Here is a 67,578-nt window from a genome sequence, read left to right as displayed (position 1 = left end):
ACTCAAATCTGTCATGCTGTGTTGACCCAGGGGCCTGGGCACTGCCCAAGGCATACAGCCCAGGCCAGCAGGGGTGGCAGGAGTCCTCTGAGGCTGCCCGGAGCTTCCTGGCACAAGGAATTTGAGTGTAGAGGGGCCAAGTGCTGGGTGTCGGGGTCTATCCTGCGGGGATGGGATGGACAGAACTTCTCCAAAGAGGGTCTCTGTGTGTCCCCAGTGCAACACTTGGTCTGGACCAGGGGTGGGAGAGGTAAGGAGGGAAGGGGGCCAGCCCCACGGCTGCAGCAAGAGTGACTCTGGCCAGACAACACAAGAACTGGGATTCTAAGTTAAGGGCTGGGATTCCAAGGACAGCAGGAGCAGCCTTCTGGTGACTTGTCTGGATCCGGTTGTTCTAGACCCAGTTTGTTCTGCCCTCTGATTGGCATGGGCATGAGGGAGGGCCTTGGAGAACCTGTGTAGAAGGCAGGGGCTTTATTGCCAGCAGACTGAGCATGGGTCCCTGGTGATGCCTCTGATGAGCTGTGTGACCTCAAGCAAGGCACTGGCCCTCTCTGAGCCTCTCGTGGAAGAGAAGGACAGCATGGGATTGCCCGCATAGGGTGGCCTTGAGAAGAGTGTGCCTGGCCCATGTGGCTGCTCCAGGATTGCCTGTCCCCTCTCCTGTCCCTCCCCCAACTCCCCCGAGCTGAGTTACCTTTTATGAGTGGAGGACAGTGTGGCTGGTGGTACAGATGCAATGGTGGTATAGTTCCCAGCCTGGCTGCATGCTCATGCCACTCCGGGAGCACCCACGCCCTCACCGCAGCCCCGAGTGCAGGGCATGGCTCCCATGGGTGGGTGGTCCCTGGGGAGGGCCTGACCCAGTGTGTTCCTGCCAGTCTGACCTGCAGGAAGCTCTGGCCTGGCCCAGCCTCCTTCAGAGCCTCTGGGTACAGGGTGCCCGCCTGCAGACTGTGTGGGCATGGCTGCTGCCATGTGGCCCCAAGGCCTCAAGGTCGAGGTAGCCCCAACATGGCCAGGGTCTGCCACCAGCGAGGGAGGAGGCTGGTCCTAGGAGGGGAGTGGGCTGTCAGCAGCAGGACCCACTGGGAGCCCACCCTCCGTGCCCCATCCTCTGGGCAGAGGGCTTGGCCAGCTCAAGTTGGGGGGCACACAGCCTGGCCCTTCTCTGCTGGGGTCCCTCTCCGGGGAGAGAACAGCCTCAAAAGTGCAGCCGAGGATGGAGCAGATGGTTGGAGTTTTGGGTCCAGCTTCCATCTGCCCAGCTAATGAGCGGATGGCGGTAGTTTGGGGCTCCTGGAAAGTCAGAGGCCCGGCCCCCACCGGAAAGTGCTCCTCTCCTGGGGTGGGATTGAGGGTGGGCGGTTGAGGGGCTCGGGGTCCCTCCTGTGCTGAGCCCAGGCCGGCTCCACGCTCACTGAGGGCTGTGGTGGGAGGGGCGTTGAGGAGGGGTATGAGTAATCGGAAACGTCTGTTTCTACCCGGGACTTCACTTTCCGCTCCGCTACGTGGGCTCCCACCGGCTGGACGGCCTTCCTGTGTGGGGCAGGCCAGTGGGCGTGGGCCTCCAGGTGGGACAGCGGGCTCCCTCCCCAGGACAGGCTGCTTCCCCACTCCTGGGAAGTGTGGGGAGAGGAAGTGGGCCAGGGTTTCCACCCCCGCTGGGCAGCCTGCGTGGAGGAGCCCAAGGTGGGGCCTTGTGCACCGGCCGGTCAGCCAAGGGGGGATGAGCAGCTCTGAGTCCACTTGCTCCCATTGCACCAGGGCCCCTGGACCCCCTCTAGTTCTGTGTCCCAAGGGCGGGGAACACAGACATGGTGGCCCAGGAAGTCTCCGAGCCATGAGGAAGTCACCCCTCAACCAGGTCCCGGGGAGTTTCCTCAGCCTGCTCAGATCCAGGGACCCACAGACAGGCTTTGAAGTGACTCAGGGTGGTCTCTATTTCACATTGAACAGGACCCAGCCTGGCCCAGGCCTCGGCCTGCCTCAGCCAAGCTCTGTTTCCTTCCGAAACTCCTCCTGGAGGTCAGGGCCCTGTGGTGGACCTGCCAGTGGGACAGGTTCAGTGTCCCCCTTGGTCAGCGAGTGGTATGAGTATGGGGTCCACCGGGCCCCCAGAGCAGGAGGCAGGAGTGGGCTGTTGAGCCAGCCCCCGGTGGGGAGGGTGGGCAGCTTCAGGAAGTCAGACTCTGGGGGCTTGCCCAATCCTGGGACATCTTCTCGGTGCCCAGTCCCCAGGGTTCTGGAGGAAGCTGCCTGAGGTGGCCAGTGCCCTGGCTGGGAGGCTTGGCTGGGCGGGTGGACGGGCCTGGGTGTCCTCTGTTTCTCTGCTTCTCCGTGGCTCTGTGCCCACTCTGCCAGGCGGCCATCCAACCCACAGCTGCTGCACGGCCTCCCCATGGGGCCTGGGTGGGTATGGGGTGGGGGCAGGACGGGCTTATCAGTACACAAGGACCCCTCCTTTGGAGCTGCCCCGCCCCCCCCCCCCCAACAGCACGGCAGGAGTTTCCTCTCCTCCCTCCAGGTAGGCCAGGTTCCATCTGGTGACTTTTCAGGAAAATGTCCCCCCCCCTCCAGTGCCGCTGTGAGCTGCTCCCTCCCCCTCCAGCTGCTCCCGGTGGCTCCCCGGGACCCATCCTGACGTGTGCTGGCCCACATGGCCTCACAGCCTTGCCCAGTGATGCCACGAGGGGACTTGGGAGCCCTCAGTACATGGCACTGGGATGCCTTTGGGGGCTGGAGGTCATGAACACTGCTAGTGGAGTCCTCTTCCGAAATCTGTGGAATGGGATGAGTGCCGCTATAGCCGGGCAAGGGACCCGGGGCTGGCACTGTCCCTGGCTGGTGCGAGGCGACTCCGGTTCTGCTGTGTGGGCAGAGGAAGGCTGAATGTTGGAAACGGTGGTGCTCAGATGGCTCCAGGACAGTGTGGGGGCACACTGTGTGGTAAGGGGCTTCTTCAGGGTGCAGGTGCAGGGCGCTGGACACCCCCTGCCCCAGAAAGTGTCCTGTCCACCGTGCCCACTGCCACAGGAGGCTGTGGGACAGCTGTGGACAGCTTCGACCCCCGTGTGTGCTTCGGCTCTGCTTTCTGTTGGTCGGTGGACAGAAAGTTTCCGTAGGCCCTCCTGGGTCTGATCCTGGCGGGAACTTGGGCCACCGGCTGCAGAGGGAGCAGGGTGGTGGGGAGGCTGCTGCTGTCCCCGGCCAGAGCAGGAGCACCAAGGCCCTCTGGGCAGGTGGAAGGGACAAGCTCAGCCCGACTGGCCTGCTGGATGGGGCAGGGCTGGCTGTCAGTCTGTCCCCATCCTCTAGGACACTCTCGATCCCCAGCTTCCTGAGATCCAGTGTGCAGGCTAGCAGAGGGCTGGTAGTCAGAAGCAGCCCAAGATGGCAGAGCAGAGCCTGGCCGCTCACCCCTGCCCCCACTGACCCTCCTCACTGCCCAGCTAGGTGAGACACCAGGGCCAGGCCCCCGCCCACCAAAGGCTCCTCTTTCTGCTGGAGGACCGAGCTGCCTGCCTGTGGGAGGGGCCCTGCGGGAGGAAAAGGGCACAGCCTGGTGACAGTGTCTCCCTCCCCGGTAGCTGCCCCCACCACCAGCCCTCAGCCCTACCCCAGGACTGTCGGGCGCCAGGCCCAGGCCTTGCTGACCTGGCGAAGTGACCCCTCAACTCCACTGCCTGGTGTGGACCCCTCGGGCCAGCCTGGGCTCTGTGCCCCAAGGCCTTGGGCACAGCTTCCCCGAGGTCTCGCCTGGGAGGGTGGACTTGAAGGCGCCAGCTCACACTGCCTGGTAAAATAAAAATAGTTGGGGAGGAGGCTCCCAGACGTGCGGGGGGACGCGCTGCTTCTAGACGTTTAAATAATCTCCGCCATATGTGAGTGGGCCCGTCCCTCCCTCCTGGAGGCGCCGGCCAGGGGCTGAGGCCCCGTGGGCGCTGGAGCCCGGCACACTGGCCCTGTCCTCCTTCCCCTTCTTCAGCCGAGCACTGTCTGAGCACCCACTGCATGCTGAGCTGGGCCCTCCATGCAGTATGGGGAGAGGGTGGAGGGCTGAGGACCCAGTGGGGGCCTGCAGTGGGGGCAGGGCCAGAGCAGCCTTGGGCCCATGTGTCCCACTGTCGCTGACCACTCTGAGCAGAGTGGATGCAGGAATGGCCTGCTCAAAGGTTCTTCAGGAAAGTGCAGAAGCCTCAGAGGAGGGAGGGGCTGGAGGCAGGCGAGCAGGAGGGGAGATGCAGGTTTGCCCCTGAAAGGCGAGTGGACAAGGCAGATGCCCCGCGTGGAGAGCCCGGGCGCCGCAAGAGTCCGTGTGCAGGCACGCGTGTGTGTGTGTGTGTGTGTGTGTGTGTGTGTGTGTGTAGAGCCCGGGCGCCGCAAGAGTCCGTGTGCAGGCACGCATGTGTGTGTGTGTGTGTGTGTGTGTGTGTGTGTGTGTGTGTGCATGTGTGTGTGTGTGTGTGCTCGCGCCAGGAAGATTGTGGGTGTAATTTGTGGGTTTTGTTGGAAGATTAAATTGATTTTCCAGTCTTCCCAAGGGGGAGGTGGAGGTGCTGGCTGCCGTGTTAGGACAAGATCGATCTTGGCCATAAAAACAAAATTAAGCCAGAGCCGCCCAGCTTCTGACCGGACCGTGAGGGCACTCCCTCCTCGAAGCAGCGGCCACTCGTGTCCCATGGCCGCCGTCCTCCTCAGGGCTTGGGGAAGGAAGGAGGGGAGGTCTGGGGGCCACCTTCTGAGAGTCGGCGGAACAGCGGCGGGGGGCAAGGTGAGGCGCCTGAGGCCTCCACTTCCTGGCAGGTGCCATGGCCAGGCGTCCCGGCCAGCAGTCCTGCCGTGGGGCAGCAACTGAGGCGGGGTGGGCCCCTGGGGCCTCTCTTCCGGGGGTTGCTGTGGGATCGAGGGCACTGTGCTCTCTCCCTGCTTCAGGAGGTGCCCGCCACCCTGTCTGCTGTGTCCTCTGACCAGGGTCCCCCAGGGCTGCGGTTGGAGGAATTGGCGCTGCCTCAGGAGGCTGAGCCTTAGAAGGTTGGATGGCTGGGCCAGACGCTGGCTCCGTGTCACCTCCTGGAGCTGGCTTGGTGGCCTGGGCCCTGTGCCCACCCACACTCGAGTGCTAAGTCCCAGCCAGTGCAGGGGCAGAGCAGGACAGGTCTGGGCTTCCTTGTCCAGGAGGTGGGGATTGCAGAGGCGAATACACGGTCCCATCAGTAGCTGCAAGGTGGATGAGGAGCCTTGAAAGAGTCCCCAGGGTCACAGGACAGAGGACTGCAAACCCTGGAGGGGGTTTCTCAGGTCCTGGGCCCCAAGTGTGACTCTGAAGGAGTGAAGGGTGGGATTGGCTCAGGTGACTGTGTGGATGTGGGTTCCCAGATGGTGTTGCCAGCCTGGTGCCCTCGGGGGGGGGGGGGGCGGTGGTGAGAAGCAGGGGACCCAGGTCTGCTTTGGGGAACTGAGCCACTTGGCCTTGGGGCCTGTCGTGGGTTCAAGCCCAGCTTGGCAGTTACCTGGGGCGTAGCTTTTGCGCCTAGTGTCCTCAGGCGCACCATGGGGGTGATGCAGCGCTCCTGGGTGGAGGGTCCCCTCAGTGTCCTGCAGCCTTGCACAGTGGCTGCAGTCCTGTGCCCCCTGTCTCATGGAGCATCAGGGGTGGTGTGGGTCCCCTGGGCAGTAGAGGAGCCTTGGCTGCAGAGCCCAAAGTGAAGCTGGATTAGCCCGACCTCATCTGCCTGGTCAGTGCAGGATTACAGCCTGGGGTAGCCATGACGACGCAGGGAGTCTGGGACTCAGGAGTTGTGCCCTTTCCCAGAAGCCCTGCCCAAGAAGATGGGGACCCAAGGCCCCCAGGAGGTAGTAGAAGACCCTTGATCAGCTGAGAGCCCAAGGGCATGACCTGAGCGGGGAGCCTTGGACGGGGTGGAAGGGGAGGACACCCCCAGACTGGAGCCAGTGAGGTTCCCCATTGAGCCAATGAGGACCCCAGGGGGTGTTCCAGGCTGTCTGGTTTCCGGTGCCCTCTGTCCCGGTCTCTGTGGCCCAGGTCTGGCCCTGACCACCTGTGCTGGGGAGGGAAGGCTGACGCACAGCCCAGGAGCCATGGGGTTTATGGCAATGAGGACTCAGGGGTGCCGGCCCAGCACTGTCACTGTCCCTGCGGGCCTGGGTGGGGGCACAGGGTGGCTGGGGCTTATGGACCAGGGGCAAGAGGAACATGAGGTCCTCCCTGAGGTCAGCTGCCATGACTCAGTGGGGTTCTGCCCTCTGGCCTGTGCCCCATTGTCTGCCAGGCTGGCCTGCCCCGGAAGCCCCAGACACCCGGCGGTCCCTGGCCCACGAAAGGAGGGTGTGCTCTCTGCTTCACCTCTCCTGCTGCCCCAGAGCTGCCCACAGAGCAGTTGGCTCCTTCTGGGCTTGGCTGCACCTAGCCGCCCTTGTCTGGGCCTTAGCTGGCTGGCCTTGACTGGGCCTTGTGTTCGGTCAGCGGGCAGAGGCTGGTCCTTCCTGGGCCCAGCCCTCCTCCTTCAGGACCGATCAGTCGTGAGCCAGGCAGCCAACCCTGGCCTCTGGGGCAGGGCCTCCTGCATGGGAAGGGTGGGGGACCCTGCCTCTGAGGGCCTGAGAGTGTGCTCCAGTGATGGTCCTGTGAGGCTCGTCACCCCAGGCCTCACAGCTGTGTTCTCTGGGTCCCCAGGGAGACCACCCATCTGTCCTGCCTGTCCTTACTCAGCCGGTTGTAGGGGCTGGTGACTTGGGGCCTCGGACGACACTGCCAGTCCCTGCCGGTCCCCAGCTGGGAGTTCCCTTGGCCTAAATCCTCTGGCCAGCTGGGCCGGATCCAGACTTGGATTAGCGCAGGGGATTGGACAGAGGGTAGGCGGGGCGGGCAGCGGTGCTGCGGCTCTTCCACCTCCAGACCCTGCGTTACAGCTTCTCCCAGGACCCCTCCATGGCCCTGGAAGGGGGGCAGACTGGCACAGGGGCCATCAGAGACAGCGGGTGACAATCAGGCCAATGCCAGAGGCGCCTGGGAGCAGCCCTGTGGGGGAGCTAGAGGCCAGCAAAGAGGGAAAGAAGAAGCCGTGGAGAGAAGGGGGCCCCGTGGAGCCCCGGGGCTGCCCGCCACTACCTGACCCACTGCCTAGGTAGGGTGGGGGGCACTGGTCCTCCCTGGCCTCTGTGAGCCCACCCCGGCCATCATCGGGGCATGTCCGTCCCCTGGCCGCTTACCCCCAGCCGGACCAAGGGAACCGTGGCCTGCCTGGCGGAGGCCCTCCTCTGGGTCGGCGGGAGCGTGGCTGTGTCCCCGCAGTGGCAGCTTGGTCCACTAGGTAAGGGGGCTGGCCTGTCCGCTTGGTCATCTGGGGCGGGGACTGGTTTACTCCTCCCTGCCAGAGCCCTGCCCAGCCCCAGGGTCACTGGAATCAGGACAGTGGGGCTGCTCCTTGGGGTGTGAAAAGCCTGGGAGCTCCCACCACCCCCCATGCAAACCTATAACCTCCCAACCCCTCGGTTTCCCCCTGAGGGTCTTGGGACTCTGAGAGCATCCCTCGGTCTGCCTCTCTGACCCCCCCACCTCAGGGTCTGGAGGCTGAACCCCAGGCGGGCAGTGGGGAAGGAAGGGGTGGGGGAGTCAGGGGCAAGGAGGGGCCAGGGGCATGGTGCTGGTGGATGTGCTGGCCGAACACTCTCTGAGGGGGTTCCTGGTACTTTGGGGTCAGTGGCACCTTCAGCCCCAGTGGGGCAAAGCCAGCATGTTGGGGTCAGACGTGTCGGCCTGGGAGGCTGGCAGAGTGGGTGCTCTTGACTGTGGTGAGACTCGGGGGAGGATGGGATGGTAGTGTCTGTCCCGGAGGGGCTGGCCTGGCCCAGTTGTTCTAGGCCCCTGGACTGTCCCTGTCCTCACCCCCAGCCTCCTCCCTCCACCTGCTACTATGTCCCCACGGCCATGCCATCCCCTCACCTCCTGGTGTCTCAGCGGAGCCCACCACCCTGTGCTCCCCTCCCTGCTGTGTGCCCCCGCCCACCCCCCGCAGCCCACCATGCCTGCAGCGCAAGAACAGAGGTTGGCTTCCTCTGAGAAGCTCCCACTGCTTTGCCCCTTGGGGCTGGCACTGCTACAGGCCTCCACACCACCTAAGGGCCCCTCATCAGGGGATCCTGTGGGTTAATGACTTGGTGCTTCCCCAGAGGGCATCTCCTGGTCCTGGGCCTTCCGTAAGCAGCTGTGAAGGGCCCAAGGGGGGCCCGGGACTGTCCTGTCCCTGGGACTTCAGGAGCCCGCTACCTCTCCAGCCCTGGGGGTCACTGTCCTGGCCAGTATCCCCTCCCCTGGGACATGGGAGATGTGCAGGCTGCAGACAGGAGGCTGAGTGGATGGAGGAGGGAGGGGTGGGGGGGCAGTTAGGCCCTGTGAGGAAGGTGAGGGCTCAGCACCTTCTGGGACTTGTGCCCTTGGGTGCACCCTGGGCCTCATGGATCCTGGTTGGGCAGAGCTGGTCTAAACTCTGTGTGAACTCTGGTCACTGAGAAGGTCCCAGATTGGATCTGTGGCCTGGGCCAGCACCTGGGGTCACAGGCAGCCCTGGAGGGGTCTGAGTTTGGTGCCCTGATGGGTGGGGGGTAGTCTCCGCACCCTGTGAGAACTTGGGGGTGCACCTGAGGCTGCAGTGAGCAGGAGGCTGCCACAGCACTCACTGGTGCTCCGTCTCTCTGTCTGTGTTGGTCTGTCTGTGTGGCGGCTTGGCGGGCCTCCAGTGGAGCGATGTATGAGCGCCATGCAGGCGGGGACGCAGATGGTGAAGCTCCGGGGCAGCTCCAAGGGCCTGGTCCGCTTCTACTTCCTGGACGAGCATCGCTCCTGCATCCGCTGGCGGCCCTCACGCAAGAATGAGAAGGCCAAGAGTGAGTAGGGTGGTCCGGGGTGGGACGGGGGGGGGCGGGCAGGAGACCCTCCTCATGTAAGAATGAGAAGGCCAAGAGTGAGTGGGGCAGTCCTGGGGCAGGAGTGGGAGCAGGAGACCCTCCCAGAGCAGCCAACGGGCAGTGGGAGGGGCAGCAAGACCCTGAGCCCTGAAAGTCCCCAGGCCTGAAACACGGGCTCAGCTGGCCTTGGAGAGCTGCGGTGGCCTCTGGATGCAGTTGGGGAGGGAGGGCCCCGGCCTTGCTGTCCACCCAGCAGATCCTCTGGGACCCTGTGGAGACTGGGTGGCACCCATGCCCAGCCCTGCGCCGGATGCTGGGAGGGGCTAAGGGGCAAAAGGACCTTTAGTCTGGCCCCCTGGGCACCCTGAGGACAGGACCCGGTGCCCACTGCTGGCCCAGGCAGCCTGTGCCCTTGGGTGCACCCTGGGCCTGTGAGCAGCTGGCAGGGGCATGGAGGCTGCAGGGCTGTCTGGATGGGTCAGGGGGGTAATGAGCTGTGAGGATTTGCGCAGGGACCATGCTGGGGGTCCTGGGAGTCAGGGAGGGACACGTGAGCCCTTTCAGGTGACAGAGGGGACTTTGCTGCCCCTCCTCTGGCTCTGGCAGCTGGAGAGATGCAGACGTGCCAGGGCAGGGCCTGAGCCCAGTGGTTGCTACGGGAGCTGCTGCCACCACGGGGCCCAGGAGAGACACACCGTGGAGCCCCCTGGGAGGGCATCTTGGAGGAAGGGGCTGGGACTGCTCTGTGGGCCCTGGGGAGGTAGAGTCACCGTGAGCCATGCAGGTAGGAGCCCCTACGCTCCATTGGGAGGTGCTGTTCCTGCGCTGGGCTTGCTGTGGGAACTTAGCCCACGTGATTCTGGTCTTTGCGTGTGAGGTGGTGACACCACCTAATGGTGGGATAACTTCACATCGTGCTGAGTGATGAGGACACCGGATGGCAAATAGAGGGGAGAGGTGGACGGGGTCATGCTGGCCCCTCTGGGGTGGGGGTGGTAGGTCGAGGCCAGCAGGCTTAGGATGGGGGACACCAGCTGACTCTGGCCTTGGAGAGGTCCCTGGGAGAGAGGAACGGGGTGAGAGGCAGCTGTTTCCTGACTGTCAGCATCCCCTAATCTGGGGGCCCCAAACCCCTGCCTCCTCGCCAAGGACATGTGAGCCACAGGGAGCTGGATGGAGAAGCAGGCAGGACAGGCCCCCTTCAGGCAGGGGGTGCAGGGGAAGCGGGAGCCCCTGAGGAGGGGGCAGTAGGGGCAGCGGACAGAGGAGTGAGGCCACCCTTCACAGTGTGAGTGGGGGAGGCCCACCATTACTGCACCAGACACAGTAATGCCCACAGTGGTGCCGGGCCTGCCTCCGGGAGCAGGCACCGGGCGCTGGGGGTAGAGGCAGCAGGGGCTAGGCGGAGGGTACGATGCTAGGGGTCCCTGGTTGTGCCGACTTCAGGGCACCTGCTCCCAGAGGGGCTGCTGGCTACCTGTGCCCTGGTATCTGTGAAAGGACCCTGCCCAATGCACAGGAACAGACCCTAAGGATGACCTCTGAGCTCATCTCTTCCTGAGGATTCAGTCTCTGAACACAGGCTCCACGGAGCTCCAGGCGCTGTAATGAAATTCTTCCTGCAGCCTGATCTGGCGCACGCAAAGCGGGACCCCACCACCCCCGGCCCCCACCTGCTGGCGCCAGAGTTTATCACAGAGGTCGCTGCAGGCTCTCGGCCGTGCTGGCCAGCAATTGCCTTCTCAGGATGAGAGGCAACTGGCCGGAGCTTGACAGATGGAATTGGCTTGTCTGGTTCTCCTCACTCTGGATGCAGAGGACAGACCCAGGGTGGCTGACCGGGGGAAGGCAACCCTTCTCTTGGGGAGAATGGACCTCTTTCATGGCCAGAGGGAAGGCAGGCAAGGCAGATCCCAGAGTCAGAGAGGAGGGGGAAGAGGTGAGCTCACCAGCTCCAGCATATCTGTGGTTTTTCCTTCTCCCCAAGGGTGGGAAAGATTTCCCTGATGCTGGGAAAGATTGAGGGCAGGAGGAGAAGGGAGCAGCAGAGGATGAGATGGTTGGGTGACATCACTGACTCAATGGACATGAGTTTGAGCAAACTCCAGGAGATAGTGAAGGACAAGGAAGCCTGGGGTGCTGCAGTCCATGGGGTTGCAAAGAGTTAGACACAACCGAGCAACAGAACAGCAACACCAAGGGCCCCTTGAAATGTCCCCTCCCCTAGCTTCAGACAAGAGGGAAACCCTGGGGAGGGCCATGACCATGCTGCACCCCCCCACCTCTGCAGTCTCCATCGACTCCATCCAGGAGGTAAGCGAGGGGCGGCAGTCGGAGATCTTCCAGCGCTACCCTGACAGCAGCTTCGACCCTAACTGCTGCTTCAGCATCTACCATGGCAGCCACCGGGAGTCGCTGGACCTGGTCTCACCCAGTGGCGACGAGGCACGCACCTGGGTCACGGGCCTGCGCTACCTCATGGCCGGCATCAGCGATGAGGACAGCCTGGCCCGCCGCCAGCGCACCCGGGACCAATATCCTTGCGTGCGGCGGGCGGGAGGGCCCCAGGACGCACCCTTGCTGTCCACCTCAGTGGGCTCCCCGCCCCAGCTGGCTCATGTGTTTGGGGGAAGGGGCGCTGGGGTGGGGTACTTCATGCCTTCCTGCCCGGGAATGGGAGGGGAGGGGAGGTATGGCTGGCCCTGCTGGACCCACGTTGGTCCCTAACTTGGCCCCAAAGTGGCTGAAGCAGACATTTGATGAAGCCGACAAGAATGGGGATGGCAGCCTGAGCATCGGCGAGGTTCTGCAGCTACTGCACAAGCTGAACGTGAACCTGCCCCGGCAGAGGGTAAAACAGATGTTCAAGGTAAGCCCAGACCCAGGTGTGTGTCAGGAGCAGCCCCACCCTGTCTGAGCTGCAGAGGGTCCTGGTGGGTGCCGTCTGAGCTGAAGCAAATAGCGAGGTAGCAGCTGGTCTGGACCTTTGTGGGGCGGTCAGTCAGTTACCCCAAGTTGCTGCCTCTGGCTGTGCTGGTTCCCTGAAGCAGCTCCCGGGGCCTCCCCTGGCTGATGGACTGGGCATGTGGCGGGTGCCTGGCCGGCAAAGGAAACCACTCACAGGGCCTGTACCCTCATCCCACCCCGCCCCACGACTCCCCAGCCCCAATGGCGGGCAGAAGCCCTGCCTTGCAGCAGCAGTGCTGGTCACCCACCGCCTCCCCTGTGGTCCGCTGCCACTGCTGTTAGCAGTTTTGAAAATGCGTCCTCAGCTAAGCGGCTGCCTTTATTGTCTGTAATGAGTTTCTCTCTTTCTGGAACCCCTGCTGGGATGGAGGAGGAAGCCAGGCCTTGTCAGCGGGTCCTGGTTCTGGGCGGGGTTGGCCCAGCAAAGCCTTCTCTCACTCAGGATTTGCTGTCTCACTGCTGGCTGCCGGGGAAAGGGTTCTGTGAGCTTGAATGAGGTGCCATGCCCCAACACACATGCAACACATGCATACACACATGCACACAGACACACAAACACAGAGAGACACACATGTGCACACACAGATACACACGAACATACATGCATGCACACACACAGCCAGCTGCTCCTCCAGGCACAAGCCCTGGTGGCTCCCTCCTGGGCTCCTGTGATGGACAGGAGGTCATGTTCAGCTGGAGTGAGGGGAGCTGGCCAGCTCAGAGTGTGTGGGTCTGTGTAAATAGCAGGGGTGGGACAGGGGCTTGGTGAGTTGGATGATCTCAGATGCTGGTTGAGGACTGGGGGTCTCACATGGTCCATCCTGAAGGCCCAATGGGGACAGAGCCTGCCTGGGCAGTTAGGAACCGGCAGGTGGCTAAGGTTTGCAGGGCCATACCCCCACCCCATTTTCTGCCTTCTCTGCCTCAGGACAGCTTGGGTGTCTGCAGTCCCTTCCAGAACATGAGGCTGTGCCAGGGGCCAGGCAACTGGGCTCAGATTGGCCTCAGAGGCAGGATGAGAGATGAGTGCCCCTAATGGAGTGGACACAGGCTCCTGGGACCTTAAGGTCAAGCCCTAGTTTGAAAATGTCCCTGCTGGGAGCTCCAGGAAGCCCACACCCCCGGCTCCTCTGGGCACAAGAGGGGCCCATGCAGAGCCCCCTGAGCAGCCCCAGGCCAGGTGGTGTCTGGGCACTGTCCAGACCACTTTGAGAAGGACCTGGAGAAGTGGACTGGCAAGAGAGAAGGATCGGTAAGGATCTGGAGAGAGTCCAATGGGGGCTGTCATCAGGAGTGCCGACCTTAGACCCTGGGCAGCTCTGCCCCCAGTGGTTGTTGTCCCCGGTGTCCCCTGAGCACCTGGGCCTCCTGGCCCATCTGTGTGGGGCCCTACATGGGCACTCGGGGGCTCAGAGAAAGAGGGCTGACCTCCAGCCAGGCAGAGCCACACTGATAATTAACATCAATTTTATTGTCAAGAAATCTCAGTGTTGTTTCTACTGCCTGGAACTTCCCTAATCAAAGGATAGATCTATGTGGTGGGTAAAGAGAGGCTTGAGCATGATTTCATTAAGTCTAAAATAATAGTGGAATGTGGGCGAGGCCGGTGTGGCCCCTGGGCCTCCTGCATGATGAGCACCCTGGGCAGCTCCAGGCCTGGCTCAGCAGCGCGGCTCCAGCCAGCGTGTGCTTTCAGCCATGGCGGTTTCCCTTTGTGGAGAAGAGAGTGGCCGTAGGACCACATTGGGAGGCATTCTTTGGGCCCAGGGGTCGGGGCAGTCCCTTTGGGCCCAGAGGGCCTCATCATCCCAAAGGGTTTTCAGTCATGCCGTGAGTGTGCTGCCCAGCTCAGAGCCCACAGAGAGGCCAGGTGACCCTGTGGGTGAACGCTCAGCAGATGGGCATCTCTGCCAGCTCCAGCCTTGGCCCCAGGAAGTGCTCCCAGCCCAGCTCTGTCCCCAAGAGGCCCTTTGACCAGGGTGTGTCCTGCCAGCTCTGAGACGCAGGGCCGCCCTCAAACCAGGCAGACACGGGGTCCTCACTGGCATCTGCTGGCCTCAGTACAGGTGACTCTGGGCTTGGTCCTGTTCCAACCTTGGCATAGGCACGCCACCTGGGTGCCTGGTTCTGGAGGGAGACAGGCTTACTGGGCGCCCACCTTGGTGCCAGGCCACAGGATCGGGAGAGGCAGGGCCAGACTTCCCGAGAGCCCCGCTCTCTCTGGGCCTGGGGACTTGAGGGTGTCTGTAGCCCCCTGGCTTGTGGGTGATTCTCCTGATTCAGAGGGGCCTCCTTTCAGCCATCCCAGATAATGTGGCCACAGGAGGAAAGACATGCAGACTGCGCGCAGGGCTGGCGAGCACTGCTGTCCATGGTGCTGAACCTGGTGTCGGTTTTTGCCAAGCAGTCACCTCCCCCCACATCCCCACCCCCACCCTGGCCGATGGGCCAAGGACCTGACCTCAGCACTCAGTGCCTGACTGCTCCATAGCATCTCTGGCATCCTCTGGGCAGCCTAGACTTTGTTACTGAGTACCCTTGTCCTCTGAGTCTGCCCCTGGCCTTGACTCTTGGTGTCCCCAGAATCTGACATCTCAGTGTATGCTTCCTGAGCTAGTGGATTCATGAAGGAGCCTGTGGTCTCATTAGCAGCCCAGTGGGCTTGCCTGGAGCGGGGGTTCCTGTGGGTATCATGTGAGCTGTTCTCTGAGAAAAGTGAGGACAGTGGCTGAGATCAGGGGCCTGTCATTGCTGCTATAGAGGCTGAAGTCAGGGATTCCTGCATGCCCAGCAGTTCTGTGCTTTTCTAATTGATGGGCGACCAACTATGATTACAGATCACAGCCCAGTATGGGCACTGGGTGGGTGTTGTTGGCTGCAGGTGGGGGGACATTGCTGGGTTCAGGTGCAGGTTGACTTTGGAAGGCTAGAGTAGGAGCCAGTGGGGTGAGATCTGTGTTAATGGATCACGTGGTGGCTTCTTGGTGGGAGAGGCAGAGTGAGGATGCTGCTGTAGGGCTTGGGGAGCGTGATGAGCCCTTCAGGAGCCTGTGACACAGGCAGTGGTGTTGGGAGGGGGAAAGGTGATTCTTGACTCAGGGTTGCCTGAGGAGTGGGGGCTTGAAGGCCTCTTCTCAGTCAAGGCCCAGGATGGGACATGAGGGGACGCAGAGACGCTGCATTACAGGAGGCGGACACGGATGACCACCAGGGGACACTTGGCTTTGAGGAGTTCTGTGCCTTCTACAAGATGATGTCCACACGCCGGGACCTCTACCTGCTCATGCTCACCTACAGCAACCACAAGGACCACCTGGACGCTGCTGACCTGCTGCGCTTCCTAGAGGTGGAGCAGAAGGTGAGGGCCCCCCAGCAGGAGTGAGGTTCCTGGTCGAGGTGGCCTCCCCTCAGCTTCCCCGGGCATCTGAGCCTGTCCACAGTGTGGGAGAAGGGTGGGCACCAGCCTGGTGTTTGAGGCCCATGTACTGGACCTGCCCAGGCTCTCATCAGCCACCCCGCTGCCAAGCAGGTAGGGAAGGAGGGCAGCTCATCTCTGACCGTGCCCCAGCCCAGAGCTTGACCACAGCCCAGACTTTAGCATGGAGCATCTCCTGGCCTAGGATCCATGACCCAGACTTCCCACCTGGGCTCACACCCCCAGGGTTCTGCGCCCATTGCCAACTCATTCAAACATTTGTCCAGCAGGCGTGTGGGTGCCTGTGGGGGCCAGCTGAGTATGCCTGCCCACTGTCCTAGACCCTGGGAAGCTCCATCACTCTGAGAGGCATTGCCTAACTAAAGCTCAGGGACCAGAAACTCAGGGGTCTGGGTGGAGGCCAGGTGCTGCCCGCTCTGGTGGAAGGAGGCTGGAAGTTCATGGCGGGGGGGGGGAGGGGAAGGTCAGCATCCTCTGAGGAGACAGCACTCACCAAGGGGGTGGAGGATGGGGTGCTCAGACACAGACTGCATAGACACTGACCCCAGGCTGGTGGAAGAAAGCCATGGGGACCAGGGTCCGAGCCTGTAACTTTCCGGGACCCTTGCAGAGCTACTTTTGGGGTAACCTTCAGGCCCCAGCTGCCTTGCCCTTCTGGGGTCAGACTTCCTGACCCCAGGACTGCTCAGGGCTCTCATCTCACCTGCCTCATGTTCAGTGTTGGCTCATGGTGATAGTCTGGGGGTTGACCGCTTCTGGGAAGGGCTGGGGGCTGGGTGTTGGGAACCAGGAGCAGCTGTGGACTCATCCTGGGTCTGGGTGATGGTCACCTTGGACTTCTTGCCAGTGTCCTGACCCGGGGAGCTGCCCCCCGCACTGTGCTCCTGGGTCCCCTCCCCCACCACTACCATCATGCAGTTTGCTGAGGCCTCCCTCCTGTCCTGCTGATGGGGACACTGGGGTTTGCCCAGGCAGGAGAGGTGGGTACCAGGCTGGCTGTGGGCAGTGTTGGCATGAGGCTGAGGGACAACTGTCCCAACAGCTGGCATACCTGGGGGTGGAGAAAGGGAATGGGGCCCAGTGTGGGAAGGGCAGCCCTGACCCCTTGCTCCCTGACCTTTGCCCTAAGCTTTCCACAACTCTCCCTACAGTCTGAGGCCCAAATCAGCTGGGTGGTTTGACCTCCTGGGTCTGCAGCTGCTCCAAGCTCTGACCCCATCTGTCCACTCCACTATCCATACCTGCCCTAGATTCCTGGGGCTGTCCAGGAAGCCCTGCTGGTGGGTCTGTCTCCAAGAGCTGGGGGTTCCTGGGGGCTGCACTGTGGGGCCCTAAGAATCGCTCAGCCTCTGACATGGGGCCACCTGGGCTTGGCTGTTGTGTGCAACTTTCTTGAGAGGGACTTGGGCAGATGGCAGGAGGGGTCAGGTGAGCCCCCTCCGCTCCTCCAAGATGGGACATGATCCTGGCCCTCCTGTGCCTTCTTATACCAGGCCTCACTCCTGCTCGCGCACCCTGGGGGTCCTGAGACCCCCAGAATGGTGTCAACTGGGGATGGCTCAGCTGATGAGGCCAAAGACCCTCCCCCTGTCAGGGATCCTCATCCAGCGCCAGCTCTTCCAAAGCCAGGGGACCCTTTATCTTCTGCTGGCCATCGAGTCCCAAGTCTTGTGACACTAGGGGTGGCCAGTGAGCCTCCTGGTGGGGTTAGCCCACTATAAGGAGCAGAGTCTTAGCCACACCATGTCGACCCCTGGGCGATGCAGCGGTCAGAGGTGGGGTGGGAGGGTTGGCTGTGGTGGAGGAGGACGAGGGGCTGCCTGAGGCCAGCTTGGTCTCAAGCCCCTGCTCTGGCCTAGATGACGGGCGTGACCCTTGAGAGCTGCCGCGACATCATTGAGCAGTTTGAACCCTGCCCAGAGAACAAGAGTAAAGGGGCAATGGGCATTGATGGTGAGTGGGTGCCACCCTGGCTGTGCTGCCAGGCCAGTGGGGTGCCAAGGGGGCCACATGCCTTGAGGGTGGGTGGTCTCGAGATGAGCCCAGTGCGGGACTGGCATGCGGGGTCTAAACCCCTTGTTGCCCCCCCCCCCACGCTCCTCCCCACAGGCTTCACCAACTACACGCGGAGCCCCGCTGGCGACATCTTCAACCCGGAGCACCACTGCGTGCACCAGGACATGACACGGCCGCTGAGCCACTACTTCATCACCTCGTCTCACAACACCTACCTCGTGGGCGACCAGCTCATGTCCCAGTCGAGGGCAGATATGTATGCCTGGGTCCTGCAGGCCGGCTGCCGCTGTGTGGAGGGTGAGTGCTGGGCTCCGGGACCCTGCACCCCCGCTCAGCCCTGGGGGCCGGGCCTTGGCTGTGGGCTGGCCTCTCCGAGGAGCCCTGTTTCTGGCAGGTGCTGGCACAGGTCTCTCTTGCTGTTAACTGCGGAGCAAGAAGACTGCTTCCAGTTGGAGCTCATGGGCTGTGGGTCCCTGGGCCTTAGTGGTCCAGTTCCTGGAACCCACTGAGGTCTGCCTGCCTGCAGTGGACTGCTGGGACGGGCCTGATGGGGAGCCCATCGTGCACCACGGCTACACGCTGACCTCCAAGATCCTCTTCAGAGACGTCATTGAGACCATCAACAAGTACGCCTTCATCAAGAATGAGTGAGTGATTGGGACTGGGGGGCTGGCCCTGGGTGGGGGTAGGTGGGGGAGGGAATCAAGGGGTTCTTCCTGCCCCTCCCCCACGTCCTTTCTGGGGAACAGGGGTTGTAGTGGCTGCGGGGCTGGTTTCGGGCTTTCCTGTTGAGGATGAGGGGCAGGGAAGGGGTGGAGGAAGGGAGAGGTGGTGCATGCAAGAGCAGCATGGGCTGGGAGGGGCGTGTGTGTCAGCAACCCCGCCCCCACACACTTGGTGGCAACACCAGGTGTCAGACGCCTGCAACAGTGGCTCTGGCACTGACTGTCCCTAAGAAGCTGCTCGGCGTCCAGACTCACTTTGCTGTCACTCAGCTGTGGCTATAGACACTATTGGACAAAATCCAGTTTAGTTTCTGAAAATAGAAGACCGCCTCCCCACACTGTTGGTTACCCCAAATCAGCGAGGCTTGCAGGCGAGGGAAGAGCTAATTGAATGAAGAGGAGAAGGAGGCTGACTTAAGAACTAGAAACAGAGGGGTTTCTCTGGGAGGACCTGGCCCAGGCTCTGTCTCGGAAGTTGGGTGGGCATGGGGGCCCTCTGCAGAACAGCCTGGCCTCTGGAACTGCAGGTGCAGGGGCATCCTGGGCAGTGGGGCCAGGACACACAGGTCTCCTGAATCTGCCAAAGAGCCAGGGGCCTGCTGGGGTCTCAGGACGGGGACTGCACCTCCCATGCCAGCATCATGTTTACAGGCACTTGGTTCTCGCCTGAGAACTGAGGAGAGAAGCACCTTTGTCCCAGGCCCTGCCTCCCTGCATCACAGGATTCACCCGCCTCTTGCTCTAGTTTGTGACTTCTAGGTTGGGGTCACTTACATTTTCTAAAAGGATTATGTTGCCTTTTGGCAAAAATCCAAATAACTGTGCACATGACTGAAAAGAATAAATCAAACAACTGAAGATCCTATTACAAAAGTGCCCACACTGCTCTCCTTACCTGCACCATGCAGGTCATAGCTGTGCCAGACTGCATCTCCCTCCTTATTGGGCCAACACTGGGCCCCAGGGCCACACACCGGACAGCGTCTCCAGGACCTCGGTGAATGGGAATCTTTCTCACAGTCTGTCCATTGCTCCACGTTCCACCTCAGTTCTTTTGACCCCATTTCATGATTTGCTTGAATGTTTCCTTTTGTTTTTCCTGGAGTTTCTAATTGCCTTTGATTTTTTTCTTGTGGGGAGAAGTACATGCCTTCTTTACCTACCCTCAAGGTCTCCTGGTTCCTATCCTCCACACTCAGTTGCTTTAAAAATTTTTTTTTATTTATTTCTTTTTGGCTGCACTGGGTGGATTCTCTTATTACAGTGCATAGGTTCCAGGACACTCAGACTTCAGTAGTTGTGGCCTGTGGGCTTAGTTGCCCCAAGGCTTGTGGAATCTTCCCAGACCAGAGATTGAACCCATATCCTCTGCATTGGCAGGTGGAGTTTTAACCGCTGGGCCACAGGGAAAAGTCCTCACCCTCCCAGAGTGGCTGGCAGCCACATCTCTCCTGGGCTCCTGTGAAGACCCCCCTTCCTCATACAGTGCTGCAGGTGACCTGTGGTCCTACATGGTAGGACCTGGCCTTCCCCCAGCCTCATCCTGCTCCTTCCATCTTGGGGCCACAGGTACCCAGTGATTCTGTCCATCGAGAACCACTGCAGTGTCATCCAGCAGAAGAAGATGGCCCAGTATCTGACTGACATTCTTGGGGACAAGCTGGACCTGTCATCAGTGAGCAGCGAGGATGCCACCATGCTGCCCTCTCCCCAGCTGCTCAAGGGCAAGATCCTGGTGAAGGTGAGACCCTGCCTGCCCTTCCTGGCGCCAGCATCCTACTGAGCCTCTGACCTCCCACCTCTGACCCAGGGTCAGGGCAGGGTAGGGCCCCGCTCCAGACTGGCTGGGGTTCCACACTATCTGTGATAGATTTGAGGGGTCAGGACAAGACCTGCCCCTGCCCTGGCCTCCATCTCCTCAGGGAGGTCCATCAACCTTGGGCCCTCGGCATGCACATCAGGGCATGTCCCTCCTGTGATGCTGCTGCAGGGCTGGCCCTGCCCCTGGCCCGAGAGCCACAAACAAGCTTGGGAAAGGTACCCACCCTTAGCTGCTGCTCCTGTGGGTACTGGCTTCCTAGCACTTCTCACAGGGCCCCTCTCATGGCCCCCCTGCTCCCCCAGGGCAAGAAGCTCCCAGCCAACATCAGCGAGGATGCTGAGGAGGGCGAGGTGTCTGATGAGGACAGCGCAGATGAGATCGATGAGGACTGCAAGCTCCTCAATGGGGATGTGAGTGAGGAGGGGGGACTTTCTTCCCAGATGGGGGAGCCACAGCCCTGAAGGGCCAGCTCATGGCCTGGCTGTGGGATGGAGGCAGCAGGGACAGAGGGGCATGGGGCAGCTTGAGGGTAAGTTGCACAGCTGCCAGGCTGCTGGGCATGCAGTCGGCCTGGGACACAGGAGGCCCCCCTGCCCAGCCACCCCCCCACGGGATACAAACCCCGAGTTCCCAGTGACTGTCACCTTTTTTCCCAGCATCATGAGACTGGGCAGTGCTGAGAGGCTGAGGAGTCAGCACCAGCCTCGAGCAGCAGAGGAGTGGGCCATGGGGAGGTGGCCATGGGGAGGTGGGGGGGCCTCTAATTAGCATCCTCCCTTTTCTGGGCGCTGCTGAGGTGTTATTTCTCCCTGAGGGGCCATCGGATGAGAAAGCAATTGTGTGGAGCTCTCGGCCCTGCTGGCTAATTGTTTTAGAAAGCCCTGAGGCAGTGGATTCTTCCCGCTCTGGGTGGGCCTGCACATTTCCCTGCCTGGCCCGAGGCGATGGTAAACCCTACATCTGCACTGGCCCCTTTGCACCCACTGTACCCTGGATGTGGGGGTGCCCAGATACCCTGCCACACTGGGGCTGCTCTCCACCCCCATTCATCTCCTCCAGACACAAGGCGGCTAGTGGTCAGTTTTCGATCTTGAGCCTCTGACCCCGAGCGCATAGTGGCAGCTGGGCGCCTGTGATTCTTCTGCAGGTCCCACAGCAGTGTGGTGCAGCTGAAGGAGGCGGGTGTTGGAATCAGATGGGCCTGAGCCTGCTGGCATCATCTGGGACCCCAGGACAAATTCCACGCCTGCTGTGCACCCCGGGGGGAGCAGGGTGGGGGTGAGGACCAGCACCGTGATGCAGGAGTGAGCCTGTGGTCAGTGCCAAGTGTGAGAGGAGCGGTGGGGTGGCACTGACCCTGCCGAGACCCCGGACACTGTCCACACTGCTGCCCGCAGGCTGGGGATGAAGGCCAATGAGCTGGCTGTCCGCCTCTCGCAGGCCTCCACCAACCGGAAACGTGTGGAAAACATTGCCAAGAGGAAACTGGATTCCCTAATGAAGGAGTCCAAGATTCGGGACTGCGAGGACCCCAGCGACTTCACCGTGTCCACGCTGCCCCCACCTGGCAAACTTGGGCACAAGGCAGAGGCCAAAAAGGTGAGAGCCCAGAGGCCGTGAGGGGGCTTGCCTGCAGCTGGGAGAGGGGCTGGCACGTGAGGTCTCTGCACACCTGCACACACACCTGCACACACACCTGCGCACTCACCTGCACACACACACCTACATACACCTGCACACACACCTGCACACTCACACCTACATACACCTGCACACACACCTACATACACCTGCACACTCACCTGCACACACACACCTACATAAACCTGCACACACACCTGCACACATACACCTGCACACTCACCTGCACACACACACCTACATACTCCTGCACACTCACCTGCACACACACCTGCACACTCACCTGCACACACACACCTACATACACCTGCACACTCACCTGCACACACACCTGCACACTCACCTGCACACACACACCTACATACACCTGCACACACACCTGCACACACACACCTACATACACTTGCACACTCACCTGCACACACACACCTACATACACCTGCACACTCACCTGCACACACACACCTACATACACCTGCACACACCCCTGCACACACACACCTACATACACCTGCACACACACCCGCACGCATACACCTGCACACTTACCTACACACACCTACATATACCTGCACACTCACTTGCACACACACACCTACATACACCTGCACACTCATACCTGCACACACACACACCTACATCTGCACACACACACACCCATGTGCACATACACTGCCCCTAGTGCATATATCCACCCCGGGTCCTCCAGGAGCTCACACCTGGCTCTTCGGAGTCTCTTCTTGAGACACCTGCAGCCGTCAGTGTCACAAGGCAGATGACCACGGTGGGGCCTCCCCATGTGTATGGCTGACAGTTTGTTCCCAGAGGTCTGTGGGCAACTCCTCTAGCCTCCACCCTCCCCACCTGTGGGCAGGAGCAGATGGTAGCTCCCGAGGCACCTGCAGCTCCTCCCAGAAGAGGACTTGGGCATGGCCTCAGGGGTCTGGTGGTGACTGGGAGCGGCTCAGAGCGTTGAGTCCTGGCAGCTGTCCAGCTGCCTCCTGCCCAGAGGCCCCCAGTCTCACAGGGAAGCGCAGCTGAGCTCTGGGAAGTACCTTCGCAGGAAGAACAGTGTGGGGGCTGTCAGGGCAGACATAAAGCCTGGGGGCCAGGCTGGGCTGGCCAGGACCAGCGGCTGTGGTGCCATCTGGCGGGACTGGCCGACATTGGAGGAGGGTCATATTAGCAGAGTGGTCTGGGGGGAAACCTGTGGGGGCTGTGATGGGCAAGGTGGCTGGCCCTAGGGCTAGGAGGGTGCCAGTTGGTCTTGCAGACCCCATTTTTTGAGACAAGATACATCCGGCTCTGTGTGCTGGTGGGAGGGGCTGACATGGCCCTGCTGCCCACACACCCCCACCGCCGAGGACAGAGAGGGTTGCTGTCTCCCTGCCAAGCTGGGGTGCCGGGGGAGGGGTTGGGTGACAGCGGATTCCGGCCCTGGCCACAGCACTTCTTCAGGATGCCGGGCCAGCACGCACCTCTCTGCTCTGTGCCCAGATTCAGGGGGACTGCTATGCTGGGTGACCATGGGGTTTCAGGTGAGGGTTAAAGAGCCAAGAAGTGTGTCAGCCTTGCTGGCTGCAAATACCGTGAACACAGATTCCCACACCTCTGCCAGCTCATGGGTTTCCTGAGCACCTCCGTTACCCAGGGTCTGTAGCTTGGGCTTTGCCAGCGCCCCTCCATGTAGCCTGCCAGCCGGTGGGAGACAGGACTCCCCGGGGGGTGGAGGAGGGGACCGGGGTCAGAAGAGCAGCAGAATTGGTGTGGGGGGGGACTCCCGGGAGCCTCCTGACACTGCAGGCAGTGTCTCCAGCCAGGTGCCCCTTCTCTAGCACGTGAGCAGAGAAGGCATCTGGGGGGATGGCCCTGTGGCTGTCCCCACCCCTCTTTGCTGGGCCTGAGGCCTCCTATTCCTCGCTGCAGCTCCAGGCTCCCTGCTTGGTGACCAGAACGCAGACCTGAAGGGCTCTGCTCATCCGCTAGTTGAGGCCAGCGGACTGAGGGAGGAGTATGTGCAGGGGCGCCCCCAGGGGTGTGTGTACAAGCTCACACACAGAGTGTGTACATCTGGCTGAAGCCCCTCCCTGACAGGGAACGTCAGCTTCAAAACCAGCTCCTGCTATGGTGTGGTAGGCACACCCTGAACAAACCTGGGAGGGTTGTGGGGGCATCTGTGGAAGGGGCTGGTGGGGGCGGTTGGTGGTGGCTGCAGCGAGTGGCCTCAGGGACCGGGCACTCCAGGGGTGTAACTGAGCTTCAGCATGGGCTTCCCTAGATGTCTCAGCAGGTAAAGAATCTGCCGGCAATGCAGGAGACTTGGGTTCGATCCCTGGGTTGGAAAGATCCCCTGGAGAAGGGAATGGCTACCCACTCCGATATTCTGGCCTGGAGAATTCCATGGACTGTATAGTCCATGTTGTCACAAAGAGTCAGACACCACAGAGTGACTTTCACTTTCATGGATGACAACTTTGGGCTTCAATGACAGATGACAGAGGTGGACAGGCCGCAGTGCTGCCAGGACTGGGCCCCCGCCTGGTGAAGGGGGCAAGGGCTGGGAAGGGAGCTGCCCACATGTGTGTTCTGTAAATGGTGGTGAGGAGGCTCGGTCCTGTGGCTTCAGGAGTCTCGCTGAGTGCAAGCAGTGGATGGCTATAGCCCTGGGGACTGTCTAAGGAGGTAACACCTCTGCCGCTGTGAGAAGCAGGTCAGGGCTCCTGAGTTTCGGATCCTCGAACGAGGATTACATAAGCAGGCACTCCACGGAATATTCCAGACGCACTGATGGTATTCATTATGCAATCACCATCCATGGGGAAGAATCAGAACTGGGCACTTGGTGAGTTTAGAGCGGGACATTGTGGGGAGCTGATTCGGCCAGGGCCTTGCTCTTGGCAACTGCCTCTTTATACCCCATGTGGGTGGCGACTGTGCCTCCTGAGGGCCTGGGACAGCGGCCAGCCCAAGGCCCAGCTAACCCCTTCCTCCAGGCCCCTCTCAGCTCCTCCTCTTCCAGGAAGGAGCCACTGGGAGAAGTGCCCATGCCCCTGGCCTGGTCGAAGGCTGGGCTCACTTGGGCCCCTGTTTGTCTCTGCCTCCAGTTCGAGGAGGACGTGGAGATTGGGGAGGAGGCCGGAACCAGCCGTCGGAACAGCCGGCTCCTCGTGGGCAGCTTCTCCAAGCGCAAGGTCTGCCGGGCTCCCAGGCAGGGAGCCTGCCCCTATATCCCCCAGCCAGAGGTGGGGTGGGGGCTTCTCCAGCCCTGAGGGTCGCTGGGATTCCTGGCTGCCTTCTCGGGCTACAGGTGCCAAGTGTGGAGTCTTGGTCAGGGCTGGATGAAGCAGGTGTCTCGATGGCCCTCCCTCGGTCGACAGTGGCCAATGCCCAGAGCTCAGGTCCTCCAGGGCCCAGGTTGAGCAGGGCACTGCAGAGGAGGGGCAGGCCCAGCTGCAGCGTGGGTACCAGGACCCCAGGTCAGCAGGTCCTTCTTTCCCCAAGCCTGAGACTCCACCCATCTTGACTCTGCCCTCCTTCTGCACAGAAAAAGAGCAGCAAGCTGAAGAAGGCGGCCAGTGTGGAGGAGGGGGATGAGGACCTGGACTCGCAAGGCAGCCAGAGCTGGGGGTCAGTACCCACCTCCATCCTCTGCCCTTGGAGGGATGGCTGCGTGGAAAGTGCTGAGGCTGTTGTTTCGGCAACAGCAGGCGTCAGCTGCCCAGGTTCAGAGGGGGCATGGAGGCCCGAGGCAGGGACCCCGGGGTGCAGGGCCGGCAGGTCCTTAGGATTGGTCAGGGTCGGTGCTCTCCCGTAGGTTCAGCACCTGCCCCCTCCCCCAGCGTCCCCTCTCAGTGTATCCATGTGTGACCCGAGCCCTGGAATACTCGGGCACAGTGGGTGCCTGATGGACGCTCCCCAGAGCTTCAAGGGGAGGAGTGCGACCCAGGTCCTAACCCCAACAACCCCCTCCCGCAGGACCGCCCGGCAGAAGAAGACTATGAAGCTGTCTCGGGCCCTCTCGGACCTGGTCAAGTACACCAAGTCTGTGGGCACCCACGACGTGGAGACGGAGGGTGAGGGGCCGCTACAAGTGGGGCCCTGGGAGGAGCGGGGGCCATTGGGATGGGAGCCTGGGGACAGGGCAAGGCCCTCAGGGGCCCTCGGGGGCTGGGCCATTGGGGCGGGGCCGCGGGGGTTGAGCCATTGGGGCAGGGCCCGGGGGCGTGGCCACGGATGTGGGCGGTGCCATAGAGGGGCGGGGTCATTGGGAACAGGGACCGGGAAGGGGTAGGGCCACTGGGGCGGAGTCCAGAGTGGGTTGCTCCCAGACCCGGTGCCCTGACGGTGCCCGTTCGGCCCGCAGTGGCGTCCAGTTGGCAGGTGTCCTCCTTCAGCGAGACCAAGGCTCAGCAGATCCTGCAGCAGAAGCCGGCGCAGTACTTGCGCTTCAACCAGCACCAACTCTCGCGCATCTACCCCTCCTCCTATCGCGTGGACTCCAGCAACTACAACCCGCAGCCCTTCTGGAACGCCGGCTGCCAGATGGGTGGGTGCCTGGGCCCTGGGGCAGCAAAGGCGGCTGGGGCGGCGAGGGGGATGTGGCAGGATTCCGCAGTCGCTCTGCTTAGCTCTCTCGCCCTTGACTCTGGAGAATCTTGGAGGTATCCAGTCACCCTCACCAGGATGGCACTGGTGGGGGCCCTGAGGGCGGGGGCCTTAGGACTCCAGGGTAAGGTGGTGAAAGACCCAGTCTGCCCAAGCTCTGCCCCTGCGCCGGGGCAGCTGTTTCGGCTCTAAGAAAATCCTGCCAGGTTGCACGGCCCTGGTTGTGCCCAGTGTGACCCAGGCAGACTTGGGCTAACCGGCAGTGCAGAGATGGGACGCGTGCACCCGGTGCTGACCCGGCCATCTCGCATCCTTTCTGGCAGTCGCCCTGAACTACCAGTCGGAGGGGCGGATGCTGCAGCTAAACCGGGCCAAGTTCAGCGCCAACGGCAGCTGCGGCTACGTGCTCAAGCCTCAGTGCATGTGTCAGGGTGAGAACATGGCCCCGGAACCCCCACCATGCCAGGATCTGGAGCCCCTCCCCAGCCCACCCCTACATGAAGGTCCCTGGGTGAGGCGCCCTTTAGCGAGGTCTGGGCACTTGCTCCTCCTTCTCAGACACCTCAGCTTCTCCCGTATGTGCTGAAAGCAACCTGTGGGTCTTTTCCTGCTGTCACCCTGGGCCCCATCCCTGGGCACCCAGTCCCCCATCCAGAGGCAGTGTGGCCTTGCACCCACGCTGAGCCCCTGTGGTTCACCCGTGGAGGAAACGAGCTGGGCCCACATCACGGGGTGGTCACAGAGGTGACCGGCCCCTTGACACCCCTGCACTGGAGCATTGCCTCCCCTCCCTGTCCTGCACCTGGGACTCCCGTCCGGTCAATGGGGGAGAGGTGGGAGTGGGTACCCTGGGGCTGCCCCAGTGAGCCAGTCAGGGGCTCACCCTGCCTGCTCATCCTCTTGCCTCGGCCCCCCATAGGCATCTTCAACCCTAACTCCGAGGACCCCCTGCCTGGGCAGCTCAAGAAGCAGCTGGTGCTGCGGATCATCAGTGGTCAGCAGCTGCCCAAGCCGCGGGACTCGATGCTGGGGGACCGAGGGGAGGTAGGCAGGAGGACCTGGGTAGGCGGGAGGGCCTGGCTGTTGGCCTGGCCCGCGGTGCTACCCTGCCCTGTGTACCAGATCATCGACCCCTTCGTGGAGGTGGAGGTCATCGGGCTCCCGGTAGACTGCAACAAGGAGCAGACCCGAGTGGTGGATGACAACGGTGAGCATGTGGGCGGGGTGGGGGTGCAGGAGGGGCGTGGGGACCCAGAGGCCAACCTGTGCCCCCAGGCCCCATCACAGCTCCTGTGCTGGTGATGCTGGTCTGACCAGGTAGGGAAGGGCAAGGGCTGCAGCCTGTAACTCACATAACTGCCCAGGCTTCCCTCTTGGTGGGGAGCCCAGTGACAGCCACCTGGCCTTCCAGTGTTGCTTCTCTGTGCCAGCGGCCAGCCTAGGAGAAGCTGCTGGGAGAGCGTGTGGGCCCAGATGGCCTCCGGGTTGGAGCTGTGATGGGGATAGGCCTGCCTGAGAGGTGGGGATGGGACAAAGGTGACAGACACCTCTGCCTGGTGGCCTCCAGGATTCAACCCCATGTGGGAGGAGACCCTGGTGTTCACGGTGCACATGCCTGAGATAGCGCTCGTACGCTTCCTCGTCTGGGACCACGACCCCATTGGGCGTGACTTCATCGGCCAAAGGACGCTGGCCTTCAGCAGCATGATGCCAGGTGCGCAGGGCTCCTGTGAGGGTGGGGGAGGGCAGAGCCTGGGGCCAGTGCCCCTACAGTGTGTCCCCTAAGGGCCAGCAGAGGGCTCTAGGATGGGGTGAGTTGGCTCCTGCCTCTCCTGGGCCTGGGGACACTGCGGGTGCTGAGGAGGAGGGTTCAAGGCCATAGCACTGTGTGGCTGGATGGGGGAGGGGAGCTCTAACCACAGAGCCCCTCAGCTCCCAGAGGAGGAAAAGATCCTTGCAGCTGAGGCGGTCCTGGGAGGCTTCCTGGAGGAAGCAGAGTCCCCAGGACCCGGCTCGTGGGTTGTAATCAGGGCCTCGGGACCTTTAAGTAGAGTGTGGTGCTGGGGTGAGCATGCCCCCTGCTGTTTCAGGCTATCGGCACGTGTACCTAGAGGGGATGGAAGAGGCCTCTATCTTTGTCCACGTGGCCGTCAGTGACATCAGTGGTAAGGTGAGTGCCACCTACAAGGTCACTTGTCATAAGGGGCACACCAGCCCCACCCCACCCCTTCCATCCCTGTCCTTGGTGGATATCTTGATGGGCCTGTGTCTCCATCCAGGAAGGGGTTGGTGGGGCCCCCGATGAACCTCCGCCAGCCCTGCCTCCATGTCTGCCAGGATGTGGGAGCCATGGTCCTTCTCAGGCACCCTTGGTTCCTCCCGTCTCCCCTGAGACCCCCTCTACTGCTTGGAGCCCCCGGTTTTCTGTCCATTGTTGAAGGCATCTGCCTGGCTTTGCCTCCTATCTCCCCCTCATCCCAGCACATTTACCCCAGGAGAGGGTCTGCTCCCACTTCCCCAGTGTGCAGAGCCCAGGGGTCCCCGGTTCTGTGTCTGGGGCCCAGCAGGGCTGTAGGAGGTGGTCTGTCAGGCACACACGGGGGCCCGCGCGTCTCCTGGCACTAACCGTCTCTCTCCTGCCTCGCTCCTCGGCCCCGGGTGCTGCCAGCGGGGACCCCGCAGGCCTCCCAGCTCCATCGTGCATCCGTGGTCGCCCTGTCTGTCCTGTGTCTCCGTCTCCTCGCTGCACGCCTGCTGTCGGTGTCTCACGGCCTCACTCTGTCTCTTTGGTCTTGCAGTGGGCTTCTGTGTGTCCAAAGTCTACTTTTAGAAGCACAGCTCTGTTAGGAGCTCGAAGGTACCCCAGCGCGGGGGCGGCGTGGCCTGCCCGCCCCCACCTGCATGCTCAGGCCACCCCGTTAGCATCTGTGATTCCTGGTAGCATTTTGCAGACTGTCAGCTCACGTGACGTGGGTCGGGATGTGGTTCTGGGTCCCCGGGGCCATCCTCAGGCACAGAGCAGCATTTACGAGGCAGGTCCAGGACTTCAGCCAGGCCTCCCTTGTGTCTGCCCCGAGGTCCGGCCCGTCTCTTCTTGCCCCTCCCTGTGTCTGGTCCTCTAGCTGCCGGCCCTCCTGGCGCCTGTGCTCTTCCCTTCCCCTCCTTCTGTGTGCCCCCCCCCCGCCCACAGCCTGCGTGCCCCTCTGATCTCTCTGTGCCTCCATGCCCCGTGCTAGGGGCGGGGAGGAGGGGAGAGGCCCCAGGGAGCAGGAGCTCTGAGCTTGAATTCTGGACCTTCCTCTAAATGACTTTCTCGCTGACTCTGACCAAATTGCTCTGGATTTGGGATCTTGAATCAGGCAGCTGATTCAAGTGCTGGCCACTAACGCCTCCACCCTGACGTGCTCCGTGTCGTGGGCACCGTGACTGTTTGCAGGGTCTCTGCATGCGAGGACCCAGTCGGCCTGTCCGGTGTTGACCGAGGCACTTGTCAGCCGGTCCTGGGGACCCTGGCTGCCCTCTGCAGGCAGGGAGGCTATGGGGAGAGGCCTTGCAGGGACTTCCTGGGCCCGGCTGCCCGGGAAGGCCCTGGACCAGCATTGGTTCAGTGGGCACCAAGCGAGCGTGGGCTCTGCTCCTGAGGCCCCATGACCAGAGAGCAGGGCAAGGCTGGAAGCATGGCCTGGCAGGAGCCCGGAAAGGCCTCCTGGAAGAAGCAGCACCTCCAGGCAGTGGGCCGGGCAGGGGCCTGGGCGAGAGCACGGGGCTGCACCTGGCTGTGCTTGCTGCCTCGGCCACAGTGCCTGGGGTGGGTGAATGGGACCGGGGCTGCTCCATTGGGTTCTCACCCTGCCGCGCTCTCTGCACCAGCCCTGTGCCAGCCTGCCCTCAGAGCTGGGGGCCGAGGGCTGGAGGGGTGCAACGTGCTAGTGGGCACGGGGCTGGGGCCCAGGTCTCTGCTTAGGAGACCCTCCAGCCCTTCCTGGGACACTTGCCCTGAGACCTGCAGCCCCTCCGCCAGCGCCCACTCACTCCACCTGGTGCAGGCTGGGTTGAGGCTGCAGATGCAGCCGCTGCTGACCCTGGTAGATACGTCCCGGAGACCCTCCTCCTTAGGCTCAGCCCCGAGTGGTGCCTCAAAGCGAGCTGGTCTCTCAGGCTGCACCCTCTGGAGCTCAGCTGGATGGGGCTGGGCGGTCTCCAGCCCCCAGTGTCTGGCTGTCCCCTATGTATTTCCTTTTCTTGCAGGTCAAGCAGCCTCTGGGCCTAAAAGGCCTGTTCCTCCGAGGCCCAAAGCCCGGCTCCCTGGACAGTCATGCTGCTGGGCGGCCCCTGCCCCGGCCCTCCGTTAGCCAGCGGCTCCTGCGGCGCACGGCCAGCGCCCCAACCAAGAGTCAGAAGCCAGGCCGCAAGGCCTTCCCAGAGCTGGTCCTGGGCCTGCAGGACATGGGCTCTGAGGGGGAGGCTGGCGATGTGGCACCCTCCAGCCCTGGCCCCACCCCGGAGGCCCCATCCCGGGAGGAGCCGGGCAGCTGCAGCCCCCGAGGTAAGGCGCCGGCGGAGAGGAGTACAGAGCAGGGGCGGCCCCCGCGGGTGCCCGCAGGCCCCGGGCCTGCCGGTATGGCTGCCACCTGCATGAAGTGTGTGGTGGGCTCCTGTGCTGGCGAGGATGCCGAGGGCCTGCGCAGGGGGCGGCTGCCCAGCCCGGGGCCTGAGGGCGGGCACTCGGCCATCAGCCAGCAGCCTTGTGCCTGGGAGGACTCACAGGGGGCCCCCCACGCTGTCCCTGGGAGAAGCAGAGGGGCCCCCAAGGGCCCCAGGGCCCAGCAGCCTGGGCTGGGCGGCAGCGGCTCCGTGTCCTCGGACTCCAGCAGCCCGGGCAGCCCTGAGGGGGCCACCTGCTGGCCCGAGGGTGCCCGCAGGCAGGCAGGGGCCCTGCAGAGGGAGATGAACGCCCTGTTCATTCAAAAGCTGGAGGAGATTAGAAGTAAATCCCCCGTGTTCTCCACCGGTAAGACCAGACGCTCCTTGGCAGCGTCCCCGTGCTGGCCCCGCCCCGCCCCGCATGGCCTGGCCGGCATCCCGCTGCGCTTCCGTGTCCAGAACCGTGGCCTTCGTGTGCTGTCTGTGCTCCATCAGCTGGTCCCATGGGCCCTGCTGCCCCCAGCTCCCTGTGTGCCCCGCGGGCCTGACACCTCTGAGGCTGGGAAGTGACCCCAGGGTGGGGACTGGGGAGTCTGAGCTGGGCCCTGCTTGCCGAGGCCTGGAGGCACAAGCGTGGCCTCTGAAGACCAGCTCCAGAGCTCAGCCCAGCCTCCGTCCTTGGCCTGACTGCCAGGATGTGAGGGCAGTTTCCAGGCCCTCTTCCCACCTCTCCCCAGCCCTGGCCTGCACCGCAGTCCTCTGGGAAGACTGGCCTGGGCTCCTGGAAGGGGCTCGGAGCCTTGATACCAGGGCTTCAGCTTGCAAAGTGTGAGGGGAGCAGATTGCAGGTGGCCCTCAGCCCTGGGGACGGGGACACGCGTGTGAGCAGCTCTGCTCTGGACCCTCCCCTTGCCCCTGCCCTTGGGGTGGTAGTGACAGACCTATTTGTGGCCCCTGCTCACTGGGAGCGGACCCTGGTCACAGGGAGCAGACCCAACCTGGGGAGGGTGCGCTAGAAGCTGAGCCTCCCTCCTGCACGTGCCCAGCCTCCCCTCCTGTGTCCATGGCCAGCCCCACACCCGCTGACCACCCTGTTCTCCTTTCTGTCCCCATGCTGCCTCCCTAGTTAGGAACTGAGAGCAGCCGAGTGCCAGGTAACAGGGCCCGGCCCCCGTGTGCCCTGCTGCCCTGGCCTTGGGAGGCCCCTGCCTATGGGCATAGAACCCAGTTCCTTCCCCAGCAGCAGTAGAACCAGAGGGTGGGCTGGAGGGAGCGGGGCGTGGGGGCAGCTGTATGCACGTGGAGGGGCCTGAATGCGGGCGTCCTGTGGGCACGAAGCCCCAGGCCACCCCCGACACAAGCCCCTCTCTCTCCCCCCCACAGAGCCCCGCCCCTTCTCCATGCAGAGGTCGGTCTCCTCGCTGTGCAGCCTGGAAACCATTGCCGAGGAGCCAGCCCTGGGTCCCGGCCCCCTACTGCCAGGGGCAACTCCCCCCAGCCATGCCCCTGGAGGGCCCCAGTGCCCTGCAGGGCCCAGCGCCCACTCGGCGAGCCCCCCAAGGGCGGCTCTGGGAGCTCCCAGGCCCCTCCAGCTCCGGACAGGGAGCCAAGCGAGCGCTGAGCCAGCCCTGGGAAGCAGGCAGTGGGCGTGCAGCACTGGGGGCCCTGCTGGGGCCTGCAACGGGGCCCCCAGCGGCCATATAGACGGCAAGGGCCACCCCCGGGCTCTGGGCCACATGCCCAGAAGGGTCAAGAGCGAGGGGCAGGTGCCCTCAGAGTCTCTGGGTGAACGGTGGCCCCTGGCTGGGCCCTGCCCCACCGTGTCGTTGGATGCCACTGGAGGGGACCGGCTATGGCTGCGGCTGGAGCCAGGCAGCCACCGCGGCAGCGTGTCCTCATCCTCCAGCTTGTCGTCCAGTGACACGGTCATCGAGCTCACTCTGCCGGGCCTGGGCCTGGGCCTGGGCCTGGGCTGCGACAGCCTCCCAGGGACCCTGGCGGGACGTCTGCCCTTGCGGCCCTGCTCGGCCCCAGTTGCCCGCCTGGACCCACCCGCTGTGACCAAGAGCAAATCCAACCCCAACCTGCGGGCTGCTGGCCAGCTGCCTGTGGGGCCCGACGGGCTGCAGCCCCCGCCCCTGGCCCCAGGGCCGCCCTGGCGCCGCTTCCCCCTGGCAGGCCTCCCAGACTGCACTGTGGCTGCCAAGTCTAAGAGCCTCGGGGACCTGACTGCGGACGACTTCACTCCCCGCGTGGAGAGCCTGGGCCGCAGCCTGGGCCTGGCTGGAGAAAGACCAGCCGGGCGGAGGGCGCGGCCGGATGCCCTGACGGAGCAGCTGCGCTGGCTCACAGGGTTCCAGCAGGCCGGGGACATCACGTCGCCTACCAGCCTGGGCCCCGCCGGGGAGGGTGTGGGGGGCGCCCCAGGCTTCCTGCGGCGCTCCTCCTCCCGCAGCCAGAGCCGCGTGCGCGCCATCGCCAGCCGGGCCCGCCAGGCTCAGGAGCGGCAGCAGAGGCTGCGGGGTCCGCGGGGGCCCCCGGAGGAGGAGCGAGGCACCCCTGAGGGCGCCTGCTCTGTGGGCCAAGAGGGTTGTGGGGATGTGCTGGCCCCTGCCAAGGGCACCACCCACCAGCCCTTAGGTGCTGCCGCCACCAGCCTTCTGCTCCGATTCTGACCAGCCCAGGTGCCCCCTGCCCCCCTCACTGCAGTCCAGGCCTTGGCAGGCCAGTGTTTGCTCAGGATGGGAGGCTGTCCGCCTGTCCCTGGTGTGGCTGTGCCCCTTAGCCCCCACCCCTCCTCCCGGCGAGGAAGGGACCCCCGTCCCAGGGCCGGGTAAAGCTTCCATGACCTTTTAAGATTTATGTACACATAGAGGGATATTTAAATTTTTTAGAGACAAAAGCTTCTACAATATGAAAATGGTGCCGTGTCCCTTCCCACTTTTCCCAGTCTCAGCCGTGTGGCGTATGCGGGCACGCGTCTGCCCTGTCCTGCTGTGCCAGGCCTGGTGTGCTTGTCAGGCACCCAGGGTGACCAGGGCATGGCCGTCTCCACAGACTGCTGGCTGGCTCTGCACAAACCCTGCTCTGTATGGGACGTTGTATGTGCTTGTAAACTCCCGAATACAACTCCAATAAACACGTCCGTGCTTGTCCATGTGGGCTCCTGGCCCACTCCCTCTCTGGCTGCATACCCAGTGTTCCTGTCCGCTTACCTCTGTCCATGGATGGTTTGGCTGGACTTTGCCCGGGGCCAGGGCCACAACCCCAACTACCCTGTAGCCTGCCCCCCGACCTGAGCCCTGCTTGTCTTGTTGGGGGCAAATGTTGACCCTGCCGGGGACCCCAGATTGAGGTCCCCAGAGAAGTTCTGTGCACACCCTTCCAGGACTGCCCCTCCCTGGAGAAGCTGGGGAGCTGGCGGGGTCATAAGGAAGTCTGTTCACTCTTCCTGCTGAGAATCTGGCTGGCACAGGAGCCAGCTGAGGTGTCAGGGGCCACTCCAAGCCCCTATGCAAGGGACAGTTCTCCTGGAGTACTGGGGTGGCCCTGTCCAGGCTCAGCTTGGGGAGGCCGCAGGCCTGCACCAGGACCAGCTCTGTGGTCTGGGCTGAGGCCCCGGAGGCCATGGGTGCTGGAACAGTGTCTGAAAGGCTGGGTGCTGGTGGGTGTGGATGGCCTGGGGTGGGTGTTCTCTTGCCATGTCCCTTGTAGGCCCCCGGGACCTGTGCTGGTCACTTGCCCACATTCAGCAAAGACCTGGGGGTGGGCAGCTGTACTGGCTCCACTTTCCTCCCAGGCACCACCAGGCCCCTGGGAACTGGCAAGGCTGCCTCCATCCTCTGGTTGGTCAGAGGGGCTCAGTCTGTGGAGCTGGAGCCCAGCCTCGGGAGGCAGGGGGCTCCAAGGCAGGGCATCTGGGCTCCCAGGGTCTCTGGAACAGTGGGGGTGTGGGCATGGAGGGACACAGCCTGGGCGATCTGTGGGGCTTCTTCAGCCCCAAATGGGTGCTGCCTCTGTGGCCAGTTAACTTCCAGAGGCTGCCCCAAAGGGGTCCCTTCCAGAGGCTCCCGAAGGCCCAGGGCCCTTCTGCTCCAGCTGAGAAAGGGAATGGGGGTTGCAGGAGGAACAATGGGCGGGGCAGGTGCTCAGAGCCCTGAAGCCCTCTGTGCGGCCCCTCAGGCTGCCCTGGTCTGTCCAGTGATGCTCAGGGGCCCAGCCAGACAGGTGGGAAGACCTGTGGGGGGTCATGACCCAGGCCGAGTGGGGCTCCAATCAGACCCCTGGAGCCCTGCTGAGTGTCTGGGCTGGGCACCCTCTGCACAGGGAGCCCCAGACCAACCAGGACAGTGCTGCCCTCCCACCAGGGAGAAGGGGAAGACAAGGGGCGGCCTGGGCAGAAGAGGGGCCAGGCCAGACTTCACAAAGGTAGCCACAGGAAGCTGAGCTGTGCCGGGGGTTGGGGTGAGTGTTGGGGTGGAGGTGGGGGAGCCCTGGAGGAAAGGGCCTCTCAGGGACCACACAGTGGGCAGGCCTGGCTGGGCCCTCTGCTCCCCCTGGCGGCCACTCACAAGAAAGCCGGCCCCTCTCTGCTGACCCAGTAGGAGCTCTGAGGTCCACCCAGGAGCAAGGCCAGCACCCAGGTCACCCGGGGTGGCTGCTGAGGTGCAAGACACGTTGCACACCTTGGGGTTCGGTTTAGGTCCCAGACCACCGAGCTGAGGCTCCTGGAATGGGGCTCCCCAGGCCCAGCAGCACAAGTGTGAGGGGGTCTTAGGGAAAGAAGACTGGACCCTGGTCCCTGCAGGGACAGCCTCGCTGGCCTTCCTCATCCCACCTGTCCTCATGTTGCTGGGTTCTCCAGCCACCCCGTGTGATGGGCAGCTGGTCCTCCCCAGTGCACAGGGCTGTTCCGAGGCCGGAGCTGTGGCAGCAGGGCCTCACGTAACTCTTCGCTCCCGAGACCCTGGCACATGCAGGCAGCTTCGCAGCTCCTCCACACCTGCAGTGACCCAACATCTGCAGCTCAGGTCCGGCGCAACCTGAGGGACGGGTCCAGAGGGAGAGGAGCACCCCCAGAGCCAGGCAGGGCTCTGAGCCCGGTCGCCCACGTGGTCGGAGGTGCTCTGAGCAGAACGGACTCATCACTAAGCCCAAGAGCCCTCGAGGGTTCTCGAAGCCAGGGCCTCCTCTCAGCGGGCTCTTGAGTTAGAAGAGCTTCTCAGAGACCAGTCTGTCCCTGAGGCCATGGAAGGTAGACATGGGGGGAGATCTCCAGACATGTTGGAGGCCACCTAGGGAGAGACCCCACTGCCGGGCTCCCCAGGAGGGTGGACGGGCCTCCGTCACAGGAGACAGCAAAGACAGAGGCACTCTGTTCTCACTCTGGCAACTCTATTTGCTGAGCCCCGACCTCGGCATCCTGTCGGAGGCAGATGTGTATATATATTTATATATATATATATGTATATATATATAAAAGCTTATTTAACAGTTAAATAGATTCCAATACGAATGTCTCATGGGACAAAAGTTGTGTCTCCCACCACGAACACGGCAGCATTAAAGGAACACTGAGCCCAAGGCCATGAGCGCTGGGCCCACCCTGGCGCACCCGGCTCCGAGTCACTGAAGCACAATATAAATATTTTGATTTGAACACGGTTCCCTGTTGCAGTCGAAATACATTCCTGACGTGTGACCAGCAGAGCGGCCCGGGGGCCGCGCCTCACTCAGCTGGGACCTCATACTTGAAGATGACACTGAAGAGCTGGCCGCCCAGCCGCTCAGCCAGCCAGGAGTTCTTGATGACGGCCAGCTTGAGGCTCTCACAGCACAGCGCCGCGTGGTAGTTGGTGTGGACGGCACGGCCCATGCCCTCGATGACCACCAGGTCGGCACCACGCTCCCGCACCAGCACGGCCAGCCCCTTGTCCAGGCGGCTTTGGGGAGGAAGGAGGCAGTGAGGGAGGTGCAGGCACGGGCCTCGAGCCCTGCACTGAGTCACACCCCGCCTCCTGCCAAAGGCAGTGACCCTGATCCCGCCAACTTTGTGAGCCCTGAGTCCAGCCATGGAGACTGACTGGCTGCTCCCCAGACAACCAGTCAGGCAGCCGCGCTCCCGAGACCTGGGGATCAAGGCCTCAGGAACCCGCGGCAGCTGCGCTCTCATTTCTACAAGGCGGCTTGTCCTGAAAACTGGGACTTCATGACACTTTTCTATTTGCATAGGGTTTTATTGTCCGCCCCCGACCCCCCATTCCCACTTGGGAGGGATGAAGTCGACACCAGAGAGGCGTCACAAGGAGAGATGGAGAGGCTGACACCTTTACATGGGTGGCACCACCTTCTAGGAGCCCTGGAGGGAGAGCTCTACAGCCATGAACTGATTATCTGAGGGCAACTACCCCCGGTGGGGAGCTGGCCCCGCCACTTACAGGGGGACAAAGGGCCCCTGTTCCCTCCACCCACCCTCCCAGGTCCCCTGCCACAGGGCTATAGCCAGCCTGGCTGACCTCTGCTACGCCCAGGGAGCCCAGGGGTCCTGGGAGTGGAGGGCCACCTACCTAAGGTCCAGGCACGGGGAGCTGGAGCCTGTCTGTACCAGCAGGAGCCTCTCTTCTCTGAGTGCCGAGCTGCCGAGCACAGGAGTCGGCACTGTGAGGTGACGCCCCAGGAAGTGTCCCACCGCGTCCTTGCCCCTGCCCCCTCGGGGTGCCAGGCCCAGCTTCCCCCCCAGCTTACTGGATGACGGGGTCCATGGCTGCAATGCGCTCGGCCACGATGAGGGACTCGTTGTAGGTCACGTCGTTCAAGGCAGGTCCCGAGTTGCACGCCAGGATGACCTGTGGCAGGACGCCCAGCTCTTTAGTAACCATGACAGTGCTGGGACAGCCTGGGCTCACCTGCCCGCCCCGCACCCCCCGCCCCGGGGGCGCTGCTGGCCAAGAGCACGGCTTCTGGCGACCTCTCACGGCCTGGACAGCTCTCAGGTCAGGCTGACCAAGGTCAGGCTGACATAAGCCCTGGAACCCGACACGTGGGGTCTCTTCCTCTCCTCCCGCCCTGCCGCCGCCTCCCTGGCACCTACCTGCGCACGGAGGAGCCCAGGGCAACGCCAACCCCACCGGGCGCAGGTGCGCGGGGCAAGGGTCCTGCCACGTGGCCCCCACACTCACCTCCGTCCCTCTAGAGAGAAGCTCCCTGACAAAGGGGAAGACTCCCAAAATGACGTCTACTCCACTGTTATCTGCGAAAATTAAGGCACATTTGTGAGGGGGCCCCTGTAAGACAAAACCAGGACGTTCAGTTGGGAACAGGCGCGTCCAAGCGTTCCAGACACCTCCACAGTCCACTCCCCACGGCTGGGCAAGGGCTGCCAGATCTGCCAGTGCAGGGGGCATGGGGCAGCCCCAGCCTCTTCCAGAACGGCTGGCCTGAAGGACCTCTGAGCTGAGGCCAGCGACCTCATGTCTGTCCTGCGGGAGTCAGGCTTGTAGCAGGGAAGTCACCTTGTACTCCCAGCTTGGGGGTGGGGGAAGACTCTAGGGAGCCCTGGTTTACCCCTGGTCCCCACCCTGGGCAGCTCTATGCCTATCCCCTGCACCGCCTCCCGTCCTGTGAACCCCGCTCAGCCCCCTGCCCCCGGGCCCTGAGGGCACAGGACAGAGGTGTGGCAGCTCCTTGTACCTTCAGTCTCTGGAGCCATTTGCCGTAGGAGTCCACGAGCCAGGGCCGCTCTGTGGGAACAGAGACGAGGTCACCCGCTGCCCATTGCTCACCTGCCCCTGGCTTGGTTGGGACGCGTGGCCCCCACTACTCTCCCCCGAGTCCCCGCACCAGAGGTGAGCCCTGGGTGCCCCTACCTTGCAGCTTCTTTTTCGCCTCCTCAAACCCAAACTGCGGGTCAGACTCAAGGACGCTGCACAGGGAGAAAGACAGAGTCACCCGAAGTCCAGACCTTAGCTTGGCCCTGACCTCAGCCCTGACCTCAGCCCCTGACCTCACCCCCCGATCTCAGCGCCCTGACCTCAGCCCTGACCTCAGCCTCTGACCTCACCCCCCGATCTCAGCGCCCTGACCTCAGCCCCCGATCTCAGCTCCCTGACCTTAGCCTCTGACCTCAGCTCTGCTCCCTGATCTTAGCCCCCGACCTCAGTTTCCCTGATCTTAGCCCCTGACCTCAGTCTGCCTGATCTTAGCCCCTGAACTCAGCCCTGGACCTCAGACCCCTGACATCAGCCTCCCTGACCTTAGCCCCGACCTCAGCCCTGGTTGCCCGTGGCCCCGAGCTGGACAAGCACACGGTCACCATCACTGCCTCGTCCTCTGGGGACGGGGAGGTGGTGCAGGAACCTCCATGTTACAGCTGTGGGGTAGGCCCTGGGTGGTGCCGGCCACCAGCCTCACCCCAACATGCTGCCCAAGGGGTGGCCAGGGATGTGGGCAGGGAGGGAGGCAGCGGCTCTCCTAGGAGCTCGGGTCCAGGATCACCCAAGGGTGGACTGGGTGAGGCCTCTGCATGGAAGTGCTGCTTCTGCGGAGATGGAGGTGAGCCCAGGGAAGGTACTGAACGGGGCATGGGGGTCCTGGGAGACGCACCCCATGACCCAGGGCTGCTGAACTTGGTGAGGGACTTGCTTCCTCCACATACCCCGTACCATCTCCACCTACTCTACATGGTCACCGTAAATGTGGAGTTTCCCACTGAAAAAACCCACACACCTGCTCTCCTATGGATGGGAAGGCTGACCCCTGTGCCTGTCCTGTCCACTTCCGAGGCCACAGGTGTCCAGCAGGCCCTGAGCTGTACCCCATCTGCTGAGACCCACTGCTGGTGGGCCAAGCTGAGCCAGCTGAGACCGGGGTTGGGGCTACCCAGGGTCACATGTGGCCGAGGGGCTGCGGCTCTGAGCCTGAGCTGGAAAAAGGGGGCGGGACAGGCCAGGGGCGGGGAGGCACCTACTCAGAGACAGCTTTTGCGCCCCAGTCAAAGACGTTGCCAGCCAGCAGCCCCTTCACCAAGGCCAGCTGCCTCTCCTCCCAGTCCAGGGCGTCCAGGGCACTGACCACCCTCTGGAAACACTTTAGTGCCACACCATTGTCCTTCTGCTTCACCTGTAGGGAGACGTGTGTTAAGACGCGGGCCAGCCTCCCCCAGCCCCGGCACCTTGCTGGGACCTGCAGGAACACCACCAACTGTGGCCTGCCCAAGGGGACAGGAGACCCCAAGTGCCGTCATCACAGGAGACCAAACAAACCCAGGCCATGTCAGTTTAACAATGGCACTGACTCAGAACAGTGTGGGTGAGAAGAGCCAGGGGCGCTGGTTGGTGCAGGTTTCTGAGGCCCAGGGGTGACTGTGTCATGGCCAAGGGCAGGGCAGAGCAGAGGAGAGCCAGGGCAGGGGCCCAGATCCTCATGGGCACTGCTGATCTGACCATGAAATCCTCAGCACCCAGATCCCGTCCCAGACCGCCGTGTGCTGGGGAGGGGGTGGGGGCAGAAGCTGACCTGTCATGCTGGCCCTTGACCCCGCCCACTGCCCTGGGGCTGCCCACTGCTCCCGGGCATGTGGCCTCCTGGTCAAAGAGCCCAAGGAGGTGCTTCCAGGCCGCCCACCAGGCCCTGGAAGGCTTGTCAGCAGGACAGACATCCTCAGGCACCAACTCTGAGCATCTGGGCCGACCTCAGGAGGCGCCATCACCCATACCCATACTGGCTGCTCGTCAGACCCACGACTCTGCTCTGCTGAGGTGGTCACCGTGCTGCCTGCGATCTATCCACAGCTGATGCTGCTGACAGGCCGCCCAGGGCTTCTAGGGGATGAGGCCTCACCAGGGTGACTCCAGGGTGCAGCTTGTCGCCAGGACCCCGCACCTCCCCACAAGCACGCACCTGCCCACCCACGAGACGGCAGTGCTTACCTTGGAATAGGGGTCTGGGAAGTTAAACTCGTTCAGACAGTGCTCTCTTGTGTCCAGAAGGCTGCGCACAGTCAGGGTCCCATAAGCGCTAGGGACAGAGCCAGGTGGAAGGCGGCTAAGTGGGCTGGACAGCGGAGTACCTGCCCATCGTGCCCTCCACCCCCAGAGACGTCCTCAAGGTGTCAGATGCCAACAGGAGAGGCTCAGGAAGCCAGCGGGTGGTGAGGCTAAGTAGGCACTGGGCTGTGCTTAGGGCCCCCAAGTGTGGGGGAAGGGCACCACCAGCTTCCGGAACCTGGCCTGGGCAGGTGTGGGGGCCACTCACAAAGGCTGGTGCCGCAGCGTCTGCAGCTTGTTCCAGTACTTCTGCCGGAACTTCTCGGCCCTCTCAGCTGCGTCCACAGAGCCTGGTTGGCTCGCCACAGCACGTTTCACGACCTGTCAAGGACAGGGTGGCCAGTGGTGCTTAGGGCAGCCCCAAGCCCATGGATGGCAGCCACTGGGGGCTTCCCCTGCCATGTGGAAACGGGGTCGCCACTGCCCTGACCCAAAGCTCAGATTCATGTTCTCTGATATGATCCCCAGGGCCCACCGGCCACCAGCTCCCATCTGGTCAAGGGGACAGGCAATTCTGGACCATCTTCAGAGTCTGTGTGGGCATAGTGGGACCCTCACTCTGAGGACAGACCCCATGGGCCTCTTTCAGGGGCTCCATGGAGAAGGAGGTGCTCCCAGGGGAGCTCTGTGGCTTGAGACATGACTAGCCTGAATCCAGGGTCCAGCCCCTGCTGCTCCTGTGCCTCTGCAACCCGCCTGCCTTCTCAGGAAACATGGGTTGCCGGGCGAGCCCAGGAGGATGAGCTTCGCTGACACCGTGTCCCAACCAGATACGATGCAGAGCCACGGTTTTGAACTATAAACAACGCTGCAAATAAACGGATCCTGGAAAAGTCCCTGTCCTTCACCATGCCTCTCATGACTCCTTGGGAACCTGAGGTGTTCAGAGATGGCTGTGATCAAAGGCCCACAGTTACCTTTCCTGACAGTTGGATGTCTTACTCCTGGGGGGATGTCCAGCTCCATCTCCATCTCTCACCCCATCCCCACCCCACCGGCTCTGGTCCTCACCCCGTCTAGGGCCTCCTCGAAGCAGGTGAGCCAGTACTTGCGGGCCAGGGCATCGTCTGTGAGGTCGACCGTGTCGGGCACATAGGAGGATGGGTCCAGAAGGAGAGGCAGGTTGACCAGTGGCCTCTCCAATCGGTCCATTTCCAACAAGTCAAACTGGAAGAATGAGAAGCAGGTAGGTCCGTCAGCCATGTCTTTTCAGAAAAATTAAAACCTGCTCCTACAAGTTCAAGAACTGGCTTCTCTGCACAGAGGGAAGCTGTCCTGTGGTAAGTGGACAGCCCCGTTCCCCCCATCTCTGGGCCCCTCATGTTCTCTCTCAGGCGGGTGTCCCCTCCACTTGTCTGGGGCCTGAGCCTGACGCTCTGACCTCCTGGACACCCTCCATCTTCCCGTGGCACCCCGTGTGCTGTGCTCTAAGCCTGGGACACCGTGCACACAGCCACCTGTCTGGTCCTCACCTCTCCTGCTGGGGGCGCCACTGCCTCCGTCCTCACTCCCTGCCCAGAGCCAGTGCTCCTGCAGGGACACACTGCCCCTTCCTGAGGCCCCAGCGCTGAGCCACTGCTCCCACCGTGCTCTGCGAGGGCCTGGACCCTCAAGGCTGATGCCAGTGTCATGGGAATAAAAGGTTCCATGTACTCGGCCCTGACCTCGGATGAGGACTGGGGCGGGCCGCCACTCCGAGGCCACAAGAGCGAGCTCAGGCTCGCCTGCCAGGCGTCCCCGCAACCCTCCAGGGAGTTGCCCACCTACGAGCGCTTCTGACTGGCCCACTAGTGGGTCGGGGCAAGAGGCATGCTTGGAGCCAGGGATGGTCGGGATGAGAAGATTCACTCCATGAGGGAAAGACTGGTTTCGAGGACGCTCCTGAACGCATGTTCAGCAGAGTAAAAGCTGCTGTGTTCCCAGGTCAAAGGTGGCGGCCTCCAGCTGGGCCGGCCTGCAAGGGCTCCCCCACCTCCTTGATGGGTGGGAGCTCAGATCTGAGCTGGACCTCATCTAGGCCACGGATACTCAGAGAAGCGGCTCCAGGACACAGTGGGGATCCCCACACCCACCCGCAAAGCTGCAGGGAGCCCAGCACACCAGGTAGGCGCAGGTCCTGGAGGGTGACTGTGTGCACATCAGGGCTGGCTTAAGGGTTTCTAGCTTTCCCACTTGCCCATTTAGTTTTGAAACCTGTAGAGCAGGGATCTGCATTGCCCGTCCTCGGAGAATCAGAAAAACGGGGCCTTCCTCTGAAAATCAGTCACAGCTCTGATCAGGCCTGGGCCTCACCACCCCTGCCCCAGACATCTGCGCTCAGAAAGGACCCAGCTACCCTGCATGGCTGGGCTGGGCGTGAAGGACGCAGCGTGGAGCATAGGCCTCGCCTGGGAACCGGGGCTGCCGCATGTGGGGGACTCTCCCAGGAGACAGAGTGTGGATAAGGCACGTTCTTACCATGTTTATGCCAACTTTTTAGAAACTGCATCCCTAACTGAAAAGCAATCTTCCCTCCAAACAGCCCACAGGCTTGTCCTGAAGGAGGCGCCCTGACCTGTGTGTCCAGACCCGGCTCCTGCAGGCTCGGCCTGTCCTCCTGCCCCATGCGGTTCTCACAACCGCTCCTGGGCTATTTGGGATGTGTTGTCAACAAGCCAGCAACAGCGTTCAAACACTGCCCTGAGCCAGGGTGGGTCATGTGGGACCACCCAGTCCCACCTGGAAGCCCCACTTCACATCAGTTCCACAGGCCTCAGCCCAAGGGGAGACTGAGCAACAGGCAGTATTTCACAAGAACAGCAAACACCGCACACCCAGGACTGCCGTGGAGCTGTAGTGCAGAGAACTGACCTAAGAGAAGGGGCCCCACTGGGTTTTCACTTGATTGTGCTATGAACGGGCCAGAGCCCTGGGGAGAGATCCCCAGCTTCCCTAAACTTTATCTTTACTCTGCAAACATGGAGTGGACTGCATGGCTCTGGGGCTCCAGCTAAATGTCTGAAAAAGCTGAGATGTTATAGAAAGAGGAAGGAAAGTCAGCTGCAGGTACAAACATCGCTCCTTAGCCCCAGAGTATGTGGTTTGAGACTGGCCTGCACCAGGAAGGGGCAGGATTGAGCCTGGCTACAGCAACACAGGGCCTCTCTTGGGGGACCACAGAGGTGGCGCACGTGGGACCCCGGGCCCCTGACCCCGTACTTACGGTCCCACTCCTTGCCCGCTGGGTGGGGCAGAGCTCGGGTGATGAGCTCATGAGCCCAGAGCTGCCGGCATAGTTTTCTCCCCAGCTGTACTGGTTTGGGTCTGCAGGACAAGAGACCCAATGTCAGGGGGCGAGCAGCTCGGCAAGCTACAAGTTGGGGGTGGCTAGGCCACATCTGGGAGGACCAGCCACTGAAGGTCTCCCTGGCGCCAGGCAAGCTGGGGGGTTTGTTCTGCCATGCTGTTTCTCATGGGCTCGGAGACCTGGCAAGATAATCACTGAGACCTTTCCAAGCTTCCGAAAGGTTTCCCTGGTTTATCTCATCTCACGTAAGAAATTGGACTCAAGGACACTGTGAGGGTCAGCCCATGCCACTCTGATTGGCGCTGATCCCAAAGAAGCCTGCCCTGTGCTTCTGGGGACAGAATCACACCTGTGATTCCTTCATGTGTCCTTCAAAGAGGACAGACTGGAAGCACATCTCAACAGCTGGAGAGACGGTGACAAGGGGCCAAAGGGTGCAGGAGGGCCAACGTCACGTGTGTGGAACCTCTGCATGAAGCCCGCCATGCACGAGGACCCTGTGGGCTGATTGTATGGCACCCACGTGAGTTGGTTTCCACTGGTTCCTCAGGGATCACAGGAAAGGTTCCTGCCACTGCTGGGAGGGGCCCACGAAGCCCCCACATCCCACTCACAGTCTCCCCGAAACCTCCCCTTCTGGAATTGCCAGACACGGGCCAGAAGCCATAGCCAGGCTGGACTCACTGTCTTGCTCGGCTCCTTTGAGAAAGGCTCCGATGGCGCCCAGGTAGCCTTCGTGCCTCAGGAACAGCGCCTGGACCTCCCCCTGCCACAGAAACACCCCTGAAGCCAGCCTCGCACACACAGTGCTTGGCCCAAGAACACACATCCACCTGAGGCAGGAGGCCTCCCTCCCAACATGGTGAAGGCTGCCCACAGTGCACTGGCCTCCGGGACTGTACGCACACATGTGTACTGGTCCCCAGGACTGTAGGCACACATGGAATTTAAAAGCCCATCACCTAGAGCGTGTGGAGCGTCTTCCACAAAAACAGCCAGCCACCCAGTTTCCTGTGTTCACCAGGTTGCCCCCGCAGCACCCCAGCCTCAAAGTTCACCCAGAGCTCTCAATGAGAGGCAGTCCCTGGACCTTAGCAACATGCCAAACTCAGGGACAGCCATGGCGCCCCAAACATAGGACGCCCAAAGCTAGCGAGTGGGAAGGGGCTGGGGGCTGGGGTTTGGGGGCACTCAGTTTCTGGTCCTGCCTCGCTCGCCCCTCCCCTCAGGCCTGCTAGTTTTAGAGACACGGTAGAGGGGAGGCTGGGCTGAGGGCGGGCAGAGCCAGGAGGGCAGCAGAGCTTGTTACCTTGGAGAAGAAGTTGATGCTGTAGGTGATGGTGCGCATGGTGACTGGATGGCCGCGGATGAAGAAGCCGCCAAAGTACACGCGGTCCAGGCAGTGGAGCCTGGCGTAGAGGCAGGCGAGCTGCCCGATGTCATTGCTGATCATGTGCAGCAGGCTCTTGGCCATGTCCTCCTTGGAGAACTCTGGGGGACGGAAGCAGCGCGCTGGGCAGGCAGCCAGGCGGGCGCCATGCGCCGCGGTGAGCAAGAGCAGGCGCGGGGCCGGTACCTTGGTCCGCAGTGGCAGACTTCCCGAAGCTGCTGGCGATGAGGTTGCCGCTTAGCCCCAGGGTCTCGTGGGCCCCTCCATAGATGTCCTGAACCAGCATGTCCACGTTTGTGTGTTGGCCTCTGGAGGCCAGCTGCAGCAACTCATCAAACTTCTGGGGGACAGAGCAGACAGGGCTGTCAGGGACCGAGAGCTGGGGGAGCTCCTCCGCTGGCCCCACAGCATGTGAAGGATGCCAGCTGCCAACTGGGGCCATCTCAAGACATGGGCCTGGGGGTACGGGGAGGGGGGAGGTGGGCACCCTCTTTGGAGCACCCAGCCGGGCGATGCTCTGGCCACTCAGATGCCCATCCTCCTGAGACTAAGTAACAGGAAGAGGCCAAGGGGAGAGCCACTTGCACACAACCCCCGCCAAGCACAGGCCCCAACCCCACAGCCTCCAGCCCTCTCCAGGGGGAACTGGAGCTGGAAGCATCCTACCCCAATAGCCGAAATACCTTCGTCTTGGTGAGCAGAGCCCCAAGCCCCCAGAAGGTGCCACCCCCAATGGAGCTGCCGCCAATCCACTCGAACCTGTCCTCCGTCTCCACCTGGAGCAGAACAAGGGCAGGTGTGTCAGCAAGCAGGCCCCCAGCCACCAGCCAGCAGATGTGGCGACTCAGGGTATCCCCTACCCAGGTGACAGCTCTCTTGGAGGCCAAGTCTGGGGATGCTTGGCAGGTGCTCATGGTGGAAGTAGAGACGCCACCTCCCCACAGACATCCAGAGTCCAGCATTCTGCCTGTGGGCCATGAACACCAGAGCCAGGTCCATGTGTGTCCGTGTCCCTGTGCCCAGCACGGCTCTGACACACGGCCAGGGCTCGTCATGCCACTGTGGAAGCCCCGCCCTCTTCCACAAGCCAGGCCGCACCTTCACGATAGAGACCCCTGAGCCGATGTTGACCAGGAGATATGGGAAGATGTTGGGGTGGTTCGTCTGAAACCGGAACTCAGGGTCAGAGTCTTTCTGGTACACGAAGGCTTCATGTGGGATGTTCTTCAGCACAAAGTTGCAGCCCTTGATCAGGCAGGTCATCACGTCCTCCTTGTCAACCCTGAGAGGGAGAGGTCCGCTCACTGGAGCTGGTGTGCCCATGGACCCCAGAGCCTCCATCCAGTGGACCAGGGAGCCTCATGTCACCGTGGGAGCAGGCAGACTCGGTCTCGGGGTTCCCCTCCCTTCCTTTCAGCCCTCGCCCCACCCTGCGCGGTTCTCTTCCTGAGGTTTGGCCACCCAAATCCCGCTGCAGCTGACCTAGAGCCTGACTGCAGGCCCATGGCCCCCTGGCAGCTCCCCAAAGCCTCATTGTGGTCATGGGGTCTTAGAAATCCCCAGAGCAGGGAGGAGGGGTGTATAGCATCTGGGCCACTGTGGTCACTAGTTCAGAGCCCGACCTGTGAGCCAAGGCCAACCAGCCTCCGAACTCTCACCGTACCCCATCCCGAGGTCCACACTTACTTCAGCTGCAGCTTTTCTTCGATGAGGTCTTTGAACTTGTATGCACCGCCCCCAGTCGCCTGGATGACCTTGGTCTCGGTGTTGACGAGGTGGTCTTTAATGAAGTCCAGGCAGGCTTCTATGTAGGTGTTTTCAAACTTTACAAAGTGCAGCCTGGCGGTTACCTCCTCTTGGACGGAGATCTCGTAGGGTGGCTCGTGGTCCTGCTCTGTGTCCTGGGGAGAAGTTGGGGAACCATGTGTGTGCACTGCTTTGGGGAGGGGGCAACGCTGAGACACAGCCCCGAGCACCCTGAACAGTGCCGATGCAGGTGGGAGCCAGAGGCATGAGAGGGGACAGAAGGGGAACTGAGCTAGGAGGCACAAAGGGGTGTCAGCATTCAACACTGCCAGGGCCTGCCCAGGCCCCTCCCAGAAGCTCACCTTGCCAGAGTAGTCGAAGGACCGCACCTTGGCAACTTTGTGCTGCACGGTGGAGTAGTAGGCCAGCTTGGTCAGTGACCCGCCTGCGGGGGAGACACGGACGCGGCAGATTCAGAAGCGGCTGGAAGGGACCTGAGGCTGCCCCTCCACAGGCCCTCCTCTGCCAGACCCGGGTCCTGCCCACGAGGAGTTTGGTGCTACTTGAACTTGAAAAGCCTGCAGGGCACCAAACAGAGAAAGGGAGTGAACTGTGAGACCCCAACCCTTTGCCTTCCTTGAAAAGAAAGGTCTGTTCTTCCTTGGGGCCCAGCTAAAGTGGAAACTGTCTCTCCTCGAGGAGCAAAGAGACAGGGCTGCTTCTGGGTGACCTTGGTGACTGCTGGTGGTTTAGGAAAATTCGGTTTCAAGCTTTGATCGTGAGGATGAACCAAAGGAAAAAGCTGACGAATTCACTGTTTTCACTAAAAAGCACACACTTCACAGTCCACGGAGAAGCAGTGGCGGAGGCACTAAAAGAAGCATTTCTCAGAGTGGACAGCTGAGGGAGGGACTATTTTCACCAGGAACAGTGGTGGAAGGAAGGGCCCTGGGAGCAGCGGCCTGAGGCCTGGACTCGCCAGAGAGATCGGCAGCAGGACTTGTTAACGCCCTTGGCATGTGACCGAGAATGGAACATCAGGAAGCAGATGAGGCCTTTGGGCAAGTTAAAAAGATGTCCAGAGTGGTCCTTTCCGGAGTCAGTCAGGCATCAGGGAGGCTCCAGGTGATGCAGGGCTGTGAAAGCAGCCAACCACACACAGAGTAGAGAGAGGCAAAGGCTCAGCTCTGCAAAGCGACTTCGGAACAAACTGTGCTTCTCAGAAGGCCTGACAAAAATATGGAGGAAGCCCTCACTGTGAGAGGAACTTAAAATCATCAACAACCACTGTTTTGTGACACAACACCAAGGGAGCATACCGGAAACGCTCAAGTCACAACACATATCTGGGAACACCTCTGTACCCGAGGGCCACGGCTCTCCCAGGTAACAAAAATCAAAGCCCCATTTCTGAGACCAAGCGCACTATCCTGGTTGGAGCTGCCCGCGTGGCAGTGTGGACAGGGCCTCCGGAGACATCCTGTGAGCCAGCCTCATTAGGCACAGAGGGGCCCACGTCCGGTGACTGAATCCACTGTCCTGGGCTTGCTCCCATCCCGAGGCCACGAGCTTAAGACACAGAACTTGGCTTTAAGCCTCCTTATCCCTCCTCCCTGCCCCCAATCCCAGCTTGGCCTGCAGCACCTTTCACTGAAATGCCTGTTGCCGGATTCACCTCTGTGAACAAATCCTTTCCTAACAAGAGGTAACACAGGACCTGCCTGGAGGTCCAGTGGTTAAGACTGCTCCCCTGGGTTCAGTCGATCCCTGATTGGGGAACTAAGATCCCACATGCCACGTGGCATGGCCAAAAACACACACATACACACATGTGGCAAACGCAAAGGGATGAAGACCTATTTGAGAAGCTCATCAGAAGTTACAATAAACAAACTCTCTGGTCACAGCAATCCAACTGCAGATGGTGTGTTCTCCGGGTCAGGTACAAATCACAACCATGACTGCGATGGTTTGTGGGGGGCCCTGGGTAGGGGGGCGGTAAGCTGGGTTCTGTGCACTGCACATCATGTGCACCAGTGGGAGAAGCCTGGCCCTGCCCAGACTTGTCACCCAGACCTGCTGAGAGGAGCAGAAGGGGTCAGCGGTGTGGCTGCAGCCTTTGCTCTGTCTGAGCCTAGATGTGCTCACAGGGCAGCATGCAGGAGCCTGCGGGGACCAGGAAATTCTGTCTGCTGTCAGGTCCCCTGGGATTAGAGTGCACATCAACCTGTCCTCCCCCCGGCTCCACATGCCACACCAGCCAAGGGCAGTGACCAGCTGCACCCACACAGCACTGTGCTCTCTGGTAGACACCATGGGCTCTCCAGGCCTCCCGCCCCCCTGTTCCCACCCTGGGGGCCACAGCATCCCTGACTGATGGGAGGAATTTGAGCCAAGAGCTGTTTATCCAGATCCCTGGGGGCCTGGCGTGCGGCAGTCCCTCCTCTCCAGGCACCCAGAGGTGCAGGACATTACTGCGCACATTCCCGCCCTGGGGCCCCTTCCACTTCACCCAAGGAACCCTCCCTCCGCCCAGTAGAAACCTGGAGTCAGAGCTTCCCTGGTGGCACAGTGGATAAGAATCCACGTCTAGGAGACACAGGTTCGGTTCCTGGTCTGGGAAGACCCCACGAGCCGAGGAGCAACTCAGCCCATGAGCCACCATGACTGAGTCAGCCCTCTGCAGTGAGCTGCAACTAACTAACTACTGAAGCCTGAGCACCCCGGAGCCCATGCTCTGCAACAAGGAAAGTCACCACAGTGAGAAGCCTACAACTAGAGAAAGCCCGTGCAGCAACACAGGCTGAGCGCAGCCAAAACTAAAAAAAAAGCCTGGAGTCAAATCAGCTTCAAGTATGTGTTGATACAAAGCCTCCCTGAGGCTTTCGAAGCAGGGACTCCACCAGCAGACAGGGGTGCCCCACCACAGAGAGGAAGGGGCTCTCTGAGGACCCTGCAGCTGAGCCCTCCTGGATGGAGAGGCTTCGGGAGGGGAGACAAAAGGGGGAGCCTGCTCGTAAACCGAACACTGACAAGCACTGTGGCTTTGCGGATTCCTGGGTGAGGACCACGGCCCCAAGTGGTCCTTCACTAGCTAGCTGCACTAGCAAAAGTCAGTCCTTACTAGCAATGAACGTGTCCTTACCAGAGACAGAGGACCCAGACCGAGGTGGTGGGGGTGGGGGGTGGGGGGGAGGTGGCGAGGTGGAGGACTTCAGAGGAAATAAATACAAACACTGGAAATGTCCGTTTGGGTCTGCCAAGGAACCTTGATTAGGGAGGACAGGCAGACACTCCTCCCTTTGCAGACAAGCTGGGGCCACACCAAACAACCGAAGTAAGACTTGTGGCCAGGAACTTTTGGGGAGCACTTCAGAAACGTTAGGTGCGGACTGGCTGGAGCAGAACTCCCAGAGCTGGGGCAGCAGTACCAAGTCTAGAAGCTCAGAGCACAGGACCAGTGGGTTGGGGTCACCTCCGGAGTGAGCAGGGCTCAGAGAACAGCGGTAGGGCTCACTCGAGCTCCCAGGCTGGGCCTCCGCTCACCGGCTTCCAGCCCAAAGTCCAGCAGGGCACCATTCTGGTGAGTCTCTCCCAAGGAGGACGAGCTCCGGCTCACAGAGCTGCCCATGCCCACCCTCTGCCAGGCTCCGCCCGGCCTCGCGCTTTGCAGGTTGGGACTCAAGGCGCTCCCCATTTCCCTGGATGCCCCCCACCCAAGTCCCTGATTCCACGGACTCCCAAAGACGGGGCGGGGGGGGGGGAGGCGGGGCGGCCCGCCCGACCCTTCCAGGGAGAATCGCACGGTCAGTCCCAGCGTTTACCGAGCGGCCAGGCCTGGCCAGGCGCGTGGGAGTCCCGGGCGCTCAGGCTGCAACCCGGACTGGCCACTGACCAGCCGGGTCTCCGCGCCTCAGCGACCACATCTGAGAAATCTGTCGCCGGCAGGCGTCAGCGCGTCGGGGAGGGAGGAGGGCCCCGTGGGGGGCGGGTCCTCCAAAACCCTGGTCCCAGATCTGGGTCCCCGATCTCCCGCTAGCGGGAAGACGCCTCGCGCGGCACCCGAACCTCACCCCACTCCAGCCCCGAGGCGGGTGCCAGAGCAGCCGCCCGGCGGCTTCTCCCTCAGGACTGCGAGCCCCAGCATGCCATGCTCCGGCCACGCGGCGCCTGCTGGGAGCTGCAGTCCGGTCGCCGCGGCAAGCGCGCGCGCCGGCAGCCCACAGACTACAAGGACCTACAGGCAGTACGCGCCGGCCGCCGCAGACCACAAGGCCCGACAGGCCGTGCGGCAGCAGCGGCCCGCGCCCCTCCCTTCGTCCTTGCCGCCACCCCGGCCCGCCGGCCCCGCCGCCGGCGCCTACGGCTGCCCCTGCCGCCCCGCTCCCTGTGCCAGCCCGCGGCGACCTATGTCTATGGCGAAGCGTTTGGCGTTCTCCAGGTTGCGGAAGATCTCGTCGGGGGGCAGCGTGATGCTCTTGTCCAGGCTGTCCCCGCTGCTCCCGCTGCCGCTCGCTCTACACTCCGCCATTTTGAAAGTGCCCGGCCAGCCTCATCAGCCATGGAGATATATGCGCATATATTTGACTGCTAAACGCCTCCCGTGCATATATTATGCTAATGAGCTCCCGCCCCTCCCGCCGCCGCCGCGGGGAAGGCTGGAGGGCGGACACAGGCCGGCGGGCGTGGGTCTTAAGAGACTCTGGAGGTCAGCGAGGCAACTGAACACAAAACCTCTGGGCTGTCGTCGTCTCTGTTCTTTCGCTGAGCTAGCCGGCTGCTGACCTCGTGTGATATGAGCTAGTGCAAAGAGGGCACCTGGAACGTGCAGACCACCAGAGACCAACTCCTGCACGCGAAGGCGCTTGTGACCTCACCAGACTGGTTCCCTAGGAGCACAGGCCCATCGCTGCCAAAAATCCCATGCAAACGGGTGGGAGTTTGGTACCTTGCTCTCTAGGAGCCCCTCCCCCACCCCACCGGGTGGGAGATACCCTTGCAGCTGCGCAAGAAGTGTGTTTTAATGGAGAGATCCTCAGTGTGCAGGGGAAAGCATCTTCCTCGTGAAAGATGGGAGTCTGTGGGAGTTTGCAGGGAACAAGCTGAGGAAGCTCCCAGATGGTGTTGGGGACAGACTTCAGGGCCCTGGAAGGCTTGGAGACTCTTAAGGGGAGTGTACCCTGTAAAGGCAGTGGGAGCTTTGTGAAAGAGTCCAGTGTTGGAGGCAGACAGTGTGCCAGGTGTCTTTGGCACCTGCCTCCTAGGTGCCAAACTCCTGAGCCAATTACTTTGGGTTTTGACCTCATCCTCTTTCTGAGCATGTCACTGGCTGCCTGGCAAGGCCCACTGGAACATAGACCTGTGAGCAGCACAGACTCAGCGCTCCAGGATGATTCAGGCAGGGTTTCAGGAGAGGGAGGCAGCCTTGCCGGCTGGCCTGGCCAAGAGGCACACCCACAGGGACAGTTCAACCATGTATCTGCCACACAAACAATAAATGTGTGGGTGTGGGAGGGGCTGCTTCCAGGGCTCAGCAGGCACCTGAGGGCAGAGCAGAACTGTGCTCCTCTGGAAGGGGTGCTGTGGACCTCCCCTCCAGAGTGGACAGAAAGGGTTGGAAGGCGGGGCCAAGAGAGGTGCTGAGGAGGAAGGAGGGAGCCCCGGCCTGGGTGGTTCTGGGTCTCTTGCAGGTTCAACCAACACCCCGTGCCTGCCTAAAAATAGACAGCTGCCCTTTCTGAGTCGAGGGCTGGCCCTCTTGTTGCCAGCACTGCTCAGCCCTGGTGAGCAGTCCACCTGCAGGGAGGCAGGCCGGCCACCTCTCGGCTGGCCAGGAAGGTGCCCTAGGGGCTGGTCCAGGGACACTCCAGGGACACAGGGGCTCCAGGTGTGCAGGGAGGACCGTGGAGGGGAACGTCTCTCGTGTTTGGCACAACTAAACCCCTTTGACTGTAGCGAGATTGCTGCAGGCCGTGGGGTCCCTCTTAGCACTCCACCCCCACCTGCAGGGAGCTAGTGAGAGGTCCTGCAGGCCCCCCCAACACCCCCCTTACTGCACAAGGGGACACAAGGTGTTCAGAGACCCTCTCCCCTCCAGCCTGCCTCTCCCTTGTTTCCCTGTCTCTCAGTCACTTCCTACCCCACCTACTTGTCCCCTCACTCCTCATTCCCAGCTTCTCTTCCCTCCCTGATGGTCAACTCTGCTTCCCCTCCTCCCTCCCTCCTCAGCCGGAGCCCAGCCCTTCTTTGGGTGTCCGGGGTCACTGGCAAGGACAGCGCCCACCTGTGGCTGCATATATCATAATAGTGCCTACTCCCCTTCATCCCTGCCGACCTGCCTGCCTGGTGGCCGCCAAGGACGTGTGTGAGGCACAGAGACAGATCGTGAGGGGGCTGAACAGTCGGATTTTATTATCAGTCTGCAGAGCAGTCCTGTGGTTCCCACATGACCAAGAGTACAAATTCTGAGTACAAAGTCGTGCCCACGTGCACCCACCCACACGGAAATCCTTTAAGGATCACGGCGGAGACCCCTACCCGCCCCACACAGCCCACTGTGAGCCCCGACCAGACAACCAAGCAGATGTAGGGCCTTTCGGCCTGGCTCTGCCCAGCCCCACGCCCATCCTGGCTGACGCTTTCCTTCCTATGAGGATACACCTTGAGTTCCGCCTTCACAAAAGGCAAATGCGGCCCGGCAGCACCGGATCTGAGAAAGCCCTCTACGCACAGCACGGGGCGCCGGCTGGCCGAGCCCCGCCATCTACAAATATCATAGAACCCCAGCAGTGGGGACTTCCCAGAAGTCACTTGCGGAAATGCAAACATAGAGCAACCCCATAGGGTCAGACATTTGGCAGAAGACGGGCCCGATTGTCCTAAATGACAAGGACTCTGCACACATTCTCTGAGAATGACTCTCCTGCTGGCCGGCCAGCCTGGAGAGAGAGCCTTCCGGAGAAGGGGTGCATCCAAGCCTGAGGCCGCACAGCCGATGGGAAGGTTCTTCCACCTCCAGAGGAACGCCCAGGCCCTCTTGTCCTCGGGGCTGGGCGGCCGCTCGCGGGTCTCGGCGGTCACCAAGGCCGCCAGAGGCCACAGGCGGGCTGTCGCGCAGTGGCGTTAGCGGCGGCCTTGGCAGGGGCAGGCGCGGGTGTGGGGCTGGGCGCCTTGGGCTCCTTGGAGGGCACGGCGGGCGCGGCCGGGGGTCGCTGGAAATGGTACAGCAGCTTCATCTGCGTGTCGCTGGCCGCGTGCAGCGTCAGGAACTGCACGGCCTCCTGCAGGCACCATGAGTAGCCTTCGCTGTAGTCCTGGTGCAAGCTCTTGGGGCCGGCGGCGGCGGCGGCGAAGGCTGCGGGGAACGGGGGCCGCGGTGAGCCGGGCCGGGGGGTGCGGGGAGCGGGGTAGCGGGCAACTGGGCCGGGGGCGCAGGGAAGGGGGCAGGGTGAGGGGGGCGCCGGTGAACGGGGTCAGGGAGCGCGGGGCGGCGGTGAGCCGGTCGCGCGGCCCGACTCCTGGACGCAGGGCGGCTCACCTTTGCTGTGTTTCAGGTAACTGACGGCCATCTCCAGGATGTCGGCCTTCTCCAGCTTGGAGTTTGGCTGGTGGCGCGCGAACTCCTGCTCCAGCAGCAGCTTCAACTGCTCGATGCTGCTGTTGATGCGGTCGCGGCGCATCTTCTCCACCACCGGTTTCCGCAGCTGCAGGCGGGAGGAGGGGGCGTCAGCCGGGCTCGGGCCACGCTGGCGCGGGGGCCGCGGGGACCGCGCACCAAGCCGGCCGCGCACTTACTCGGTTTTTCTCTTTGGGGCTGAGCAGCTCCACGGCCACGGTGCTGGGAGCCATGCCTGGCGCGGGGAGAGGCGAGGCGGCAAGGCGGCAGGAGGCGGAGCAGGCGCGTCCCGGGCTGGCGCGGACCCCGGCCCCTATATAGGCGCGGGCGGCGGGCTGGCGCCTGGGGCCCGGGTGCCGCGGCCGTTCCCACACTCTGCGGCCAATGACGGCGCGGGCCGCACAAAGGCGCCGGCCCATTAGCGCACGCTAAATTGCCTGTGAATTGGCGCGGGCACAATGGGCGCTCCCCGAGGAGCAGGTGGGCCGCGCGGCACAATGTCCGGGCTGTGGGAACGCGCTCGCCCTCATTAGCATCCCGGGGCCTGATGCTGGGAGCCCTGCGCCTCAATATGCTGCCTTTTCCCAGGCCGCAGGGACGAGGGCGGGGGGCAGGAAGGAGCGGCGCCCTCCCCGCCCCTCGCCTCCCCAGCCCCCTTCTCTCCCTACAGCCCCCTCCCCAGCGACTCTGCGCCGCTGGCTTGCAGAGGCCAGGAGCGCAGATACGGAGAGAGCTCTAGAATGTACAAGTGAGGCAGCTTCCAGATGGCTGGGTACCCTCCCAGGCAGGGACCTGCTGCCCTCAGGGGAGGGGGAATGGAGGAAGCAGACACAGCCACCTCCCTCTGCTCAGGTGGAAGAGGGGCTCTCAGCATCAGACCTACTGGCCTATGTGGCAAGTCCCCAGGCTGTCACCTGGGACATGTGACTTAAGAGCTGGAAAAGGGGCTGCTGCGCCTCCTAGGCTGGGCTTTGGGTCACTTCAGGGAGCCAGAGTCCCTGAGATGCCTTCCAGGAGCTTCTGTGCCCCCTCCTCTGGGGAGCTAAGGCTTATCAGGCTGTAGCATCTGGGGTGCTCTGACCCAACAGGTGGCCACCATGGCCCCACTCCACCCCCATCTGGATGGGAGTCTGACCCTGGCTGTCACAGTGGCTCCAGGCATGCTCCTTACAGGTGTGTGGTCACTGCTCCCATGGGACAGGGGGGAAAGCCTCAGTCACATGCTGTCCTATTCCAGCCCTGGGGGCACCTCTAAGGTCTGCTGTCCTTAAGCATTTTGCCAGTGGTGGGGAAGGGGTGCCAGGAGGCAGACATGAGGGCCTGCCTGGAGCCCACATGAATGCTGTACCAGCTCAGACCCACTAGTGCCATGACTGATCCTGGTCCCTGGTCAGTCCAGCTGAGGGTCAGTGATGACTTGGGGGCCAGCCCTACCCTGGGTCCCTAGGGGAGTGGCTGCTTGGAGCCCCCCTCCACCCAGAACAGTCACTGTCCTCTGATTCTCTGCAGCCAGGAATCCCGTTCTGTAGGGACTAAGCGAGGGGGTGGGGCTGGGGCTGCCTTCTAGGGGCAGGGAAGGATCCAGGAAGGTCCAAGGGGTAGCAGGGCTTCAGTCTTGGGAGCCAGCAGTTGGCATCAGGGCGCATTAGCTGGAGTTCAAATCCAGGAGCACAGTTCCCTGGACAGCAGCCACGTCCGAGCGCGGCTGGGAATCACAGGGCCCTAACAAAGGTCTTGGCAGGGACTCGCAGCTTTGAGTGGCCTGCTTGGTGGACCTGCTCAAGAAGTCCACAGCACAGGAAGCCTTTGGTGACCCAGAGAGGGGCCCATCCAGGAAGCAGGAAGATAGTGGGCAGGCTTGGCTCATAGTCAGCCCAAGACAGCCCTGAGAGCCCCTGGTCACCCCTGGGATGGATTAGGTGAGGGTCTCTGGGAGTGGAAATATCAGGTGACTTTGGATCGAGATAGAAGGCAGCTCAACTTCACCCTTTGGCACTTGCTTCTCCCCTGAAGCACTTCTCCTGAAGGGGACACAGGCCCAGGTTGGCTGTGGGAGGCAGGTGACCCTGAGGTTCCTGCCTTGGGCCTGGGCTCCTCTTTGAGCAGGGGGATCCCTGCCACAGATATCTGGCCATTTCTGGTTGACGCCAAAGGGCAGAGAGTACCTGGGCAAAATGGGGGTGGGTGTGCGGAGGACACGTGCTCTGTACTTTGCTCCACAGCCTATTTGGTAGCTCCTACAGGCTGCAAGGGGGACCTGGTGACACTCAGCCAAAGTAGGGCTTATGCTGGGCGGCTGGCCTGCTTATGGACTCCCTGGGGGCCAGGTTGTGGGTGGAGAGCAGAGTGGCTGAGTCTCCTGTGTCCCCATTCCCACACCCTGCCAGCCCAGCACCCGGTGCCAAGGAGGAGCTTGGCCAGGAAAAGGGAACGCAGGAGTAAGGAGTGGGCCCTGACTGTAGCCCACGTATGCCTGACTGCCCAGCTGCTGGCAGTGGCGCCCCAGAGTCCTGCCCAGAACTGAGAGCAGCACCCAAGTTGGGACCTGTCCCCTGCCCCCCTGGCTTCAGAGGGGCAGTTGGCTGGGGGCGTGTGCCCTGCCCTGGCTGCCTCCCCCAAGCCAGCTTTTGGCCCAGAGGAGACACGTGCCAGCAGAAGTGGTCCGGCCCCCACCACCCCAACTGCATGCCCACCTGCAGTGGGCCGGGGTGGAGGTGAGGGTGGCGGGTGGTCCATGGGGAAGCTGCCTCCTCCCTCCCTCCACCCCTTCCCCCTGACAGGAGCAGCTTTGATCCAATTTTGAGTTGTGGGAAATATGAAATGAATGGTGTTAAATCTCAGCCGGGCCGGATGAAAGGCTCGCTGGCTCCCTCCCCGCGTGTGGGCCAGATGGCAGCGCGGCCTCCGAGGCACACGCCTGGCCTTTGTGGGCCGCTTAACACTGTGAATGGGGCCAAAGTGTGGGAAAGTCGCTGGGCTCCCGGCTCACACGTCCGAGGTGAGTGGCCCAGCAGACTGGGGGGGCTGCCAAGGAGGGAGGGTTTGGGGGCAGGGGGAGAACCCAGGGCTGCTCCTGGCTGGCAGTCTTAGCGCAGAGGCAGCCCACGGTGTGGAGGGGGTCAGATCTTCGGCCTCGGCAGCCCCCAGCAGCTGGGGAAGAGAGAGGGGAGCTTGTCTTGCCCCCACCCTGAAGAGCACAAAAGTCTGGGGTGGGGTATGTGGGAACAACCATTAAGACACCTTGCTGTGGATGTGGGGGCTCAGGCCAAACACACTAGCTGGGGGTGATTATGTTAGAATTCAGTAATCTAGGGCCACAACCCACACCCCAAGTCCACCCCTCCCAGGCTGACTGCAAAGCCAATAGCACCATGGGGAGGGCGTGCTCCAGGGGCATTTGCTCCCTGTGTTCAGGGAGGTCTTCTCGTTGGGAAGGCAAATGGTGCAAGCGGTGTGGAAAACAGTGTGGCAGTTCCTCCAAAGTTAAACAGAATCACCACATGACCTGGCAATTCCACTCGTGCTCTGTACCCAAAATAATTGAAAACGGGGTCTCAAAGAAACCCTTGAACACACACGTTCACAGCAGCATATTCACAATTACCAAGAGATAGAAACAACCTGTGTCCATCAATGGATGAATGGATAAGCTAAATGTGGTTCATCTATATGACAGAATATGATCCAGCCTTAAACAGGGAGGAGGTCCTGACACCTGTTACAATGTGGATGGACATTAGGACACGAAGCTGAGTGAAATGAACCAGACACAGGAGGACACATCCTATGTGATTCCACTTCTCTGAGGTCCCTGGAGGAGTCAAAGGCACAGAGACACAAAGTAGGAGTGTGGGGGCCGGGGGAGGGGGAAGGGGTGGGGAGTGTTTGATGAGGATGGCGCTTTGATTTGGGAAGGTGAGAACATTCTGGAGACATGGGGACAACTGCACAACAACGTGAATGTCCTCAATGCCACTGAGCTGTGCACTTAAAAATGGTTGAGATGGTACTCTAATGTTATGTGTACTTTACCACAGTTTTAAAATATATATAAACAAGGAGGACTCCATGATGAAGAGCCACACATTCACTCCTGCCCAGCCTTGTATTTGGCCCCAGGCGACTCTGCCCCGGACCTCCCAGTCCCCTGCAGGCAGGACTGGTCTGGAGGGGACACTGCCATACCCATTGGCCTCTGTCCAGCTCCAGACTGCCCCTCCACCCTGCCTGGAGCCAGATTCCCTAACAGGTTGTGCCGTCCACAGGGCTGTATGAACCCCCAGTGTCTCAGGTACAGGAGGGTTTCCTCCTTGGCGTGTGGGGAGTGGGCAGGCTGGGGCAGGTAAGAAGCAAGGCTGGCCTTCTGGGAAAGCAGGGACTCCACAATCCACAGTGGTGCCCCCACATCCAGGGCCACCACAAGGACCCCAGGCTGTGCACAGGGCAGAGATGGGTGCCCCCTGGGAGTGTTCTGTGCCATGGCCCTCGCCCTGGGCCCATCCAAATGCAGCAAGCGCTGTGCTGCCTCCTACTGTCTAGTGGCTTCCAGCGAGTCCCCAGCCAGCCCTCCATCACCACCTGGACCACCTGCTATGACCCCTGAGGGAGCACCCAGGACAGCAGGGAGGCACCTGGCTCATCTCCCCAAGTGTGAAGGGACAAGGCTGCCACTCAGAGTCACCCCCAGTCAGGCAGGCCCCTGAGGGCCCTGGATGGCCAGAGCCTGCAGGCTCTTGAGTCTGTCGAGGGGTGGGAAGGGCATTGGGGTCTCTCTATGGGGATCCAAGTGGAGCTGGATGGGGATAAGAGTTTCAGTTTTTCAGGATCTACTAAGCACCACACAAGGAACAAAAATTTGCCTTCTTAGGACTGCCCAGGGAGGGGACTGTCCCTTCCCTGTTTGACAGGCAGCAATCAGGGGGTCACAGAGGTTAAATCTTGCCCACGGTCCCATGAACTCAGGGACAGCTAACATGATGGTGATGGTGGTGATTCCACATTTTTGAGCATTTATTACTAGGTACGAGGCGGGGAGAGCCCACAGGCACACCGAGAGGTTGCTGAGGCCACAAGGAGGGTGAGGGTGGGAGCTGGGACTTGGACCTGTGGAGTTGGGGTTGGGGAGGGGAAGGAGTGCAGAGTCAGGGCTGGGGGCCTGGGGTGCGGACCTGAGTGGAGCCTGCTGTGGAGATGGGACGGGGGAAGGCCAACATGCGTCCCCCTCCCTTACCCCCGGGTGTGTGCGAGGGGGCACATTGATCGCTCCCTGGATCCCCTGGCTGGAGCCACGCTCCAGATGGCGGGTGGCCAGGACTCTGGACAAAGGGCGGCCGCAGCTCCCAGGCAGGCTGCGAGGCACGCGGGCTGCCTTTGTGGCTTGAAGGCGGAGGGTCCAGAGTGTGGGAACCCCTGGCTACGTGGCTGCACTGCGGTGGAGGCGCTCTGGGGGAGGAGTGCTCTGGGGCCCTCCACTGTCTGCTCTCTTCCACCCTAGCTCCCCGCACCCCCAGAAGCAGACCAGAGAACTGGGTGTGAGAGAGGGCTCTTCTCCCCTCTTCCCACTGTGGATGCTTCCCTCTCCTTCCCTGGGTCAGCAGACACCTGGATGATGCACCTGGCCCGAGAGGGGACTGAGGCCTGGCCCCTGTCCTGGGGCTGGGGCGGGGCAAAAATTGGGTTGGGAGAGCTTACACGTAGGAGGTCACTTTGAGGGAGTAGTTAGCCCACCATGGAATTACAGGGAAGAAAGAATGTCCACCTGACATTAGCAGAGAGGTGGGGAGAAGCTTCCCAAATGCTGAGAGTTTGGGGTCAGAAACTTAGTTTTTCTTCTGTCTGCTTTCTTCAGATTTTCTGGAAGGAGCATCAGCTGCTTGTATAATTTCTAAACAGGTACATTTAGGCTCGCTCAGGGCCCCAGGGAACATGGGGCGTCTTGGGAAAAGCTTGAGACACTGACATTTTTCAGAAGAGCCCTGGATTTAGAGGGCTGAAGAGAAAGGTGTGGGTACCAAGGGAGGACTTCCTGGAGGAGGCGGTGCCCAAGGAGGTCCTTGAAGGGAGACTGGCTGTGTGCCTGGTAAGGAATTCTGAGAAGCTTTATCCAGGTAAAGAGATTGGGAGGATACGGACTTGGGGGTGAGCCAAAGCAGGGATGGGAAGTCTCCAGGTCTGGCTGGAGGAGGCTTTCCCATGTGTGTGACATGCATGTGTGCCCTGGCATGCACACCCATGGATGTGCACCCATGCCTCGGGTCTGGAGGTAAAGGGCCTGGCACTGCCCCCAGCCCCTCAGCCTGGCTCGCTTCCCTTGGTGGGTCAGTGTGTGTACGCACCTCAGGCGTCCTCTCCTCCCTCCTGCGGCTTGGCATTAGGGGCCCCAACTGGAGGAGGACCCAAATTGGGCTACTCTGGGTGCCCCCTCCTGAAGCAGGTGAACTCGGGGCTCCGGGTGGGTGTGGGAAGACCTTGTCTGTTAGCAACCCGCGACCTCAACTGTCCGGGGGTCGGTGCCCTCCCCAGGGCAGCACCATGCCTCACCCAGGCCTGCAGCAACATTTAGAGGCAGGAAAGATTATCCCCGTCTCACAGGAGAAACTGAGGTGTTGAGAGTGCCATGGTCCACCACCACCCTACCTTGGGCTGGGCCGTGGTGCCGGGCCACATGGCGGGTCAGCCAGCCCCCCGAGCCCAGAAGGGGCTGAGGGTTCAGGGTGACTGGGGAGGGTCCTCTCTCCAAGCACGACACTCAGAGCTCAGGACCAGTGCTCCCAGGTTATGCTGGACCCGGGAGGTAGACTGGAAGTCCGGGGATGGCGGGCCAGGAGATGCTTTCAAACAGCAGGAAACCCGAGGCCCGGGGTGGACGGGGCACACAGATGCCTCCTCCTGTCCCTCAGCCTGGAGCCCCCATAATAGAGGCCAGGTTGCAGAAAGGGGGCCCCCAGCCCTCTCCCCAGGGCAGTTGGGGTTCCACAGACAGCTTCTTGGCCAATTCTGGGTGCTGCTGGGCAGGGATTCCAAGGGTACCCCCTTTTGCTCCAGGACAGAAAGCAGGCTGCAGGGGGTGATTCAGGAAGTGGGGGCCGTCTGCCATACTCTCTCCACATCTCCTCCTCCAGTCAACCTTTTGACTGGAGGCTGGGCCACCCCAGCTCACAGGGCACTAAAGTAAAGCTGGCATTTCCTGAGCGCCCACCGCATGCTGAGTCCCAGAGGATAGGCTTGGCATCTAACTCTGGGATCCAAGGATGATTATTATCATGTCCATTGCACAGATGAGGAAACTGAGGCTTCAAAAGAGGAGGGGTCTGACCCAAGGCCGCAGACTGAGCCAGACAGCCAGGACCGTGCAGCTCCTCCTGCCCACAGGTCAGAGGAGGTGGCAGCTCCAGGGGCTGAAGCAGGAGCTGGCAGCTTTGTCTTCTGCACTCCTCTCTACCCACCCTTCGCTCCTGCTAGTTTCACTCCTGTGCCCTAAGGCCGCAGAGCCCCTGCCCAAACCTGCTTCTGGGGGTCAGGCTCTCAGCCCCAGGCTCAAAGTTCTCCAGGCTGGGTGCCCAGAGAACCACTGAGACCCCCATCCAAAGTGGGGTGGTTTCCAGGGGCACTGCTGGGGGCACAGACAATGCCCTTCTCGGCTCTCACTCCGGGTGCTGGGTGGGACCAAGTTGCCCATCCTGTGGTGGGGCAACTCTGCAGCCAGCTCCCAGTGTCTGTACTGCCCCTGCCTGTGTAGACACAGATCCCCCACCCCTCACCACCCAGAAGATGGTCTCCTTCCCTTTGGCATTTCAGTAGTACGCTGAGGGGAGCTGGTTTTGGGGGAGGAGGGACTGGGCAGGATGGGGACAGAGTGCGTCCAGGCCGAGGCTGGGCTCTGCTCTTGCCTTCTGTGCCTCGATTTAGGGCTTTCTAAATAAGATGGGCTTTCTCTGCCAAGACCACCTGAGGCAGGGGACTGGCTCCAGGTTGCTGGAGCTAACTGAGGGTGGCCAAAGGGGGGCTGGGCCAGGTCATAAACCTGACAACTGGATCAGATTCTGGAATCCCAGAGCTTGGACCCTCCCCAGAAGTTGCCCTTGGATGGCTGCCTGGCCTCCCCCACCCCTTACCCCCTTTTCTCATCTCATCAAGGTTATGCTCTATCCTGGGGTTGAAGCAAGGTAGGTGTCCAGAGATCTGAGGGACCCCTGCATTCCATGAGGGGGTGGGGGGTCAGCCAGGGACTGTAGATTTGGGGGCCCCCTCCCCCGGATTTTGCGGACCAAACAGGCCCCAGGTTCCCAAAAGAACTGCCCGGCAGACTTGGCAGACAGGAGCACATACCCGAGGCTCCATCAGCCCCTACTTCCTGGGCTTCAGTTTTCCAGGTGTAAGGTGGTGGTGGTGGGGGGGAGGGGGGAACAGGGGGTGCCCACAGGGACGCGTGGAGGTGGGCGGTGGGAAAGCGCGGGAGCCGCGCGTCTCACGGCGCCTAGGGATTAGGGGCCGCGCGGGCCCACGTGGCCGCGCCCCGCCCCCGCCCCACGAGGCCAGGGCAGGGCCAGGTCGCTGTCCCCAGCTGGTTAAAAACCCCGCGGTGTCAGAGAGCAGCTCGTTCCCAACCTCTGAAAGGCAGACAAGCCCTTTATTGCTCTATTATAACGCGGAGCCAGATGGTCTTTTGGGAGTTGCCCCCCCTCGCCCCCCCGCGGCCGCCCTCATTCATTCAGGGGCAGACCCCGTCGCTAATGCCGCCGGGAGGCTGGGGGCGGGGGGAGCAGGCACGCTTCCGCGGCCGCCGCGCAGTGTGGGAACCGCCGGGCAGTGCGGACCCACAGCCCGCCCGCGGGGAGGGGCACCGATGGGCACGCACGGAGCTCCCGCGGGGCTGCTCACGCCCGTGGAGAGCTCGCGGGCCGGGCTGGGCGGGAAGACTCCTGGCGGCCCTTACCGGGTAGCCTGAACCCTACCGTGCCTCAGTTTCCTCATCTGTAAAGCAGGGAGGATGCCTGCGCCCACCTACTAGGTTTTGGAGTGCTGCACAGGGGCGGGTCGCGGCCTTCCACCATTTTCATGCCTTCCGAGAAGAGCGCTGTTACATGTTTAAATCCTTGAAAAAAACATCCGAAGAAGAAAAATATTTTGAGACACGTGAAAATGAGATGAAATTCAAATTTCAGCATCCAGAAATAATATATTACTGGACCACAGCCAGGCGATCCCTCTGCTATTAATATGAGGAGTGCTGTTCTCCTGGATGGAGGCAGACCTGAGTGGGTGAACCACAGACCCCTAAACCCTGACATATTTACTGTAGGGCAGGTTCGCTCACCTGCAGTCAGGAACAGCACCCACCACACGGTTGCTGTGTTAACTGCTATTCTTACCTGCTCCCCCAGCCCCAGCTCAGGGATAGGTCTTGCCCACCCACTCCATCCCTCTTGCTTCTGGGGCTGGTGTGGGAGCTCCACTCAGAGGGGACACCTTGCTGAGGGTGAGGGTTTTCATGGCCACTGTGAGTGCCAGGTTCCTCTGTCCATGGGATTCTCCAGGCAAGAATACTAGAGTGGGTTGCCATGCCCTCCTTCAGGGGATTTTCCTGATTCAGGGATCACACCAGGGATCGAATTTCAGTCTCTTAAGTCTCCTGCATTGGCAGGCAGATTCTTTACCACTAGTGCCACCTGGGAAGCCCTCATGCCCATTGTACAGGTAAGCAAACTGAGGCCCAGTTTGTGGCTAAGACCAGACTGGACCCTGGGTTAGGGCAGATGGGGCAGCAGAAAGCACCACGGTGGTCACTCAGCTCCTAGACCCCACTTGCATGTCTTCCACTGCCTGGGGGGGATCTTCCCCTTCATAGCCATTGGGAGGAGTCCATGCCCCCCAGTACAGGTGCTGTTGTGCACCACAGAGAAGATCCGTATTGTGCTAAAAGCACCCAGCTCCACCCCATGCCCCCTGCCCGGGCTAAAGTTAGTTTTCACATGGCTGTCCCCATGGGCTCACTGGGGGCCCTAGGCTGGCTTGTCCCAACCCCTTCCTCCACTGGCAGCCCAGACCTGGGCCTCAGTGTCCCCACTGATGGTTGGATTGGTCTTGCTGATCTGTAAGGCGCTCGCCTGCCTTGTGCTTAGGTCACTGGGGGCTTGAGGGATGGGAAATACAGGGGGCAGCAGCTCAGAGGAAGGGGGCTTTGGGCAGGCCCATTGGGGCCTGCCTGATGTTGGATCAATTATGGGGGGATGCCAAGGAGACCTGCAATTCTGGGGCACTGAGTTTGGAAATCCGTTCTCTTTGCCTCACTGGGCTGACCCAGCCCTATCCCCCTACCCTATGATGACTGAAAGAAGAAAAGAATCCAGCTCTGTAGGGACTGTCCCAGCCGGGACCCTCTGCTCCCAGGTATTATGGGGATCACAGATGTGAGGCTCCACATCCTTCTTGGTCATTCCTCCCTGATCCCTGGACCCTCAGTTCCTTCCCATTGCCCCCACAGGACCCCTGTCCTGATGCCAAACTACTTCATCAGCATTCCCTGTGGGTACCTGCTGGCCCCCACCTCCTGCAGACCCAACGTTATAACTGGCAATCAGAGCCCAATGCCAGGGGCTCCAGGCTTCCAGCCCATTGAGGGGGCCCCTCAATGAGGCTCAGCAGTGGCCCAGGGCACACTCCCTGAGCCACTGGGCTGGGGAGTCTCCTTGGACCCACTCAGTGGGGCAGGGAACACGATGCCCGGTTCACAGGTGAAGGCAAGTGTGGCCAAACCAGTCTTGGGCTCCACTAAGCCAAAAGTTTAGTGGAGGGGGCAAAATCAAGCCTGCCCACTCCCAGCTACTTAAAGTGGTGGTTAAATGCCAGGCAGAGTGCCCAGAGCCTGGCCATGGGGTCTCCGCTCAGGTAGAGGTGAGGGCTCCCTTCTCTGGTTGTCCCTAGGTCTGGCAATGACCCCATCTTCGGTGTCCCGCCTCTAGCCTCTGGGACTCAGACGGCTCCTGGTCTCAATCACAGGTGTCCAGCTGGCGACCCCCTGGGTTCACCCAGTAGCTCTGGGCCCCATGGGGCAGCTGCCACCTACCCTGGAGCTCCTCGGTTTCCCTGTGTGTGGAACAAGACAGAGGGAACCCCAGTGGTCTCGCTGGCCCTGTGGACCCCCTTAGTTGAATGCTACTTGAGAAAGCCGGGGGGCCTGTGGACAGGGGGCCTGTGCTGCCCAAGCTTGATGCCGGCTCTTGGGTGGGGCTTTTTCTGAGCAGCCGCCCCGCAGCCCTGCCCACCCCCAGTCCGCGGGAATTTGGGTGGGAGGCCCGCTCCGGGTGGCTTCCCACACCCCGCCCCCTGTTGGGGACATTCATCCAGCACAAAAGGCGCGTGCCCGGCGACAAACTCATTCACAAGGGCTGCCGGGCTTTGTGTGCGGGGCTGCGGACCCAGAGGCCATCTGGGGAGCAGTCGTCCCAGCAGGGCGGGGCCCCAGGCTGCCTTTGAAGGTTGAGGAAGCAGCAGTGGCTGGAAGGCCACACATCTGGCCTGGCGTCACCTTCCTGTCCCACAGCCCCCAGGGTGTCCCATGCATGCCCCAGCCTGGCACTGCTAGGATGACGAGGGGGCAAGGGGGATGTCTGCCTCCCCTCCCCAGCCCTTAGGATTGCTACCCTTTGGATGCACCCATCAGAGAGCCTCTGGGGGCAGCATGGCCTCAGGACAGGGCTGTGGGCTCAGGACTCAAACCCAGGCACTGCGACTACTACTACCACTAGTAGTAGACCTCAGTTTCTTCATCTGTAAAATGGGACTAACAACAGTCCACCGCAGGACCATGTTGAGGACGAAGGGAGGGGATAAATGCAGAGTATTCAGGTGGCCATGTAGGCACTGCTGGTACTAATGCCTTTGTTCCCACCCACTCCACTTGGTTCCATTTCTTGGGTTGGTGATCCCTGCCCACATCTGGGCCACATGAAAACCACCTGATGGAACAGGAAAAGGCCAGGTGCAGGGCCAAGGAGCACCCAGGATGACGTGACCTCAGCAGTAGTGGGGCTGGTCTGTTCTCTGTCCAGTAGAGCACAGGTGGGCCTGCCTCCGTCTCAGGATTCCAAGCAATTCCAGGGAGAAGCCACATGTCCTGCTCAGTCTGCATGCCATAGGCGCTAAGTAAGTGAGCCCCACTCTCTCCATTCAGGCCCCCTGACCTCCACCCTGGGCCTGCCCTGAGTCAGCCCAGGGTGGGCACAGCCCCAAGCATACCCTTCTGCTGACCAGCCCCTGATGGGCCAGAGACCTGGACAAATCCGAGGGGAGAGCCCCGAGGGGCAGGGTGGGGGGCTCCCTGAAAACTCCACCTCACGTGGCAGGCGGTTCTGAGCCTGGCAGCTGGACGGCGGGGGGCAGGGAGCGGGGCGTCAGGGTTTCCCCCCGCTCAGGGATCCTTCCTGTCCAAGGGGCTGTGGGGCCAGGGCTTAGCGGACAGGACCTCTGCGGAGGCGCCCTGCCCCCACCCCCGCTGGGAGGGATGTCCTTGAGAGGGTGTCCTGCAGGCCCCGAGATAATCCCTGCCTTTGAGAGGCTGTGAGAGGCTGGCCGCGGACTTTCCCACAGCCCCACATAAAGGCCGGCCGCCAGCTGCTCTCCCACAAAAGGCTCCCAGCCTTTCAGGGCCCGGCTGCGGGCGGGGTGAGCAGAGGCGCAGTGCAGCCTACCTGGCCACCCCCAGGCAGAGCTCAT

General features: G+C 61.9%; 3 protein-coding genes across 3 annotated transcripts; 1 reads left to right on the top strand and 2 right to left on the bottom strand.

Moving 5' to 3' along the window:
• The first annotated feature begins 7,210 nt into the window (after positions 1–7,210).
• PLCH2 (phospholipase C eta 2) lies at positions 7,211–33,459 on the top strand. Its single transcript, XM_065937147.1, has 23 exons — positions 7,211–7,334; positions 8,761–8,907; positions 11,219–11,472; positions 11,669–11,797; positions 15,083–15,253; positions 17,191–17,284; positions 17,441–17,644; positions 17,874–17,994; positions 19,642–19,813; positions 20,197–20,304; positions 21,335–21,493; positions 22,623–22,634; positions 24,640–24,726; positions 25,080–25,162; positions 25,511–25,608; positions 25,899–26,081; positions 26,464–26,571; positions 27,060–27,184; positions 27,263–27,347; positions 27,708–27,854; positions 28,231–28,310; positions 30,389–30,686; positions 32,168–33,459. The coding sequence occupies exons 1-23, from the start codon at positions 7,211–7,213 to the stop codon at positions 33,457–33,459; spliced, it is 4,281 nt and encodes a 1,426-aa protein (XP_065793219.1).
• A 2,702-nt stretch (positions 33,460–36,161) lies between these two features.
• PANK4 (pantothenate kinase 4 (inactive)) lies at positions 36,162–51,789 on the bottom strand. The gene is made up of 19 exons (XM_065935912.1): positions 51,657–51,789; positions 47,612–47,694; positions 47,190–47,404; positions 46,602–46,785; positions 46,187–46,279; positions 45,690–45,843; positions 45,423–45,604; positions 44,798–44,879; positions 44,030–44,130; positions 41,839–41,994; positions 41,036–41,148; positions 40,711–40,798; positions 39,750–39,901; positions 38,650–38,705; positions 38,474–38,523; positions 37,963–38,067; positions 37,529–37,629; positions 37,351–37,419; positions 36,162–36,726 (listed from the first exon to the last, which is right to left on the bottom strand). Exons 1-19 carry the CDS (start codon positions 51,778–51,780, stop codon positions 36,513–36,515), a joined length of 2,322 nt encoding a protein of 773 aa, XP_065791984.1. The 5' UTR covers positions 51,781–51,789; the 3' UTR covers positions 36,162–36,512.
• Positions 51,790–54,279: 2,490 nt separating this feature from the next.
• HES5 (hes family bHLH transcription factor 5) lies at positions 54,280–55,097 on the bottom strand. The gene is made up of 3 exons (XM_065938386.1): positions 55,044–55,097; positions 54,787–54,952; positions 54,280–54,603 (listed from the first exon to the last, which is right to left on the bottom strand). Exons 1-3 carry the CDS (start codon positions 55,095–55,097, stop codon positions 54,326–54,328), a joined length of 498 nt encoding a protein of 165 aa, XP_065794458.1. The 3' UTR covers positions 54,280–54,325.
• Positions 55,098–67,578: the final 12,481 nt, after the last annotated feature.

This window comes from Muntiacus reevesi, chromosome 5 (genome assembly GCF_963930625.1).
Source record: "Muntiacus reevesi chromosome 5, mMunRee1.1, whole genome shotgun sequence".
Classification (NCBI taxonomy): Eukaryota; Metazoa; Chordata; class Mammalia; order Artiodactyla; family Cervidae; genus Muntiacus; species Muntiacus reevesi.
Note: the sequence above shows the minus strand (reverse complement) of the source record. Positions and strands in the feature narration are given on the sequence as shown.

Coding starts and splice junctions, on each gene's coding strand:
- HES5 (XM_065938386.1), bottom strand. CDS start 55,097: ATGGCTCCCAGCACCGTGGCCGTGGAGCTGCTCAGCCCCAAAGAGAAA. Junction 54,953..55,043: donor GCCCCAAAGAGAAAAACCGA/GTAAGTGCGCGG, acceptor TCCCGCCTGCAG/CTGCGGAAACCGGTGGTGGA. Junction 54,604..54,786: donor TTACCTGAAACACAGCAAAG/GTGAGCCGCCCT, acceptor CGTTCCCCGCAG/CCTTCGCCGCCGCCGCCGCC.
- PLCH2 (XM_065937147.1), top strand. CDS start 7,211: ATGTCCGTCCCCTGGCCGCTTACCCCCAGCCGGACCAAGGGAACCGTG. Junction 17,285..17,440: donor AGGGGCAATGGGCATTGATG/GTGAGTGGGTGC, acceptor TCCTCCCCACAG/GCTTCACCAACTACACGCGG. Junction 20,305..21,334: donor GCAAGCTCCTCAATGGGGAT/GTGAGTGAGGAG, acceptor CGCCTCTCGCAG/GCCTCCACCAACCGGAAACG.
- PANK4 (XM_065935912.1), bottom strand. CDS start 51,780: ATGGCGGAGTGTAGAGCGAGCGGCAGCGGGAGCAGCGGGGACAGCCTG. Junction 46,786..47,189: donor GAAGAAAAGCTGCAGCTGAA/GTAAGTGTGGAC, acceptor TCTCCCTCTCAG/GGTTGACAAGGAGGACGTGA. Junction 37,630..37,962: donor TTCTCTCTAGAGGGACGGAG/GTGAGTGTGGGG, acceptor GTCCTGCCACAG/GTCATCCTGGCGTGCAACTC.